The following is a 72089-nucleotide window of genomic DNA, read 5'->3' on the forward strand; positions in this document are numbered from 1 at the left end:
ACCGAAAGCTGAAAATTGGTCTGGGCAGGAGGGGTGTTTAAGTGCCCAATAGGCAAGTGTTTAAAGAGTAGCTACACTTTTAATGTTCTTAAATCACAATTCTCAGAATTAATCATAAACATTACCAGATTTCCAGCAATGAGTCAAACTTCATTGTAATGGTAAAGCTCTTCCTTTTTCGGAAGAAATAAGAGTTTACATTTGCATAGTCAGAGATTAAAGCAAGGTCAGGGGCAGGTCTGACACATCAGGACATGGGCTGAGACCTAGTGACATAACACTATTATTAGCCACAGGTAGATAGTATGCTTGAGGGCATAAAGAGAACACTGGTGCACTCAGACTCTCACTTAACTGGAGAGAAACATAGAGTTTAGGATGAACCAGTAGTGGAAGTCGAACCTCACTCTCTTTTCCTGGCGTCACTGGAGACTTTGAGAGCAGCGGCGGCCATAGGCTCCTACTTGTTTTCATTAAATTCCTGTGAGGATGGAGTGGGGAGCATTGTGAAGTCACACTGTGCGTGTCTATGGATGCACACAGCCAAGCTTGGGAGTGCACCTGCATGGGTTGCTGAGAGGGCACCCACAAAGGAGGAATAGACTGTACCAGCAGGGGACTCCAGAGGAAGAGGTAAGGGACCACTCTGCACAATGCCATTGCACAGAGCAGGTACTGTAAGTATAGCATATTTTTTATTTTAATTTAAAAAAGAATTGCCTTTACAATACACTTCCAGTCTGTTCAAATAATCTGTAAACATATTTTATCCCCCTCTGTTGGTGTATCTGCTGTTATTTTAATTTCTATGAAAATCAATAAAAAATAACTGGACAGAAATTATGCCAGTCCCTGCTGAACTGGCTACGTTTTGATCAGTGTATGGCCAGGTTAAGGATCAGCCTGGAAAAAAACCTCTCTAATTTGTGTCTGTTATCACTCAGTGCTCCAAACTTTGTTCTTTTTTACATTGTTCTTTATTTGGTTGGCAATGTAGGGTACCTTTGCTTATTTTGGCTTAAGATATTTCAAGCAAATTTTTCTAACACATACAAACCTTTGTACTTTAAAGTTTACTGAATTATTGAATCAGTGCATGTTACCCACTTCCAAAGCCAGGAACTCTAAAAGTACCACTACACAATATTACCACATTTAGAAGGTCTGACAGCTCATATACACTATATATAAACTATATACAGTTGCTGTATATAGGCAGTAAACACTCAGAGTCCAGTTGCAGAGAACAGAACTTGTATTAATGATAAGGTTTGGCAATTCACAACAAGCTCACTGGGAAGGCACTCGACCGTGAACCCTTACAGAATGCAACAGTGATGTGTAGCAGATCAGGTCTTGCGGAAAATGGGGAGATCTCCAGGAAGGATGGCAGATCCATATCCTTTCCCTGCTCATCTGGAACCTCTTATGCTACTAATCACTGCCTCTGTCAGACCAGTGATCTGTTTCTACACTACCCACATGCTAAATGCTCACCAAACCTGGGAGCCAGGGCCTTAACTAGTCTCTGCCTGACCAAAGATGGGTGCCAGAGTCACATTGGGCAGCAGCATCCAATCAAATAGCTGCCTCAAAGACCCAGGAAACCATAGGGGAACCAGGTTCCTCTTGACTTCCCCTCCAACTGCAATGTCGCAGCAAATGAGCGCCTCCTGAAGTAAAGAAAATAGACTGCACCTTCCTGCACTCTCCTCCCTCCCTCCTTGACAGATGCTGTCCTTGGTATTGTAACACAGTAAAGAACAACATGAGAAATGCAATGAATATGGTTAAAACACAATAGGAAAAAGTCCAAAAATATTAGAGTACTTTGCGGGGAGATTCTTGCGGTTAGACTGCAAAGGACAGTAGTGTCCTCAGTGGAGTCATGTTGTCAAGTAATCATCTTCAGATTGCGATTTAGGGGCTGTAGGTGGAGGGGGTCAACAGGATCCTCCTTACTCCCTTCACCTGGGCCCCAGACCGACTCCTTGGACAGTCTGTGGGACTCGCAGGAGTGGTTGGACTGTCCTTAGTCGCTATACTGGGACTTCCTGCTTCAAAATCAGGAGAGGCAGGGAGCTCAAGCAAGATAGGAGGCAGGTTTCATTTAATGGGGACTTCATGCACAAGTGGGACATCCACAGGATCAAACATTTCACTATCTCCTGCTGGTTTGGTGGAATAGTCGCCACTTAGCACACATGGTCTTGGCAGATTGCTGTGGTAACGATTCTTGATGGGATTGGTTTCCTCTGAGATTACCTCACATACTGCATTTGGAGAAAAGGGTTGCTATTCAACGTGATAGAGAGTACACTCCCACTTGGGCTCTATTTTACTGCCTTGCTCATTCTTGGTATTTTTCACCCACACCTGGTTGCAACGGTTGTTCCTCTAAGGCAGAGTCCTCGGCCAAGTCTTTGTGCTTGTCCAACACCACCTGCTTGGCTTTCTACAACCGATCACAAAAAAACTCACAGAACAATAAAATTAAAGAGCTACACTGCATCGAAAAAGTATTCACACACCTTGACATTTTCCACATTTTGTCATGTAACAAACAAAAACGTAAATGTATTTTGTTGGAATTTTATGTGATAGACCAACACAAAGTGCCACGTAATTGTAAAGTAAAATCAAAATTATAAATGGTTTTCAATTTCTTTTTACAAATAAATATATGAAAAGTGTGGCATACATTTGTATTCAGCCACCCGATTCAATACTTTGTAGAACCACCTTTTTCTGCAATTACAGCTGCAAGTCTTTTTGGGTATGTCCAGGGCCATCTTTAACGCAGGGCAAAAGGGGCACCTGCCCTGGGCCCAATCTTTGTTGGGGACCCAAAGTATTGAGCCCACGCTTCCTGCGAATTAGGGCCCGATGGCGCTTTGCAGAGCGCACAGAGGACACGGGAAGCTGTATTCCCGAGCTAGCCAGCAGAGAGGGGGTGGGGCCGGGAGCTCCACTCTCAAGTCTTTTGCAGACTCTAAAAGGTTTTCTTCTAAGATTGCCCTGTATTTGGCTCCAACCATCTTCCCATCAACTCTGACCAGCTTCCCTGTCCCTGCTGAAGAAAAGCATCCGCACAATATGATGTTGCCACCACCCTGTTTCACGGTGGGGATGATGTGTTCAGGGTGATGTGCAGTGTTAGTTTCCTACCACACACAGTGTTTTGCTTTTAGGCCAAAAAGTTCAATTTTTGTCTCATCTGACCAGAGTACCTTCTTCCACATGATTGCTGTGTCCCCCACATGGCTTTCTTGCAAACTACAAATGGGACTTCTTATGGCTATGGATTGAAAACGTGCTCCGTGAGATGTTCAAAGCTTGGGATTTTTTTTATAATCTAACCCTGCTTTAAAGTTCTCTATAACTTTATCCCTTAGCTGTCTGGTGTGTTCCTTGGCCTTCCTGATGCTGTGTGTTCAGTAAAATTCTCTAACAAACCTAGCTTCACAGAACAGCTCTATTTATACTGAGAATAAATTACACACAGGTGGACTCTATTTACTAATTAGGTGACTTCTGAAGACAAATGCTTATACTAGATTTTAATTAGGGGTATCAGAGTAAAGTGGGGTGTATGTCACACTTTTCAGATATTTATTTGTAAAAAAAATTTGAAAACCATTAATCATTTTCCTTCCACTTCACAATTGCGTTTGGCCAATTTGTCCTGTAGGCCTCTCCTGACTGGGCCAGCTTTTATTCCTATCATGATCTGAAGCAGTAATATTGGCACAGCCGCACACATCTGTCTTCTCCAGGTGTTTCCAAAGATTCTGGAGTGCTACCACAAAGGGAGCCTGTCCTTACCCTATCCACATGTGAAAGGAGCGCCAAGCCTGGGAGCCAGGGCCTTATATAGGCTCTGCCTGACCCAAAATGGCTGCCAGAGTCACATGGGGTGGCAGCTTCCCCAGTGACCCAGGAAAACATAAAGCAGGGGTCAGAAACTTTTTTTCACTTGAGGGCGGCCACATTCACCTTCTAATAAAGGAAGATAAAATTGCACAGCCCCGCCACCTCTGGCCCCCTTTACATTACACAGCCACTGCACCTCTGGCCCCCTTTACATTACACAGCCCCTGCACCTCTGGCCCATTTTACATTACACAGCCCCTGCACCTCTGGCCCCCTTTACATTACAAAGCCTCCAGCACCTCTGGTCCCCTTTACCTTACACAGCCCTGTACCTCTGGACCCCTTTACATTACACAGCCCCCCTGCATATTAACCAGCCCCCCTGCATTTTACACACCCCCCCCCCCCATCTGTGTAAGCACAGTGGAATGGGCACGCTTTAAAAAAAATCATATTTATTTTATTTTATTCTTTTATTTTTACACTGTCCCTTTGACAGTAATAGGCAGTGAAGGTACTCTTTATAGAGGGATCTGGGGTCACTAAGACCCCAGATCCCTCTTTTGCACTTAAAAGCATTCAAAACGCTAAGTTTGGCTGTTTTGAATGCTGTAATTTTTTTTATATTTGGCGCCTTTAAGTCTTCTGTAAACTGTAAGTGATGTTATGACATCGCTTCCGGATTACTAGACCTGAGACCAGATCAAATCTGATTCTGGCTTAGATTGTGCCTCCAGCCAGTCGGCAGACGTGCCAGCTGGTCGCTTGGGCCTCCCGGTGGGACGGGAGAGCCTGGGCGAGCCACATAAGGCGGCAGGAATGGGGGATGTCTCCTCCCGCTGCTCGGGATAACAGCCGAGTGGTTTCTTAGACGCATCGGTTGCTATCCCAAACAAGCCAACCGCTGGCTCTAACAAACCAGTACTGGGCTGATGCCTGCAGCTGCAGGCATCACCCTGCTACAGGTTGGCGTGAAGGGGTTAAAAAGCCTGTGGGTCGGGTGCATGTGAATTCAACACGTGCACTGACAGGCCGGACATTTAGCGGTGCGGGCCAGGTGCAGCCAGGCACTGTAGGTTTCAACCCCTGCCAAGCTTCTCTTGACTTCAGCTCCTACTGCAATACTGCTGTGGCCGTGCCCCATCTACAGTGGAGAAAATAGACTGCACCTGCCTACACACAGATTCATAATGATGAAGGATTCTCCTCACACAGGAGAGGAGTTTCATTCACAAGCAGCACATAGAGCCCTGGTCCCCAGTCAGTGGTTTGGTGGCCACATGCAGCCCTTTGGCACTTACTATGTGGTCTTCATGGCACCTGAAGACATTAGTATGTTTCCCTTAACTGGGCTCTTGTTTAAAGAGGAAGTAAACCCTGATGGGTTTACGTCCTCTTTCATTTCCTGCAAAGGCAAAGCATAATGGACTACTATGCATCTCATAGTAGTCCATTATGTGTCACTTACCTGACACAGGAGCCAGCGATGTCACCGCTGTCCCCTGTAGTCCGGCGCATCCATCTTCTCGGTGGGGTCTCGCAGCTCCACCGCTGTTATTTGGTGAAGCCGCGATGACGTCACTCCCGCGCATGCGCACGGGAGCCATCACGCGCAGCATCTTTGTCGTTGACGATGCTGCGCTCAGTGCGCCTGCGCGCCGCTGTCTACGGCGCATGCGCCGTAGACAGCGGTGCCTGTCTTCGGGCAAATATCTCCTAAACCGTATAGGTTTAGGAGATATTTCTTGTACCTACAGGTAAGCCTTTATCTAGGCTTACCTGTAGGTCAAAGTGTGTTGTAAGGGTTTACAACCACTTTAACATTCTGTTGACTGGCATTTGGTAGTTAAATAAGATAAATGTAATTCTGGGCTTAGGTATAAGTGTGGCTGCTGCCTCCCCTGAAAACTTTACTCAGTGAAGTAATGGTTAGTTTTAAGGTGTGAAGAGGTGAGTGGCGCAGCCAGAAAACTTAACAATGTAATGACTGTATGCAGTCAAATGGATCCTGATGAATAATAAAGTGCATCAACCTTCAAATAAGTAATACTGTCAAAATATTTTTTAACCAATCCTATTTACCAAAAAACATACATCAATACATAAAAACGCAATTGTAAATGCTAGAGAGAAAATTGTGATTTTTAAAATGTACATAATGGCAGCACACAATTCATATCTAATGTCCTTTAGTAATTATCCAAAGTGATTTGTGTAAATAATGTCTCTAAATGTGACTTTCCAAAGTGACTTGTGCAGGTTTCCAAGGTGACTTATGCTGCAAATATATCATAGCTTCTGTGCAGAGAAGTGAATGAGACTCATGCTCCCCTCTTGGTTCCACACTCACCAGATAGCTGCACCCCTGCAGGGGTAAAATGCATGTAGTCAGATCTGCCTTTGATCCTGATGTTCAATGGAAGAGCCTCCTCCGCAACGTATTAAATCATGGGACATCCGCATGTGAATGAATGGGAAAGAGGTACACTCATAGTGTAACTCCAAAAAAATAATTTTATTGTATCAAAAAAAATAGGCACTCAGCTAGTGCCAGGAGAAAATAGCAAAGAAAATCCGTAGATCTGGGAAGACGTGTGTTCCACAGACCGAGATACAGAAAATCAAAAGTACTGGAAATGACGTGATCGTGTTCCAAGCTATGTCTTACACGTTTCGTCGTCAAACTTCATCAGAAGCAGCAATTCACCTTGGAAACCTGCACAAGTCAATTTGTAAAGTCACGTTTAGAGACATTTGGGGGTTATTTATTAAAACTGGAGGGTGCAAAATCTGGTGCACTTCTGCATAGAAACAGCTTCCAGGTTTTATTGCCAAAACTTAATTGAACAAGCTTAAGTTAGAAGAAAATTGGCTACCATGCACAGGCACACCAGATTCTGAGTGCTCCAGTTTTAGTAAATAACCCCCATTATTTGCACAAATCACATTGGATAATTACTAAAGGACATTATATATGAATTGTGTGCTGCAATTCTGCACATTTTAAATATCAAAATTTCTCGCTAGCATTTACAATTGCGTTTTTATGTATTGATTTATGTTTTTTGGTATAAAGGATTGGTTAAAAAATATTTTGATAGTAAGTTGCACTTACTGTATGTGAAGGTTCATGTACTTTATTATTCAGCAGGATCGATTTCGACTGCATACAGTCATTACACTGTCAAGTTTTTTTGGCAGTGCCACTTACCTCTTCACACCTTAAAATCTGGTAATTAAAAAATGGCTTGCTTTCTCTAATTTTGGTGCAGTCCATCCCCTTTTTCTTTTTAAATTTTTCTATTCCTCTGTTTGTTTGTCTTTTTAATGTATCTTGATGTGAGAAATATCAAATATGGCACAAGTAGATTTTAAGGGAGCTGTAAGGAAAACAAATGTTGGAACAGTTTTGTAAAGGGGCTGTAATAGCAGTAATCTCTTGCAGTGTCATATAATATGTCTCCCAAACGAAGGACTCTTTCACACGGGGTGGATCCGTGCTGATCCACCCCGTGGACACCCGCTTGCTCAGCGGGGATCGCTCCGTCGATCCCCGCTGAGCAGAAAGATGACAGGACCGTCTCTGCACACTGTGCGGGAATGGACCTGTCAGAGTGCTGCTCTCCCCTATGGGAGATGGGTTTGACAACAGACCTCAGAGTCCGACGTCACCCAATCCGATCCGATGACTGATGGAAAAGTAGGTTTTTCCTCCGTCACACTTTTTCGGATCGGAGGGGGTCGGATGTCAGCGGCCATGTCACCGCTGACATCCGACGCTCATAGACCTCTATGGAGCATCTGTTCAGGTCCGCCTAAAAAACTGACATGCGGACCTGAACGGATCGGTCAAGTGAGGCCCGGAACGAAAGACAGAAAATAAATGTAGTGTAGGGCTGGGCATGACAAGGTGGGAAGTTAGGCAACTAAAGGATTAAGTAAATGAGAGAAAAAGTGTTGATGGGGAGGAGAAGTTTAAAGGAGGAGGTGGGGCCAAGAGGGTTCAGTCTGGAAGGAGAAGCTGAAGGAGGCAGTTTTTCCCACCCACCCTCCCTGTGGTATTGTTGTCGTTCTTGTCGTTGTGTCGCATCGTTGTGTTTTGTATTTCAGGTGCATTGGATTTGCAGGACGTCATAGCAGCTCGTAGCAGCGATTCCTTGGTCTTTGATGGTGGCGGATAACAGATGTGATTAAAGTGGTGGGGGGGGGGCTCATCGGTGGAATGGGCCTCTCTGGGGTATTCCAGTGGAACGGGAGACTGGAATATGGTTATGTTTTGCACTGCGGGAAAGGGGTTGTCTCAGAGCTGGAAAAACGGCTGGAGGCCTGGTATGGAAAAAGGTCCCGCAGTGTATTGGTGGTTAATGGGTAAGTGGGAGTACCGTCAAAGACCAACAAGCTGTCTGTTTAATAAAGTTGCCCTCCAAATGTTATTTAAAAATATTTACATTTTTGGTTAAATAAAATAGGGCTGCTATGGCCTTTAAAACTTGAAATCCATGTGTGTTCTGGTTCTTTTTAGAGTGATAAGATGGGTATGGGTAAGTGGGGTAAGGAGTATGGGAAGGAAGTTGGCAATATCTGAGCTACACTGGTCATGTGAAAGAGGCCTAAAGCATGCCACAGTCTCCAACAATTTCTAAAGCATGTCTTCTGTTTCTAACAATCTCTTGTAGTATGTCAGTCTTTAGTCTCTGACTCTCTCCTATATTATGCCTGTAGTCCCTGACCATCTCATGTTGCATGTTCGCAGTCTCCAACAACTTCTATATACCTGCAGCCTCTGACTATCTCTTGCAGCATGTTTATAGTCCGGCACCATTTGCTGTAGTATGCCTGTAGTCTCTGACCATCTCCTGCAGCATGTTTGCTGTCTTTAACTGTCTCTTATAGTATGTTTTTAGTCTCGGACCATCTCCTGTACCATGTCTGCTGACTCTAACCATCTCTTGCACTATGCCTCTAGTCCCTGACCATCTCCTGTTGCATATCTGCAGTCTTTAACAGTTTTGTGTACATTATGTGTGGCCCTTTTGTGATATTAGGGGCCACACTTAAGAACTGTGAGTTGACCACCAGTGATACAGAGCAATCAGAATCCACCTTTCATGAGGCAGGACAGTTAAGGTGCTTTGGCTGCTGTTACAGCTGTAGCGCACCCCCTAAGGAGCCACAGGTAGAATGGGATCCCCAACTTTGCACAACTAGGCACACCAAATTTCCATAGGCATTTAGAGTCAAAGAGCAGTCCAATATGATTTAGAGGGTCCCTCCAGCACCTGAAGAGGGATAGGCACAGACCAAGGCTGTGGCGTACATTTTCAAAGTACGGATCTTAGTAAAGGACACCAAGGTACATTTAAAACTAAAACACTTTGTCTACTCCCTGGTCTAGTTCTACAAGTACAAATACATTTAAAATAGATCCCCCTTTAGAGTAGGACAGGCCAGGCCAGGGTGACCCATATAGATCCCCTTTAGAGAAGGCCAGGGCAGGTCCCCCATAGATCTCCCTTTAGAGCAGGCAGGGGCCAGGATCCCCCATAGATCCCCCTTTAGAGCAGGGTCGCCATAGATCCCCTTTAGAGCAGAGTCCCCATAGATCCCCCTTTAAAGCAGGCCAAACCAGGGTCCCCCATATATCCCCCTTTAGAGCATGCCAGGCCAGGGCCCCCCATAGACCCCCCTTTTTAGCAGGTCCACATAGATTCTCCTTTAGAACAGGCCAGGTCAAGTCCCCCATAGTTTCCCCTTTAGAGCAGGAATGGCCAGGATCCCCCATAGATCCACCTTTAGAGCAGACCGGGCCAGGGTCCCCCATAGATCCACCTTTAGAGCAGGCCAGGGTCCCCTATATAGACCCCTCTTTAGAGCATGCCAGGGCAGGTTCCACATAGATCCCCCTTTAGAGCAGGTCAGGCCAGGGTCCCCCATAGATCCCCTTTAGGCCAGTCCAAGGTCCCCCACCCCCATATAGATCCTCCTTTAGAGCAGGCAAGGGCATGTCCCCCATAGATCCTCCTTTAGAACAGGCCAGGCCATGTCCACCATAGAATAGAACCCCCTTTAGTTTTCTTACTCTTAACTTTTTTCACCTGTATATAGGTGAAGGTTTTCCTGCACTACACTCTAGGCTCTCCAGCCTCTCCCCTACCAAAGAATATATAATATATATTTTCCACTCCACTCCTTGGCTTGCTTACTCCTCCTTGTAGGCTCAGGCACAGCACAGTCCCTCCCAGACAGTCCTTCCAACAGATCACGCCGCACACAGGACTCCACCACCACTCCATTTGAGTGGGTGCTGTCGGCCGGTTCTCCATCTCTACAGCGGAGCTATCGCATCGGGGGTGAGGGAGGGAAGTCTCAGTGAGACAGACAGAGAGCAGCAGACTCAGTACAAAAAAAAGTCTGCGGCGGCAGAGGACTCTGCAAGGACGGCTCACGGACACCAGTGTCCATGTGCAGACACCTTGCCGATCCCTGCACCCGAGCCCCAAGTCACCCCCCAGACTAGGGGGTGCCCTTAAGGCTACCCACAGCCTCCTTAGCACTCCATCTCCATCTTCCACCCAAGTGCCCCTGCTGGCAAGACTTATGGCTATTTATGAAGTGGCCTGCCCCCTTCCAGCCCCTTTCTGCTGGGGTTTGGGTAGGGCCCTCAAAATATCCCAAACAGCCCCTCCTAGCGTCCACCCACTGCATCTGGATCTCAAAGGTTCCAGAAAGCAGGGGGAGGCAACAGAAGAGCTGTCTGCTGAGTCATCTAGCCTTCCTGAGTCACTCTACCCTGACCTAGAATCAACCCAGGCCTGGCTCTCAGCCAAACCAATTTTCCTACACTAACAAACCTATTTACATCTAGAAGGTGCTACACAGCTATCAGCACATCACTCATTATTGTATCAAATAATTCCGTCTGATTTACCACAGACAGAATAATTCCATGTAGACACCAATTTAATAAGGTAATTATTAAATAATTGGTTTCAGTAATGGTGCAGAGAATTCTTTCTGCTTAGTTGGGGTATCTAATTGCATTTCTTCATCTAAGAACAAACAATGAACTCTACATTTCATTCTCTGAAAATCACAGCTCTCCTAAAATATGGTGCAGCTCTGCATAGAAACCAATCAGTTTCCAGGTTTTTGAACTCTACATTTCATTCTCTGAAAATCACAGCTCTCCTAAAATATGGTGCAGCTCTGCATAGAAACCAATCAGTTTCCAGGTTTTTTTGTCAAACTTAAAGTGGAGTTCCGCTGTTTTTTTTTTTTAAAGTCAGCAGCTACAAATACTGCAGCTGCTGACTTTTAAAATATGGACACTTACCTGTCCAGGACGCCCGCGATGTCGGCACCTGAAGCTGATCTGTCTCTCGGCTGTCGGGTGTTGCTGCCTCTATCCTCGGTAAGAGAATCACTTCATGGTTCCCTACTGTGCTTGCGCGGCTTGCGCTGCGCTATTCCACTGGTCCCTGCTGTTTTCTGGGACCCGTGTGTCTCCCAGAATACAGCGCGCGGGCGGGGGGTGGGCGGAAAGTGGCATAGATACTTGTGGGTGGCTTGTGTATCTATGCCCGGAAGTGGGAGCAAAATGCCTGTATTAGACAGGTCTTTGCTCCCCCCTCCCCCCTGAAAGGTGCCAAATGTGAGTGGGGGAGGAACCGGAAAAGTTCAATTTTTGGGTGGAACGCCGCTTTAATTGAATAAGCTTAAATTAGAAGCTGATTGGATACCATGCAGAGCTGCATCAGATTTTGCACTCTCCAGTTTTAGTAAATCAACCCCACTGAGTGATAAAAGTATAGTGTGCTACTGCTATGAATCTGTGTGACAATCTTCAGCTCCTGTACACTGAACTGTACCATTCTGTAGAGCATCACAAAAGGCAGGAAAAGGGCAAACAGACATTTGTTTAAAGCTACAGCCAGCACCACCATTAGGCTGGGTTCACACTGCTGCGGGGGGAGATCCGGATGTGATTCGCACCGCAAATCACATCCGATCTCCGTAGCGATGCGAGTTCAGCCATACAGATAGTATGGCTGAATTTGCAGCGCTCCCGCAGCAAACTCGCATGGGACCCTTTTTTTGGTCCGCAACAGAATCGGATCGCATGGGGGTTCACACCATGCGATCCGATTCCTGTGCGAGTCGGCAGATCGCACTGCGATATGCGGACGGATCTGGGGGTGTCATTAACATAACATTGACACTCCCAGCCATCCGCATAGGGCAGTGTGAACTGCCGGCGGGAGTAATGCGATGCGGGAAAACGCCGCGGATTCGCTGCATTCCCGCATCGCAGCGGTGTGAACCCGGCCTTAAAGAAAACCTGTCATGAAACCTGTCACACTGAAATCCTAAATTCTTGGCTGTTATGTTGATGACTGAATTCAATAAATGTGAGTCACTGACCCAGAGCAAGTATAAAGGTAAAGAATTGTGACTTTTACTCAACTTGCTGCATGGGTGTTTTAGGGTTTTAAACTCAGAAGTATTAGCTCACGTTCACATTGGGCCGATCTGGCATGAGATTTGACATGTCAAATCGCATGTCAAATCAAATCCTATTGCCGGCAATGGCACCGTCCGTGCATGCCAAATCGGATCCTATTGCCGGCAATGACACCGTCCGAATTGGTGCAATGCCGACTTTGTGATGCCGCACCGATTCACAAAAGTAGTTCCCACAGTACTTTTGGTGACTTCAGGGCAATTTGATATCTGTGCATGAACCCACACAGATGTCTGTCAAATCGCCCCCGAAGTCAGGCTGAAATGCTGGGGATGAAATCGTGCAAGTTCAGCTGAATTCGCACAACGATGTCAAGACGGCATTTCAGTCCGACTTCATGGTCGATTTGACAGACCTCTGTGCAATTTTAAACCAGCCCTTAGTGTGAACGTGGACTTAAGGAGAAACCCAGCCATGGAAGCAGCATTTTCAAATGTAAATTTGCAGAGTTCAGCACTCTCAGACAAGAGCTGGGGGGAAACTGTACTGCAAAAATCCTGCACACTGCCTTTTATAACCTTAATCTGTCTGGCTTCATTACTTTCTAAGTTACTGACTGCAAGGGTAGTTGTTTGTAATTCCTGGAGCTGGGCTTTAACCTACCCCAAAAGTCTGACCAGTGTCTGTAATTGCAGATTTTAGCATGAATAAGTAAATCTATCAGAGAGAGTGACCCAAGAATAGAGGGACCATCCTCTGACAACAATATCCGCCATCTTCCTAGAGTCAGGAGACATTGGACAGTCACAGCCCAACACAGCAAATCGATGTGTAATATCTCTCTGGACTCTGTCCGTATGGAGCATGTCACTGATAAGAGGAATAATTTCATCCCTGGCAGCATTTTGCCGGCCTACTTCTCAGGATTTATCATTTTCAGAGCAGAGAGAAGGTGGCGAGGCCTGGTTATATATGGCGGAACAAATCTTCCTAATGTTATTGATCTTGTAGCTTGTCTGAACATTAGCTTCTTCCACTAAAACAAAGGTTAAAGAGTCTGAGAACTGTAGGTCTGCTCAGGTCCTCTTCATGTCCCCCTAATTCCTCTGTTACACGTGGAAAGAAATAAAAACGCTTTATTGTCCCCAGGAGATTTGGCCATTTCATGCTCCAGTAAAAATGACAACCAGCTTAAATTGATGGCGGCTCTTTAATGAAAGAGGGAAAAAAATAGACAGTAAAAAAAAAAAAAAAATGTGTTACAAGCTACAGCTGTACTCCATACACACATGTGATCAGTTTGTACCCTCTATAGACAAAGCTGTGCTCCATACACACGTGTGATCAGTTTGTTCCCTCTATAGACAAAGCTGTGCTCCATACACACATGTGATCAGTTTGTTCCCTCTATAGACAAAGCTGTGCTCCATACACACGTGTGATCAGTTTGTTCCCTCTATAGACAAAGCTGTGCTCCATACACACGTGTGATCAGTTTTTACACTCCACACACACAGCTGTGCTCCATACACACGTGTGATCAGTTTGTACCCTCCATATACACAGCTGTACTCCATACACACATGTGATCAGTTTGTACCCTCCATAGAAACAGCTGTACGCCATACACACGTGTGATCAGTTTGTACCCTCCATACACACAGCTGTACTCCATACACGTGTGATCAGTTTGTACCCTCCATACACACAGCTGTACTCCATACACACATGTGATCAGTTTGTACCCTCCATACACACAGCTGTTCTCCATACACGTGTGATCAGTTTGTACCCTCCATAGACACAGCTGTGCTCCATACAAGTGTGATAAGTTTGTACCCTCCATATACACAGCTGTGCTCCATACATGTGTGATCAGTTTGTACCCTCCATAGACACAGCTGTGCTCCATACACACATGTGATCAGTTTGTACCCTCCATACACACAGCTGTTCTTCATACATGTGTGATCAGTTTGTACCCTCCATAGACACAGCTGTGCTCCATACAAGTGTGATAAGTTTGTACCCTCCATATACACAGCTGTGCTCCATACATGTGTGATCAGTTTGTACCCTCCATAGACACAGCTGTGCTCCATACAAGTGTGATAAGTTTGTACCCTCCATATACACAGCTGTGCTCCATACACGTGTGATCAGTTTGTACCCTCCATATACACAGCTGTACTCCATATGCACGTGTGATCAGTTTGTACCCACCATAGACACAGCTGTGCTCTATACACATGTGTGATCAGTTTGTACCCTCCATACACACAGCTGTGCTCCATACACGTGTTATCAGTTTGTACCCTCTATACACACAGCTGTACTCCATTCACATGTGTAATTAGTTTGTACCCTCCATTGACACAGCTGTGCGCCATACACATGTGTGATCAGTTTGTGCCCTCCGTAAACACATTACTACTGCATGTCTGATCAATGATTAATCTGTACCCACAATAAAGTTATACTTACATGTATGTTCAGTCTGAACTCTCCATAAGCACATCTGTTCTCCATACACATACTGAATGTTATCAGTGTGTAGTACCCTACATAAACACAGCTGTAATCAATACACATGTGATCAGCTTGTGCACTCTTTAAACACAACTGTACTCCATACACATGTGTAAGCAGTTTGTACCCACCATACACACAGCTGTGCTCCATACACATGTGAATAGTTTTGTACCCTCCATATACACAGCTGTACTCCATACCCACGTGTGATTAGTTTGTACCCTCCATAGACATAGCTGTGCTCTATACACGTGTGTGATCAGCTTGGGCACTCTTTAAACACAACTGTACTCTATACACATGTGTGAGCAGTTTGTACCCTTCATATACACAACTGTACTCCATACACGTGTGATTAGTTTGTACCCTCCATAGACACAGCTGTGCTCCATACACATGTGTGATCAGTCTGTGCCCTCCGTAAACACATTACTACTGCATGTCTGATCACTGATTAATCTGTACCCACAATAAAGTTATACTTACATGTACCCTCCATACACACAGCTGTGCTCCATACACATGTGATCAGTTTGTACCCTCTATATACACAGCTGTACTCCATACGCACGTGTGATCAGTTTGTACCCTCCATACCCACAGCTGTACTCCATATACACGTGTGGTTAGTTTGTACCCTCCATAGACACAGCTGTGCTCCATACATGTGTCATCAGGTTGTACCCTCCATACACACAGCTGTACTTCATACACACGTGTGATCAGTTTGTACCCTCCATAGACACAGCTGTGCTCCACACAGGTGTAATTAGTTTGTGCCCTCCATACAAACAGCTGTACTTCATACACACGTGTGATCAGTTTGTACCCTCCATAGACACAGCTGTGCTCCCTACACGTGTGATCAGTTTGTACCCTCCATACACACAGGAGTGCACAGGGGGACGACAGAGCATGGGGGGTGGTGGAGAGCACAGGGGGGCAGCGGAGAGCATGGGGGGATGGCGGAGAGCATAGGGGATGTGGAGAGCACGGGGGGGCAGCGGAGTGCATGGGGGGAGGTGGAGAGCACATGGAGTGGCGGAGTGCATGGGGGGGTGGAGAGCACAGTGGGCGGAATAGAGCATGGGGGCGGAGTGCACAGGGGGGGTGGAGAGCACGGGGGGGCGGCGGAGAGCATGGGAGATGTGGAGAGCACAGGGGAGTGGTGGAGAGCATGGGGGATGTGGAGAGCACAGGGGAGCGGTGGAGAGCATGGGGGACGTGGAGAGCACGGGGGGTGGTGGAGAGCATGGGGGTGGTGGAGCGCATGGGGGAGGTGGAGAGTACAGGGGGGTAGGGAGTGTACAGGGGGTGGCGAAGAGCACGGGGGATGTGGAGAGCACAGGGGGCGGCAGAGAACATGGGGGAAGGTGGAGAGCACAAGGGGGTAAAGAGTATGGGTAGGGTGAAGATCACAGGGGGGCAGCAGAAAGAAGCAGGATAGGAAGAGCGGTGGGGGTGGCTGCATATAGACGAATAATTCTCTCCATGGCATCTTCCTCCTGCAGTCATGGAATGCCTGCCTCTCCTCTCCCTTTTGCAGGCATTCAGAGACTGCAGGAGGAAGATGGAGAGAATAAATCTACATGCAGCCCCTCCTTCTATTCAGGTTACAGGAGGCCACACTTGCATTTTCTCATCCTGCTCCATGGTGTCTGCAGCAGGTGTCTGCTCTAGCTCCTCTCCCCTTCATAGTCATGCTCCCCGGCACCGACGGCTTACCTATCACGGAGAAATTGAGGGTGTCTCCTCTAGCTCTTCCCCTTCATGTTTCCGTCCCCCTGGCGTGGATGGCTGAGCTTAACTGGCAGCTGGACGGCCACAGAGAGGCCAGGTTAGTGGCGTTGGCTCAAAGAGCAGCCCAGCTGCCTTGGTCCCCTCAAGGACATGTGCCCGGTTTGTCCTATGGCCAATCCGGGCCTGGTGGTCTGTAGCTTCCGTAAACATAGCTGTACATCATACACATATGTGATCAGATTACATTATCACAGCTATAATTAATACATATGTGTGATCAGATTGTGTATTCCAGCTGTTCTGCATACACATGTGATCCGTCGGTACTTTCTATAAGCACAGCTCTACTCCATACACACACCTCCCAACTTTTGAACTTCAGAATGAGGGACACTTGAGGTAGGTAGTAACCTTACACAGTGTTCTGTGGCAAAGGTGGGCGTGGTCAAACTTCTGACAGTAGGAGGAGCTTAATGGGCATCATTAAACAAAACCCAGGCTTCTTTGTACCTAAAAAATATGCTTTTTAATTGTTTCACAAGCAAGAATCTCATGTATACATATAAACCCCAGCACATTCATTAAAAAAAGGATAATAATAAGAATGCAGGGTTTTGGAGTGCATTACCTACAGAGTGCAGGTTTCTGGGATTAGTTATGTACAGAGTGCAGGGGTCTGGGGTGAGCTATATACAGAGTGCAAGGTTCTGGGGTTTGCTAAGTACAGCCTGCAGGGTTCTGGAATGAGCTATGCACAGAGTGCAGGGTTCTGGGATGAGCTACATACAGAGTGCAGGGTTCTGGGATGAGCTGCATAAAAAGTGCAGGGTTCTGGGATGAGCTACGCACAGAGTGCAGGATTCTGGGAAGAGCTACATACAGATTGCAGGGTTTTGGTATAAGCTATGTACAGGGTGCAGGGTTTTGGGATGAGCTATGTACACAGTGCAGGGTTCTGGGATGAGCTATATACAGGGTGCAGGGTTCTGGGATGAGCTATATGACATATAGATGAGCTGCATACAGAGTGCAGGGTTCTGGGATGAGCTGCGTACAGAGTGCAGGGTTCTGGGATGAGCTGCGTACAGAGTGCAGGTTTCTGGGATTAGCTGCATACAGAGTGCAGGGTTCTGGGATGAGCTATGTACAGAGTGCAAGGTTCTGGGATGAGCTACGTACAGAGTGCAAGGTTCTGGGATGAGCTATGTACAGAATGCAGGGTTCTGGGATGAGCTACATACAGAATGCAGGGTTCTGGGATGAGCTACGTACAGAGTGCAGGGCTCTGGTATGAGCTACATACAGAGTGCAGGGTTTTGGGATGAGCTATGTACAGGGTGCAGGGTTCTGGGATGAGCTATATGCAGGGTGCAGGGTTCTGGGATGAGCTACGTACAGAATGCAGGGTTCTGGGATGAGCTACATACAGAGTGCAGGGTTCTGGAATGAGCTACATACAGAGTGCAGGGTTTTGGGATGAGCTATGTACAGGGTGCAGGGTTCTGGGATGAGCTATATACAGGGTGTAGGGTTCTGGAAAGAGCTGTATGCAGGGTGCAGGGTTCTGAGATGAGCTATATACAGGGTGCAGGGTTCTGGGATGAGCTATATAAAGGGGGCAGGGTTCTAGGATGAGCTGTATACAGGGTGCAGGGTTCCGAGATGAGCTATATACAGGGTGCAGGGTTCTGGGATGAGCTATATAAAGGGGGAAGGGTTCTAGGATGAGCTGTATACAGGGTGCAGGGTTCTGAGATGAGCTATATACAGGGTGCATGATTCTGGGAGGAGCTACATAGAGATTGCAGGGTTTTGGGATAAGCTATGTACAGGGTGCAGGGTTTTGGGATGAGCTATGTACACAGTGCAGGGTTCTGGGATGAGCTATATACAGGGTGCAGGGTTCTGGGATGAGCTATATGACATATAGATGAGCTGCATACAGAGTGCAGGGTTCTGGGATGAGCTGCGTACAGAGTGCAGGGTTCTGGGATGATCTGCGTACAGAGTGCAGGTTTCTGGGATTAGCTGCATACAGAGTGCAGGGTTCTGGGATGAGCTACGTACACAGTGCAAGGTTCTGGGATGAGCTATGTACAGAATGCAGGGTTCTGGGATGAGCTACGTACAGAGTGCAGGGTTCTGGTATGAGCTACATACAGTGGTGTGAAAAAGTGTTTGCCCCCTTCCTCATTTCCTGTTCCTTTGCATGTTTGTCACACTTAAGTGTTTCGGAACATCAAACCAATTTAAACAATAGTCAAGGACAACACAAGTAAACACAAAATGCAATTTGTAAATGAAGGTGTTTATTATTAAAGGTGAAAAAAAATCCAAATCATCATGGCCCTGTGTGAAAAAGTGATTGCCCCCTAAACCTAATAACTAGTTGGGCCACCCTTAGCAGCAACAACTGCAACCAAGCGTTTGCGATAACGTGCAATGAGGCTTTTACAGCGTCCTGGAGGAATTTTGGCCCACTCATCTTTGCAGAATTGTCCTAATTCAGTTACATTAGAGGGTTTTCGAGCATGAACGGCCTTTTTAAGGTCATACCACAACATCTCAATAGGATTCAGATCAGGACTTTGGCTAGGCCACTCCAAAGTCTTCATTTTGTTTTTCTTCAGCCATTCGGTGGTGGACTTGCTGGTGTGTTTAGGATCATTGTCCTGCTGCAGAACCCAAGTTCGTTTCAACTTGAGTACATGAACAGATGGTCGGACATTCTCCTTCAGGATCTCTTGGTAGACAGCAGAATTCATAGTTCCTTTTATCACGGCAAGTCTTCCAGGTCCTGAAGCAGCAAAACAGCCCCAGACCATCACACTATCACCACCATATTTTACTGTTGGTATAGTGTTCTTTTTATGAAATGCAGTGTTCCTTCTACGCCAGATATACTTGGACACACACCTTCCAAAGAGTTCCACTTTTGTCTCATCGGTCCACAGAATGTTGTCCCAAAAGTCTTGGGGATCATCAAGATGTGTTGTGGAGAAATTGAGACGAGCTTTGATGTTCTTTTTGCTCAGCAGTGGTTTTCTCCTTGGAACTCTGCCATGTAGGCCATTTTTGCCCAGTCTTTTCCTGATGGTGGAGGCATGAACGCTGACCTTAACTGAGGCAAGTGAGGCCTGCAGTTCCTTGGACGTTGTTGTGGGGTCTTTTGTGACCTCTTGGATGAGTCGTCGCTGCGCTCTTGGGGTAATTTTGGGCGGCCGGCCACTCCTGGGAAGGTTCACCACTGTTCCATGTCTTCGCCATTTGTGGATAATGGCTCTCACTGTGGTTCTCTGGATTCCCAAAGCTTTGGAAATGGCTTTATAACCCTTTCCAGACTGATAGATCTCAATTACTTTCTTTCTCAATTGTTCCTGAATTTCTTTGGGTCTCGGCATGATGTGTAGCTTTTAAGGATCTTCTGGTGGACCTTACTGTGTCAAGCAGCTCCTATTTAAGTGATGCCTTGATTGTGAACAGGTGTGGCAATAATCAGGCCTGGGTGTGGCTAGAGAAATTGAACTCAGGTGTGGACAACCACAGTTATAGTATGTTTTAACAAGGGGGGTAATCACTTTTTCACACAGGGCCATGATGGTTTGGATTTTTTTTCACCTTTAATAATAAACACCTTCATTTACAAATTGCATTTTGTGTTTACTTGTGTTGTCCTTGACTATTGTTTAAATTGGTTTGATGTTCCGAAACACTTAAGTGTGACAAACATGCAAAGGAACAGGAAATGAGGAAGGGGGCAAACACTTTTTCACACCACTGTACAGAGTGCAGGGTTTTGGGATGAGCTATATACAGGGTGCAGGGTTCTGGGATGAGCTATATGCAGGGTGCAGGGTTCTGGGATCAGCTACGTACAGAATGCAGGGTTCTGGGATGAGCTACATACAGAGTGCAGGGTTCTGGAAGGAGCTACATACAGAGTGCAGGGTTTTGGGATGAGCTATGTACAGGGTGCAGGGTTCTGGGATGAGCTATATACAGGATGTAGGGTTCTGGAAAGAGCTGTATGCAGGGTGCAGGTTTCTGAGATGAGCTATATAAAGGGGGCAGGGTTCTAGGATGAGCTGTATACAGGGTGCAGGGTTCTGAGATGAGCTATATACAGGGTGCAGGGTTCTGGGATGAGCTATATAAAGGGGGCAGGGTTCTAGGATGAGCTGTATACAGGGTGCAGGGTTCTGAGATGAGCTATATACAGGGTGCAGGGTTCTGAGATGAGCTATATACAGGGTGCAGGGTTCTGGGATGAGCTATATTCAGGGCTCTGAGATGAGTTATATACAGGGTGCAGGTTTCTGAGATTATCTATATACAAGGGTGCATGTTTCTGAGATGAGCTATATACAGGGTGCAGGGTTCTAAGATGATCTATATACAGGGTGCAGGGTTCTGGAATAAGCTATATACAGGGCGCAGAGTTCTGAGATTATCTATATACAGTGTGCAGGGTTCTGGGATAAGCTATATACAGGGTGCAGCAGAGGCGTAACTAGAACCTTCAGGGCCTTCAGGTTAGTATGATGGATGGGGGGGGCAATAGAGCGCAGTATGATAGGAGGGGGGTTGTGGAGGGCAGTATGATGGGAGTGGTGACAGTGCAGAGCAGTATGATGGGAGGGGTGGCAGTGGAGGGCAGTATGATGGGAAGAGTGGTAGTGGAGGGCAGTATGATGGGGCATAGTGGAGGGCAGCATGATGGGAGGGGGAGCCGTGGAGGGTAGTATGGGGGCCAGCATGACTAGAGGGGGCAGTATGGGAAGAAGCAAAGTGACCATGAGCGTCCTCGGGGCAGGGAGCATTTCTCCTACCTTTCCAGCGGCAGGAACAGCCTTCAGGTGAGTCCCGGAGTCAGGGGAGGAGCTGGCGGTCCTATGTACGGATGACTGTTTGTCTCTAGACTGTCTATGCAGCTAGTGCCAGGCTGGATAGGAGGGCCAACGGGGCGGCATATAGGAGAACTGATCCTTCTCCTGCAGCCTCTGAAATTCGTCCCTGTACCTAGGACCGCCAGCTCCGCCTCCCAACTTCGCCCTGGGTCTGACTCAACAAGTGCACTCCACTGTGAATGCTGGGCCTCTGCCTCTCTCCTCCTCGTGACGTTACTGGTTGCTAGATGCCACGACTAGCAACCTGTTTGGACAGGGAGCCAGGGGGTGGAAAATAAAGTAAAAAGTGTCTCCGCCAGCCAGGGACCCACCACAGTAAGTGAATGCAAGGGCTATTTTAGGGGGCATCAGATTGGCCCAGGGCCAGGAGGCAATTCCAGGACAATACAGAATGAAGGTGCCCGGGAGCCAGAACAGAACTGCCAATTATGGGACTGTCCCGGGCAACCGGGGACTGTTGGGAGGTATACATATATGTGCAATCACACTGCACCCTTTGGACACAGCTGTACTCCATACACAGGTGTGATTGTTCTTTATCCTCCATAAAGGCATCTGTATTCAACACTCTCCATAAACGCAGCTATACTCCATACACACTTGTGATTGACCTGTACCCACAATAACCACAGCTGTGCCCCATACACATGTGTGATCAGATTGTACCCTCCATAAAAACAGCAGTACTCCATACACATATAGGCAGGTAATGTTTTATGCTACCCAAGTCGGAGGGGTTAGTGTTAATTATGTTTCCCGGTTCTTTCTTGGTGGGCGTTCCTGGGTTGGACCCACTGGTTCTGTGCATTATACAGTAAAAGGGAAAGGGGTCTGGGCCTCATGGAGAACTGCTGTCTCCTATGACAACTGAACTTTGAACAGTCAATAGAGATCCATACACATTACAGTAACCCGTTATAGATTTTCTCTCACATCATCTAGTATCCTTCTGTAGATGTTTACTCATGAGCTCCCAGACTCTCACTAGACTTCAAGATCCCAGACTTCACTGGATCACTTGAGCTCTTCCACAGCAAAATCCATTCTCCTCAAATGTCACCCCTGCTAACCCACTGGGTCCCTGGCTTGGCACTCTGCTGCAGCTTTCCCACCTGTTCAGCATCCCAGGCTAGTGAGTAAGGCTGCTCTGGTACTTCTTCAAAATTCCATAACTGGCCTCTGATAACCGGAGTGGTTGCCCCTTAACCACTTGCTTACTGGGCACTTAAACCCCCCTCAGTCCCAGACCAATTTTCAGCTTTCAGTGCTGATGCACTTTGAATGACAATTGCGCGGGCATACAACACTGTACCCAAATGAAATTTTTATCATTTTTTTCCCACAAATAGAGCTTTCTTTTGGTGGTATTTAGTTACAGCTCGAAGTTTTATTTTTTGCTAAACAAACAAAAAAAGATGCAAAAAAAATAAAAAATCATGTTTTAATAGTTTGTTATAAAATTTTGCAAACGGGTAATTTTTCTCCTTCATTGAAGTGCGCTGATTAGGCGGCACTGATGGGCTGCATTGGTGGGCACTGATAGGCTGCATTGGTGGGCACTGATAGGCTGCATTGGTGGGCACTGATAGGCTGCACTGGTGGGCACTGATAGGCATAGTTAAGGCGGCACTAATAGGCACAGATAAGGCGGCACCGATGGGCACAGATAAGGCGGCACTGATGGGCAAAGATGGGCACAGATAAGATGGCACGGATGGGTGGCATGGATGGGCACTGATAGGTACCACAGATAGATGGGACTGATGGGCACTGATAGGTGGCTCTGATAGGTGGCACTGCTGGGCACTGATGGGCGGCACTGCTGGGCACTGATGGGCGGCACTGGGGTGCAGCACCTTTGAGGCAGATTGTGGGCACTGTGGGTGGCACTGTGGGTGGCACTGTGGGGTGGCACTGTGGGTGGCACTGACGGGGGGCACTTACTTTTGCTTTTACTTTTACTTCAGGATGGCACTGCGGGAGGCAGGTGGGCACTGGCAGGTGGCAGGTGGTCCCTTGTATTGATGGCCGTGATCGGGACCCCCCCCCCCCCCCGGTTCGAAATGAAAAGTGCTAATTTTAACGGCTAATATGCAAGATACTGTCCTAAAAAGGGTTTGGGGACCTGGCTCCTGCCCCAGGGGACATGGGTCAATGCCTAAAATGTTTTTAACCACTTGCTTACTGGGCACTTAAACCCCCCTCAGTCCCAGACCAATTTTCAGCTTTCAGCGCTGATGCACTTTGAATGACAATTGCGCGGGCATACAACACTGTACCCAAATGAGATTTTTATCATTTTTTTCCCACAAATAGAGCTTTCTTTTGGTGGTATTTAGTTACAGCTCGGAGTTTTATTTTTTGCTAAACAAACAAAAAAAGATGCAAAAAAAAAAAAAAAAAATCATGTTTTAATAGTTTGTTATAAAATTTTGCAAACGGGTCATTTTTCTCCTTCATTGAAGTGCGCTGATTAGGCGGCACTGATAGGCTGCACTGGTGGGCACTGATGGGCTGCATTGGTGGGCACTGATGGGCTGCACTGGTGGGCACTGATAGGCATAGTTAAGGCGGCACTAATAGGCACAGATAAGGCGGCACCGATGGGCACAGATAAGGCGGCACTGATGGGCAAAGATGGGCACAGATAAGATGGCACGGATGGGTGGCACGGATGGGTGGCACGGATGGGTACGGATGGGCACCACTGATAGATAGGACTGATGGGCACTGATAGGTGGCACTGCTGGGCACTGATGGGCGGCACTGCTGGGCACTGATGGGCGGCACTGGGGTGCAGCACCTTTGAGGCAGATTGTGGGCACTGCTGGGTGGCACTGCTGGGTGGCACTGAGGGTGGCACTGCTGGGTGGCACTGTGGGCTCTGCTGGGTGGCACTATGGGCACTGCTGGGTGGCACTGTGGGCACTGCTGGGTGGCACTGACGGGGGGCACTTACTTTTATTAAGTGGGGCACTGCAGGGGGCAGGTGGGCACTGTCAGGGGGCAGATGGTCGCTAGCAGGGCTGGCCGTGATCGGGACTGATGTCCCGATCACGGCCGCCGGTGATCGGCTTGTTTTTTTTTCTCCTCGCGCTGTCAGCGCGAGGAGGAATAATAGCCAATTACCGGCTCCGTTCTATCACATGATCAGCTGTCATTGGCTGACAGCTGATCACGTGATAAGGGGTCGGGATCGACCCCTTGCACGGATCGGTGATCAGGCGAGTCTCATGGACTCGCCGATCACAGAGCCCCTCAGGGGGCGCGCAGGCCGCTCGTACACGGGACGACGTCAATAGACGTAGTCCCGGAAATGTAGGTCCGCGCTAATGCCGTCATTTGGCAATAGCGCGGATCCCAAGTGGTTAATGGCGACTGTGTCTTTTTTTATCTCTGACCTTGATCCTCACTTGCCTCTGGTAACAGGAGTGGCCATCTCATGTGGCAAGTGCTTCTCCCTCACTGCTGGCAACCCCATCCAGTGGAACCTCTGCAACTTGGTTGGGCTTCCAGCCGAAAGCCCAAAACCCACGCTGCTTTTCTCAAGCCTGAATATGCCTCAGACAGCCTAGCAGCCAGGTTCTCCTGGGATAGGACTCAGGCTTATGGCCTAGCAACCCCTAACAAACAGGCTCTGCCAGCAGGCCAAGGGATTAAAGAAACCCCTGACAATTTGCTGAGACAACCCATCCACTCCTAGTCTGGATTCACTATGCCCTTATCATTCTAATGCCACCATGTGACAGAAGAAGGAGGCGCATCAAATCCAGCATTAGGGAAAAGTCAGGGAATCCTCCCCTAACAATTAGCCAGGCTAGTTACTACCTAGCAAACTAAATTTGTTAGCAACCCTGCTTACAACCAGGGTGCTACACCTACATAAACCCAGCCGTACTCTACACATCTATGAAAGATCTGTAGCCTACAAAAACTACTTTGATCCATACACATGTATGATCTGTCAGTACTTTCCATATACCGTATTTATCGGCCTTAAAATCAGGGAAAAATCGAGGGTACGTGTTATATGCCGATCCCCTGCCGTTTCTAAGCTTCTCTGCCATTCTCGGCGGCTTTTGGCTATTTTCGGCCGCACTCGGCTGTTCTCAGCTATTTTCTCACGCAGAGCCGCCGAGAACTACCGCAAATAGCCAAAAGCCGAGCACCGCCGAGATACGCAGGACATCCGCTCTTTATCTCGGCAGCGCCATTTTTAAATGGCAAATACACTGACGAGGCTGCAAATGACTAACAAGGCTGCAATGCAAGGCTGCAATGAAAGGCTGCAAATGAATGACAAGGCTGCAATGCAAGGCTGCAAATGACACTGACAAGGCTGCATTAATGGGCATTAAAATGTACGTTTTTTTCCTTAAACTTCCCTCCTAAAAGTTTTTTTCTTACGCCGATAAATACGGTATACAGATTTACCCCATACACATTTGTGACTGGTCTGTATCCTTTATAAACACAGCTGTGCTCTCTACTTGTGTGACTAATCTGTACCTTTTTATAAATACCCTTTTCCCATATAAGGACCCTTTTTAAATGATTGCTCTGTATTTTATGTGAATACAGCTGTACTCCATACACGAGGTGAAAGCACCAGACACTTCATAACACACAAGTATGAATACAAAGCCAGTTAGTGATGTCCAGTTATCTGTTCATCAGTCACCTGTGGTCACAAGTCAATTGGATTTTTTTTTTTTGCAATGGTTAGTATTAGACCTCCATTTTTCCAGTGTTCCCTCCCTGCCTCCACCTGACCCAATATCATTCTGCAAGTCATCAATCCCATTTTCCTGCTCATTTACTTCTCATCAACAGAGCATTCGGCTGTGTTTGGCTAAGTTGTCCATCACAGTCTCACAATAACCTTTCTGCCATACATATTACATACCCAATTCCTTCCCGAATTTGCATGTAAAAAATGAAAAGAGAATGAAACAGCCGCCGGCCACAGAGAAGTAATTATATAATTTGTATTGCAAAGTGGGGCTACTGCACAAAATACTTCAAGATTAATGCCAGAACCACTACTTCAACGTAGACAAATGACAGCCGAATTTTAGACAAAGCTGTAGAGAAGTATACCACCTTTAATCTACATTAATAAAAAAAATTAAAACAAGCATTATCAACTGGATTAAATGCACTTCAATATTGCCAATGCCAGTTAGGAACTATTAGAAGTTGGACAGAGGGTGGCAATGTATGAGCATATAGAACATATAAGGAATGAGACCAGGAACATTATCAGTGTAAAGAATAATATAAAGTGTATGGATGGTGAGCCCAGGGACGTTATCAGGGAAAAGGGATAATATAAAGGAGATAGGAGATCAGTCCAGGAGCATTATCTGGGGTAAGGGATTATATAAAAGGGGCCTGTGGGTGAGTCCAGAACATTATCAGGGGTGAGCGATAATATATAAGGGATAGAAGGAAAGCCAATAAAGGGGATGGGAGGTGAGTCAAGAAACATTACAGTGGGTAAGATATAATATATTGGGGATAGGAGGTGAGCCCAGGGAGATTATCAGGGGTAAGGGAAAAAATAAAGGGGATAGGAGGCATTTGCAATCTCAATTAAAGCGGATGTTAACCCATTCTGTAGGCTTGTACCTACAGGTAAGCCTATAATAAGGCTTACCTGTAGGTACTATGAATATCTCCTAAACTTTCAGGGGTTAGGAGATATTCACACATCATGCAGCCAGTGATGTCACTGGTGCATGCACTCTGAAGGAACGGTATACCCGTGCCATTCCTTCAGAGCTTCATGCCATGGTAAGTGACTCCCGTGTGCATGCACGGGAGTGACGTCATTGCGGTGCAGCCAAACCGATGCCTGGAGGACATGAATCTGGAAGGAAGACCGAGTGAAGATGGAAGCGTCTTTGTGGTTAGAGTGGTTGGAGGGAAACTTCAGAATGGCAAAAATGTTTTTATTACAAATTATGTGAGCAGACTGCAGTTCCTCTTTAAGCAGCAAAGCCCACATGGACTGTGTACTGTCTGTTCTGTAGAATTATATACACAATTTCTAACAGTGGGCATGTCCAGGAACCCAGTGGCATGTGGGAACTCAGAGGATTGTGGGAAAAAGAGTTAAAGGAGTCTGATGCAAACATACATATTGTATCTCTCATGTGGGCACTTGATGCCACAGGCCTTCAGCTGGTCAAATGTTGAACTGGCAGTGCCAATGTTACACATTCTGGAAAGGCGAGTGTAATTCTGGACAAAAGTAAACGTGCCCACCTTGACTGGTCAACTAACTTTGAGCCAGGCCATGGTTGTCCTATGCAGGTCGGTAAGTGGCGGGCAGTGGCAGAGCAATTAGCATTGGTCAGGAGGGCTAGGCAAAGTTGGAAAGTTTACTTTAAATGTGAATGATTTACATAATTATCCATAGATTGCTAACAAAATTAACTGTCTCTAGGGGGTAACCGTGTGAATGTTAAGAAACATGAAAAATAATTTCTGGAGTTTTCATTTGCTTCTGGTCTGGATACAAAGAGTGATACTGATAATATATAAAATTAAGAGTATTGATTATTGTAATGAATATGCTGTTATGAATAATATATTTCTATGTTATTTTTCCTAATTAAACCACTAATGTATGTGTGCACAATACTTTAGTATGTATCAAATTTCATAATATTAATATGTATGCCTTTTTTTTCCAACAGTCAAGAACGCGGTGAAGTATAACATGTACGACGGGACTAGAAAAAGGAAGTTCAATAGCCAGTAGGCAATTCCATCTCGTACTTGCATCAGAGCATGTGTTGTTTTTGGTACGTCGGAACAGCATCCAGACGAGCGGTTTTCCTAATAGGAATTTGTTGTGTCGGAAAAATATAGAACATGTTCTCTTTCTAGGTCTGTCAAAGTTTTCGACATAAAAAGTTCGATGGGGCATACACACGGGTCGGAATATACAGTGAAAAGCTCCCGTTTGACTTTTTCTGTCAGAAATTCCGACCGTCTCAATTTTGGTCCCATCTGACCAGAGCACCTTCTTCCACATGTTTGCTGTGTCCTCCACATAGCTTCTCGCAAACTGCAAACGAGACTTCTTATGGCTTTCTTTCAACATTGGCTTCTTTCCACTCTTCCATAAGGTCCATATTCGTGGAGTGCATGACTGATAGTTGTCCCGTGGATTCTCCCACCTGAGCTGTGGATCTCTGCAGCTCCTCCAGAGTTACCATGGGCCTCTTGGCTGCTTCTCTGAATAATGCTCTCCTTGCTCAGCCTGTCAGTTTAGGTGGACAGCCATGCCTTGGTAGGTTTGCAATTGTGCCATAATCTTTCCATTTTTGGATGATGGATTGAACAGTGCTCCGTGAGATGTTCAAAGCTTGGGATATTTTTTTATCACCCAACCCTGCTTTAAACTTCTCCACAACTTTATCCCTCACCTGTCTGGTGTGTTTCTTGGCCTTCATGATGCTGTTTGTTCACTATGGTTCTGTAAAAAACCTCAGAGGGCTTCACAGAACAGCTGTATTTATACTGAGATATAGGTGTAGGCCATTTACATACCTTTTGAAGCCTGACCTGAAAACTACCAGGATGTTGCTAGGACTTTGCTAAGTGAAGCCCAGCTATTACTGTTCACCTTCACCAAGACAGGAGTGAGCGCTTTCTCTGATTTCCCCTGATGTAGTATCTCTGAACTCAATTTGAGAGCTCACTCCTGTGATAGTGAAGGTGAACCGTAATAACTGAGCCTTTTTATGCAACATCCTAACAATGTCCTAGGAGTTTTCAGGTCAGGCTTCATGAGGTACGTAAATGGCCTACACCTATAGCAAGGGAATTATTCAACCTTAGTCAAAGCTGCACAGTTTGTTTTTCTCTACAAAGCCCCCCTATCTGCATAGGCATTTTTTTTGTGAAGATGGACTAACCCTTTATTTTTCTAGTTTGCTATTCTATAAAGGTAGTATAATGGAAAATAATGTAAGAAAGAAATAATTCTGGGTTTGGCCAATCATTTTTGGCATATAAATAATTCATGGTTTGCATAATGGCAGAGGTATATCCATTGTCGAAATACATTGTGCTAATAGGCGTCCTCTTTCTTATCTCAGAAAGTTGGGAGGTATGGCAATATAGGTCTAGTAACCTCCCATAAAAATTTTTATTGGACATGGATGTCACAAAAGTGACATCTGTTTGGTTCTGCTCTGATTCTATTAACAGATCCCCTAATGATCAGACTGGACAAGGACCCCGTGAAAGGGGCCTATAAGTTTCATTCCACACATAGTGGTGAATCACCCCATCCCCCTTACTCTGGATAGTAAGGACAGGGAGATTTGAGTTACAGCCAGACTGATCAGGTGACCTTTCTCCTTGTTAAATGATATTTGTTCTGGACTTTGCCACCCGGGACTCTCCTTCTGATTGGCAGAGACACAGCAGTGGCACCATTGGCTCCCGCTGCTATCAGTTAGCCAACCAGGAGAGAGGGGGCAGGCCGGACAGGGGGCTCCATGTCTAAATGGACACAGGGAGCTGTGACTCGGCTCGGGTGCCCCCATAGCAAGCTGCTTGCTGTGGGGGCACTCAACAGGAGGGAGGGGCCAGGTGAGCCGAAGAGGGCCACGAGAAGAGGAGAAGTTGGGCTGCTCTGTGCAAATACACTACACAGGGCAAGTAAGTATAATATGTTTGTTACTTTTAGAGGAAAAAAAAAAACAAGACTTTACAATCACTTAAGTACTTAACGTGTTTACAATGATTTGCTATGCCAATGAAATACATGATAGTGATACTACACAAGTATGTTAAAATGTTACTAAACCCAGGACTAGGGATGAGCCGAACCCCCCCCCCCGGTTCGGTTCGCACCAGAACTTTCGAACGGACCCCAAATTCGAACGAACTTTAGAACCCCATTGAAGTCTATGGGACTCGAACGTTCGAAATGAAAAGTGCTAATTTTAACGGCTAATATGCAAGATACTGTCCTAAAAAGGGTTTGGGGACCTGGCTCCTGCCCCAGGGGACATGGGTCAATGCCTAAAATGTTTTTAACCACTTGCTTACTGGGCACTTAAACCCCCCTCAGTCCCAGACCCATTTTCAGCTTTCAGCGCTGATGCACTTTGAATGATAATTGCGCGGGCATACAACACTGTACCCAAATGAGATTTTTATCATTTTTTTCCCACAAATAGAGCTTTCTTTTGGTGGTATTTAGTTACAGCTCGGAGTTTTATTTTTTGCTAAACAAACAAAAAAAGATGCAAAAAAAAAAAAAAAAAATCATGTTTTAATAGTTTGTTATAAAATTTTGCAAACGGGTCATTTTTCTCCTTCATTGAAGTGCGCTGATTAGGCGGCACTGATAGGCTGCACTGGTGGGCACTGATGGGCTGCATTGGTGGGCACTGATGGGCTGCACTGGTGGGCACTGATGGGCTGCACTGGTGGGCACTGATAGGCATAGTTAAGGCGGCACTAATAGGCACAGATAAGGCGGCACCGATGGGCACAGATAAGGCGGCACTGATGGGCAAAGATGGGCACAGATAAGATGGCACGGATGGGTGGCACGGATGGGTGGCACCGATGGGTACGGATGGGCACCACTGATAGATAGGACTGATGGGCACTGATAGGTGGCACTGATAGGTGGCTCTGATAGGTGGCACTGCTGGGCACTGATGGGCGGCACTGCTGGGCACTGATGGGCGGCACTGGGGTGCAGCACCTTTGAGGCAGATTGTGGGCACTGCTGGGTGGCACTGCTGGGTGGCACTGTGGGTGGCACTGCTGGGTGGCACTGTGGGCACTGCTGGGTGGCACTGTGGGCACTGCTGGGTGGCACTGACGGGGGGCACTTACTTTTATTAAGTGGGGCACTGCAGGGAGCAGGTGGGCACTGTCAGGGGGCAGATGGTCGCTAGCAGGGCTGGCCGTGATCGGGACTGATGTCCCGATCACGGCCGCCGGTGATCGGCTTTTTTTTTTCTCAGCGCGAGGAGGAATAATAGCCGATTACCGGCTTCGTTATATCACATGATCAGCTGTCATTGGCTGACAGCTGATCACGTGATAAGGGGTCGGGATCGACCCCTTGCACGGATCGGTGATCAGGCGAGTCTCATGGACTCGCCGATCACAGAGCGCGCCGCGCGCGCCCCTCAGGGGGCGCGCAGGGCGCTCGTACACGGGACGACGTCAATAGACGTAGTCCCGGAAAAGGAGATCCGCGCTGTAGCCGTCAATTGACTATAGCGCGGATCTCAAGTGGTTAAAAATGGCCGTTTTGGCGGGAGCACTGATTTTAATGACGATTAAAGTGAAAAAAAAGTGAAATATTCCTTTAAATATGGTGCCTGGGGGGGGGTGTCTGTAGTATGCCTGTGAAGTGCCACGTGTTTCCCGTGCTTAGAACAGTCCCTGCACAAAATGACATTAACCGGAAATAACACCATTTAAAACTGCTTGCGGTTTAATGTTATATCTGGTTCCTGCAATATGGTTGAAAATCATTGAGAAAAATGGCATGGGTAGCCCTCCCTGCCCATTACCAGCCTTTTTGGGTCTTGTACGCATATTAAGGGGAACCCTGTACCCATATTAAAAAAAGGAAATGCGTGTGGCCCCCAGGCCGTATATACTCAGAACAGCAGTATACAGGCGGTGCAAACAAGACAGGGACTGTGTAGGTTTGTTGTGTTACGTTGAATCTGTTTGTAATTTTCAACTGGTACATTTTTAAAGTGTAGCTCCAGTCAAAAAAACTATTTTTAAGCTTTTTGGAAAACATAGGGAAGGGTTATCACCCCTGTATAATTTGTTTTGTCGTCCATCTTTTTTCATCTCACTTGCTGTTGTCTCCTTCCGTTTGCAAGTAGGAGATGTTTGTAAATTGGATGTTTGAAAGTAGGGGCCTGCCCTATATGCTCTGCAGAAATGGCGGAACAAGGTGTTGGTTTTGCCACAACATTGTAAGCCCTCAAAGTGACTCTTGGTGGGCGCTGGAGCGCCCTGCTGTGAATGATTATATCAAGAATTGTAATTACATGCCATTGTTGAACAGTGGTAGAAAAATTGACCTTTGTTGGTTGTGGTGCTGGTGCCACAACACTATAAGTCCTCACCGTTACTCTGGGTGGGCACAGGAAGGGGCCTTCCTGTGAAATATTATATCAAGAATTGTAATTACATGTCCCTGTTAAACAGGGGCAGAAAAATTTGGCCTTAAGGACTGGTGCTGGTGCCACCACACTGCAACCTCTTCCATATACTCTAGTTTTATTGCAGGAATTAGCCCTGCTGCAAAGCATTGCATCAAAAATTGTACTTAAACGCCCCTGTTAAACAGGGGCAGAAAAATTTGGCCTTAGGCACTGCTGCTGGTGCCACCACACTGCAACCTCTTCCATATACTCTAGTTTTATTGCAGGAATTAGCCCTGCTACAAAGCATTGCATCAAAAATTGTACTTAAACGCCCCTGTTAAACAGGGGCAGAAAAATTGGGCCTTAGGCACTGGTGCTGGTGCCACCACACTGCAACCTCTGCCATATACTCTAGTTTTATTGCAGGAATTAGCCCTGCTGCAAAGCATTGCATCAAAAATTGTAATTAAACGCCCCTGTTAAACAGGGGCAGAAAAATTGCGCCTTAGGCACTGGTGCTGGTGCCACCACACTGCAACCTCTGCCATATACTCTAGTTTTATTGCAGGAATTAGCCCTGCTGCAAAGCATTGCATCAAAAATTGTAATTAAACGCCCCTGTTAAACAGGGGCAGAAAAATTGGGCCTTAGGCACTGGTGCTGGTGCCACCACACTGCAACCTCTGCCATATACACTAGTTTTATTGCAGGAATTAGCCCTGCTGCAAAGCATTGCATCAAAAATTGTACTTAAACGCCCCTGTTAAACAGGGGCAGAAAAATTTGGCCTTAGGCACTGCTGCTGGTGCCACCACACTGCAACCTCTCCCATATACTCTAGTTTTATTGCAGGAATTAGCCCTGCTGCAAAGCATTGCATCAAAAATTGTACTTAAACGCCCCTGTTAAACAGGGGCAGAAAAATTGGGCCTTAGGCACTGGTGCTGGTGCCACCACACTGCAACCTCTGCCATATACTCTAGTTTTATTGCAGGAATTAGCCCTGCTGCAAAGCATTGCATCAAAAATTGTAATTAAACGCCCCTGTTAAACAGGGGCAGAAAAATTGGGCCTTAGGCACTGGTGCTGGTGCCACCACACTGCAACCTCTCCCATATACTCTTGTTTGATTGCAGGAATTAGCCCTGCTGCAAAGCATTGCATCAAAAATTGTAATTAAACGCCCCTGTTAAACAGGGGCAGAAAAATTGGGCTGATGGCATCAACCAGAACCAGAAATGTTCTTCCAACATATCAGCGGAGGAGGAAGAGGATAGACAATCAACATAACAGGACAGTCACTCAGCATCAGCATAGGCAGTCTTGAAGGGATGTGATATTTAAAAAAAATTATTCTGTTACATCAGCTTCAGGTGCTTGGTAGCTGTGGGTGATCCAAGACTGATTCATCTTGATGAAGGTCAGTTGATCAACTGATTCGGTGGACAGGCGCACCCTGTGATCGGTAACAAAGCCACCAGCAGCACTGAAGGTGCGTTCCGAAAGAACGCTGGATGCAGGACAGGCCAGTAGCTCAATTGCATACTGTGCAAGCTCTGGCCAGTGATCCATCCTCAAGACTCAGTAAGCCAGAGGATTTTCGGTGGGAAAGGTGTCCAAGTCTGACCTTGCCCCTAGGTATTCCTGCACCATGTAAATTAGACGCTGGCGATGGGTGCTGGAACCGATCATACCTTGGGGCTGCGGACTAAAAAATTGTCTAAAAGCATCAGTCAGACGGCCACCTTCTCCACTGCTCCTTCTGACCGATGCCTCAGCAACACGTTGTCCAGGACCAGGAGTTTGTAACCTCCCAGTCTCTGGGAACGCGTTGCACAGACCTTTCTGCAAGGCCTCCCGGAGATGTCTCATCCTCTGCTCCCTGGCAAGATAAGGTCGGCAACCTTACCCTAGTACCGTGGATCAAGGAGAGTGGCCAGCCAGTAATGGTCCCTCTACTTGATCCGAAGAATACGAGGATCCTTCCGCAGGCTTTGCAGGATCAGGGAGGCCATGCAGCGTAGGTTAGCTGAGGCATTCAGTCCGGAGTCCTCTGGGTCACTAAGGACAACATGATTCGCAGCTACCTCCTCCCAGCCACGTACAAGTCCACGTGTTTCTTGGGACTGTAAATCATCCCTACAAGACTTCTGCTGCTGCTGATGCTGAGTGCCAGCCTCCACCTCCATGCTGACACAATCATCCTCCTCCTCCTCTTCCTCATCCTCTTCCTGTGTGATGGGTGGCACAGCAGGAACACTGTCTGGATAAAGGGGGCCTTGAGAGGCAAGGAAGTCCTCCTCTTCCTGCCTCTGTTCTGCCTCAAGTGCCCTGTCCATTATTCCACGCAGCGTATGCTCCAAGAGGTGGACAAGAGGTACAGTGTCACTGATGCATGCACTGTCACTGCTCACCATTCTTGTGGCCCCCTCAAACGGTGACAGGACAGTGCATGCATCCCTGATCATGCCCCACTGGCGTGGTGAGAAAAAACCGAGCTCCCCTGACCCTGTCCTGGTGCCGTAGTCGCACTGGTACTCATTGATGGCCCTCTGCTGCGTGTGCAGCCGCTGCAGCATGCCCAATGTTGAGTTCCATCTGGTGGGCATGTCACATATAAGGCGGTTCTTGGGCAGGTTCAACTCCTTTTGGAGCTCAGCCAGCCGAGCACAGGCATTAAATGATCGGCGGAAATGCACACAGACTTTCCTGGCCTGCTTCAGGACATCCTGTAAGCCGGGGTACCTGCCCAAGAACAGCTGCACCACCAGGTTAAGGACGTGAGCTACACAGGGCACATGGGTCAGTTGTCCCTGTCGGAGGGCGGAGAGGAGGTTGGTGCCATTGTCGCAAACCACCATTCCTGGCTTAAGCTGGCGTGGCATCAACCACCTCTCGGCCTGCCCCTGCAGAGCTGACAAAACATCCGCCCCAGTGTGGCTCCTGTCCCCCAAACAAACCAGCGCAAGCACGGCATGGCATCGTTTTGCCTGCGTACTTGCGTAGCCCCTGGAACGCCTACGGAGCACCGCTGGTTCTGAGGACAGAGCACTGGAAGAGACCATGGAGGAAGAAGAAGAGGAGGGGGTGGAGGAGAGAGGTGTGTCACAACCAATAGTAGCATTTTGGAGGGTGGTGGCGGAACAACCTCCAACACTACTGCACCTTGTCCTGCATCCTTCCCAGCTGCCAGAAGAGTGACCCAATGGGCCGTGAAAGACAGGTAACGTCCCTGTCAATGCCTGCTGGACCATGAGTCAGCGGTAATATGCACCTTACCGCTGACCGCCCTGTCCAGCGAGGCAAGGACATTGCCTTCCACATGCCGGTAGAGAGCCGGAATCGCCTTCCGTGAGAAAAAGCGGCGTTTGGGGACCTTCCACTGAGGAACCGCACATTGTACAAACTCACGGAAGGGGGCCGAGTCTACCAACTGAAAAGGCAGCAGTTGAAGTGCTAGCAATTTAGCCAAGCTAGCATTCAACCGCTGGGCATGTGGATGGCTGGGAGTGAACTTCTTTCGCCGGTCCAGCAGCTGGGGCAGGGACATTTGCCTGCTATAATCGGATGTGGGTGTACCGCTAGCAGAGTTCCCGGAAGCACTTGGCTGTGACACACCTAATTCTACACCTTCATTCCTCTCAGAGCAGGTTTCAGAGAGGACTGAAGGTCTAGTGGGGTTGGAGATGCCAGCTGATGAGGAGCAAGGAGAGGTCCGCTTTGTTCTTTGGTGTGGGTCTTTGAGGTACGCTTGCCAACGAGCTGCATGGCAGGTCAACATATGTCTGGTCAAGCATGTGGTGCCCAAGCGGCTGATGTTTTGGCCACGTGAGATACGCTTGAGACATATGTTGCAAATAGCAGCGGTGCGATCTGATGCACTCGTCTCAAAAAAGGCCCACACCAAAGAACTTTTAGAATAACGCGAAGAGGCAGCGCTCTGCACAGGCGGAGCTCTGCGGTGTGATTCAGTCGGTGTGCTGCCCCTAAGCTGGCCCCCGGACATGTGGACATGTGCCTCCTCCTCCTCCTCCTCCTCTCTCCTTCCAGGCACCCACGTGGAGTCAGTGCCCTCATCATCCCCTCCCTCTTCATCGCTGTAGCAAACCTGGCAGTATGCTGCAGCTTGTGGAACATGACTGCCAGATTGCTGTCCTTCTTGAGCATCCCCTCTCTCTGCGCTCACGCTACTGCCTTCCTCTAGCTGAGTGTCATCATCAGAGCCCACAAAACACTGGGCATCCTCCTGGAGCATGTACCCAACACTGTGTTCAAAGAGTTCAGGAGACTCCTCAGGAGGACGTGGTGGGTCTAGGGAAGGAGTCACTGATGATGACATTGAGAGGAGGGAAGACGATGCGTTGGCAGCTGCTTTGCTAGTACCCTGAGACTGGGTGAGAGAGGATGAGGAGGATGAAGAGGGCTTGGTCATCCACTCTACCAAGTCATTGGCATGTTGCGGTTCAACATGTCCAGCTGCCGAAAAGAAGGACAAGCGTGTCCCATGGCCACGTGCTGATGACAATGCACCGCGTCCACGACCAGCACTGTTGTCTCTAGACACAGAGCCTGCTTGCCCTCTTTTATCGGCTCGCGCCTGTCCGCCTCTCCTTGCTGGCCTTCCAGACATGGTAATGGCCTGAAGGGAGTTGGGTAAAAAAGCAGTTGGGTAGTGTATATTGTGCTAGAGGCACACAACACCCACTAACTCCTGCAGATGCCTTTATTATAGAACACCAGAGATAAAGGGGTATATACAGATGTATACTGTGCTGTGCTGGAGGCACACACAACTTCCAATAACTCCTGCAGATGGCAAGTGGTTTCAAATAGAGAAGAGCTATGTAGGTGGATATAGCGGTATGTACTGGGTACAGAGCACGCAGACAGCATGCACTATCTCCTAACACTACTGACTGCAAGCTCTATTATAAAAGATAGATCACTAGCTATATAGGTGAGGTGAATATAGTGGTGTATACTGCGGTCAGGACACGCAGACAACAACCACTACACAACAGCAAGATCAAAAATCGTCCGAAAACGATCGGTGTGTACTGTGTTGAAGGTACACAGAACACCCACTAACTCCTGCAGATGCCTTTATTATAGAACACCAGAGATAAAGGGGTATATACAGATGTATACTGTGCTGTGCTGGAAGCACACACAACTTCCAATAACTCCTGCAGATGGCAAGTGGGCTCAAATAGAGAACAGCTATGTAGGTGGATATAGCGGTATGTACTGGGTACGGAGCACGCAGACAGCACGCACTATCTCCTAACACTACTGACTGCAAGCTCTATTATAAAAGATAGATCACTAGCTATATAGGTGAGGTGAATATAGCGGTGTATACTGCGGTCAGGGCACGCAGACAATAACCACTACACAACAGCAAGATCAAAAATCGTTCGAAAACGATCTGTGTGTACTGTGTTGAAGGTACACAGAACACCCACTAACTCCTGCAGATGCCTTTATTATAGAACACCAGAGATAAAGGGGTATATACAGATGTATACTGTGCTGTGCTGGAAGCACACACAACTTCCAATAACTCCTGCAGATGGCAAGTGGGCTCAAATAGAGAACAGCTATGTAGGTGGATATAGCGGTATGTACTGGGTACGGAGCACGCAGACAGCACGCACTATCTCCTAACACTACTGACTGCAAGCTCTATTATAAAAGATAGATCACTAGCTATATAGGTGAGGTGAATATAGCGGTGTATACTACGGTCAGGGCACGCAGACAATAACCACTACACAACAGCAAGATCAAAAATCGTTCGAAAACGATCGGTGTGTACTGTGTTGAAGGTACACAGAACACCCACTAACTCCTGCAGATGCCTTTATTATAGAACACCAGAGATAAAGGGGTATATACAGATGTATACTGTGCTGTGCTGGAAGCACACACAACTTCCAATAACTCCTGCAGATGGCAAGTGGGCTCAAACAGAGAACAGCTATGTAGGTGGATATAGCGGTATGTACTGGGTACAGAGCACGCAGACAGCACGCACTATCTCCTAACACTACTGACTGCAAGCTCTATTATAAAAGATAGATCACTAGCTATATAGGTGAGTTGAATATAGCGGTGTATACTGCGGTCAGGGCACGCAGACAATAACCACTACACAACAGCAAGACCGAAAATCGGCCGAAAACGATCGGTGTGTACTGTGTTGAAGGTACACAGAACACCCACTGCTTCAGACGCCAACACACTACACAAGGCCGCCGCGCTGGCGGCCTTATATAGTGTGGGGCGTGCACTACACAGCCTGAGCTATGATTGGCCACAGGCATCCTGCCTGTGGCCAATCATGGCTCTCCTCGCTGCTGGCGCTGCGATTGGCCAAGCATGCGGGGTCACAGTGCATGCTTGGCCAATCATGAGCCAGCAATGCACTGCGCCATCGCAGTGCATTGTGGGCCGTGAGCGCCACACGAATTTGGCGCGAACGGACCAAAATGTTCGGACTTCGCCGAACGGACGAACAGCCAATGTTCGAGTCGAACGTATGTTCGACTCGAACACGAAGCTCATCCCTACCCAGGACCCTGCATTCACTATATTTGGTCTCCCACAGTATACTGAACATGGAAATGCAATTATTTTAGTAAATATAAACTGCTAAATACCTTTTCTCCTCAACAGTATATAGCAGTCTTGTGACATCAATCAGTGTTTTGCTGAGCACTGGTTAAAGATTGTAGGAGGAGTTTTCATTCTCTTCTGACTGTCCCATGAGGCTACATGACTCCTGACCCTTTGTCTGGAGAGTGTTGATTGGCCCTGAACATGGACTGAGCAAGTGCAGAGTGCCCCCAAGGCTCTGTACTATTAGGAGATGGATTGGGACAGTGGAAGAAGAGGAGGGTTAGAGAAGACAGGATCAAACAGCCTTTTTACACAATGTGCAAGATTAACCTCTAGGTTCCACAGTGAGTATAAACATGCTTTACTGCATATACAGACTGATTTTACGGTTGTGGGTTTAGTAACACTTTAAGGGAAAATAAATGAAGGCAATTTTCACTAATAGCTCAGGATCAGATTACACACACAGCTGAAAAAGTAACCACTCCCCTTCATGCCTGCTGTGTTTAGATATCAGATGGGGAGGTAGTCCAGAAATTGAACATCGTGCTTGTGCTCTCTTTTTAGAAAATTTGGCAGGATCACCAGGTTATTTTTTGCACTTACCTACAAAATTTACAGTTTTTATTCTCTTCCATTACCCAATAACATTCTGTAAGGGACATAAACGAATTAGGAGGCATTTATCACTTGTGGGTTGCCGACACATGTTATTTTTCTTTGCTGATAACAATACAGCTTACGCCCCATACACACTATTCGATTTTCTGCTGATTTTTGTCTTCAGATTTACCAAAACCATGTAGTGCCTGATTACATATGTAGCACTGAACCCCAAAGGAGCTGTTGGTTTGATTTGTGCCTGTACTCTGCTAATAAACCCCACTAACTTGTCTCAGTCCCCTTGACACAGCTGTGGTGCACAATATACCTGTATTGACACTTCAGGATCTCCTGGCTCGACCTGCTGGGAGAAAACAATACTCCACACAACGGGGTACTTAACCAAAGTATATTTTAACATAAGTATTGGCAAACAGGTGGTTACAATAATTGTGCTGTCATCCCAACATAGAATGACAGAACAATGACTTTTGATATAACAACTATAAACAATATAATTGCATGGGGGCTCCCCCTACTTTTATAGCTATGTATGGGATCTCACTTAAAGTACTCAGTCTCTTTTGGTCTTCTTGTCTTCGCTAGCAATGATAATTCCTTATAATTTGTAATCCAAGGGTTAAAGTAATTAAAGTTCAGTTAAGGATGATCTAAGTGTTGCTTCCGTAATTATAATACAATACTTGAGATGCGATAATAAGTAGGCCTTATGCCTGTCTAATGTCAGTTGCTATAATTCCTCCTCCATGGGACTATGGATCCCAGCGAGGCCTGTATATAAGTCTGACTAGGAGCAAAGTTTAGTAAACTGTGGGCCTCAACCCGCTCACCAACTGGATCAAAAGCTCAGTATGGTAACTTTGGTCCGGTGTTTGCAGCTTGCTTCTATGTCAGCCGGCTCCGTCACTCCGTTCCATTCCGATAGGTGGACCTGGTCTTCAGATGCTCAAACAAGTGTCTCTGGTTCTTTCCAATCCGATCACTGTGTCTCTGGCACTTCAGGTCACTCACACAACCGAGCAGGGTTGCGCTCCGCAAGGGCAATAGGCCGCTTCCTCCGGGAGGCCTCCTCACAAGTCCTCACAGATAGGCCATGCATTCTCAAGAGACCTAAAATGGCTGCTCGGGCTCTTTTTATGTCCTACCCAGCATGCACTGTCAGAAAGGGTGTCCATTGGTAGGTCACCCGGCATCCTGGGTAAAAAGGTCAACTCTCCAGTGTAAATAATAGTCACTTCCTGTACAAAGTTCAATGCTTTGATAAAGCAAAAATCATTTAAGTCCACTATCAGTGTTTGGCCACTAGATGGCGCCAAACACTAAGCTATAGAAATGTACATAGACTTCCATTATAAATGCTAATATGCATTAGTAGACAAGGATACCAGCACTACACATACAAATTGAAACTCCTAAGGTTTGACCTCATATTATATGGGTTTGGAAAATCTGAAGGAAAAAATCAGCAGAAAATCTGTTAGTGTGTATGGGGCTTTAGGGTCCTGTTCTCCTGTATGGTTTGGCCTTTTTTCCAAGTGCATACACCTCCCAAAACATTTCAATGTCAATCTGTGGGTGAAATGTTTTAAACTAAGTAAAGTTGCAAATTCTTTGTGATCTGACAAATGGGCATCAATTATTGACCTTTGAATGGACTCCACGACTCCAGATTTGGGAATGTGGAGAACCCAGAAGGTTACTTTCTGCCCAGGACAGCCTCTTTTAAAAGGCAACTCACACCATTTTGGAGAACTTTGCCAAGGCACAGTTAGGAAGACCTTTTCTATATCCTACCAGTCCTTACTGGGAATATATTCCCAACAAGACCAATTTACCAAATGAGAAAAAGACTTGAATATTCTCTGATAACCAAAAAGACTGCATCCTATTATTTGCACACTGTATTATTTGCACACTCTGTAGCAGATATCAAGAAAGTACTTAAAAGATTTTAACACGCTGGTACAGGATCTCTACTGTTCTTGTTAAAATTTTCTGAAACAAAGTTACCTTACGATATCCCAGGAAATCACTGAAAGTAATATTTAGTAGCCAGCAAGTAGTGCTATGTCAAAAAAATGGGCACAAGGTAGAAAAGGCAAACTTAATAATTTCACCCACATATTGACGTTGAGATGTTTTGGGAGGTGTATGCGCCTGGAAAAAAGGCCAAACCATACACACTAACAGATTTTCTGCTGATTTTTTCCTTCAGATTTACCAAAACCATATAATATGAGGTCAAACCTAAGGAGTTTCAATTTGTATTTCAACTTCACCCAATATGGTTGGTATAGCTAGGCAAGCATAAAATGGATTAAAAATGGTAATAATCCACAAAGTGATTAACAGTAAGGTCTAGGCATAAGATGACATTTGACATTTAAATCAGCATAAACAGTAGCAAGGCTACCTTAAGTGCAGCAGTGAGTAGTAGTAAAGTTTAATCTACTGAGTGTTGGAACTATATTGCTTGAGCGCATTTATGGTGCTGATGCTAGTCCTAGACTGACTGGGTATGCACTGTCCAAAAGAAAAAGAGGATGGTAGAGAAGGGGGCAGGGAACAAAGGGGACTTGTAAAATAATAATTATGGGAGGTGCAGTCCTTTGAGATGTTCTTGTGCCGGCTAATGTTGGGGCTTTTTAAGAGCATTGTGCACTTAACAATAGTCACAGTTAACCTGCATGCAGTATAGGTATGGTATAGTCTCTGCAGAGGTGCACGGTGAATGTGGTTCAGATGCAGTTCAGTATAATGTGGTATAGTTGCAGTCTAGGGTTGGAAAAATTTTGGTATAGGGTGCAGTATGGGTGCCGAATGGATTGGTTATAATTGATGACCTGCTCTCAGTGGCTCAGTCCCTGTCTGCAGTATAAGCAATGGCTGAATAACAGCCCTCTCACCAGTCCCCAGGATCCTGCAGTGACCACTTTCTGTAGAAGGAGGAGAGGCTCTCAGTCACTGCACAGAATGCCTTCAGTGATTAGCGTTGGGAAATAGGTGAGAGGATGCTCGGTTCTCCCTGTGGCAACAGTGTAGACATGGAGGTATCTCTGCCACCAGGTTTCACTCTCTGGTCACTTGCCCTGTGCAAAGAGAATGAGGTTTCCAGTGCAGTTTGGTAAAAGCTGTTCCACCAACCTACTGCCTCCTCAATGTTCTATGGCAACTGTATTGTAAAGGTCCATAAGTCCCATTTTGTGACTGATGTTTCAGACTAAAATTCCTGTGATCCTCAGCGCTCTGCATAGAAGTCCATAAGCTTTCCTGGCTGTAGTACTCTCACTGCTGACTGGAGGGAATAGTGCAAAACAACATTCAGCATAACTGCAGAAATTGAAAGTAAACTGATTGTAATAAGGGAAATGTCACTTTCTCCATGTTTCTGTAGTCCAGCACCTGGCTTTACACAGAGCAAATAAAAACAATCCAATTTGATACATTAGCATTGGCAAGTTGCTGGACAGAGGCAGAGACATGGAACAGGGCAGGATCAGGTGACGTCTTTAAATCAAACATCTCATTAAAGAGACAGAAGGAACATTCTGTGTAATAATCTCCCTAATCTGCTTCTATTCCACCAATAAAGTCCCATCCGGATTCAACACAAACTGTTATTACATCTCCACACACAATGAGCTGCTTAATTATCGTCCTTTAAAAAGGCAATTCCCTGTAATTGGTTTTATTTTTTAGTTCTATAAATTAATTTGAACTACCGATATCAGACTTCTGGCGGCTCAAAGCTTCTGCTCATCCCAGCAACATTACGGTAGCTAATTCAATTAGGTGAAAATTGTTTAATAGAAAATATAATTGCTGATTCGCACAGAATTCCCATTAAGGCCGAGAGACGGTGACGGCGATGTCTGCGACTATTTGGGGTGGAATTGTGAGCGACGATCGTTCACACATAACAACAAAGTATTATGATGCCGCAAACGAGCACTCATTAGATGTTTCAATTTGGTGGCTGGATTCGGTCAGCAGATGCTGATGGGGGAAGATTGAGCCGCTGATTTCCATAAGCAATTTACATCTTATTGATCGCCTCTCCTGAAAGTGGTAATTGAGCGAAGGCTCGGCAGCAGGCCGCCCTCCGGCCTGAATTGTGTCCTGGCCGGATTACGTGGCTGATCAATACGCAGGCGGTCAAATTAAAGATGGAAGAGAATATTAACATTCAGCATGTGGGAGGAGTGTCAGTTCATCACAGTGCTAAATCATCAGCCTTACCTGCGTAATGAAAATATCAGTGCTAAAACATCAGCTGCCCCTGTGTACAGAGAAAAACAGTGCAACCCCCTCATCCCTTTAGCTGGGTACAGTAAAAATGACCATTGCTAAACAATCAGCCATACCTGTGTAGTACAGAGAGTGTGCACAGAGAATATCAGGGCTAAACCATCATTCTTACCTGTGTGCTATACTTTACATGGAATATCAGTGCTAAACCATCAGCCATACTTGTATACAGAGAATACAGTATCAGTGCTAAACCATCAGCCATACCTGTGCACAGAGAATATTCGTGCTAAACCATCAGCTGCACCTGCGTACAGAGAATATTCGTGCTAAACCATCAGCTGCACCTTTGTACAGAGAATATGTGTGCTTTTACCGCTGCCCTATCCCCGAAAAAAGTGTACAAAGATTATAATTTCCAAATCAACAGCTGTACTTGTGTACAGAGATTATCAGTGCTAAACCATCAGTCATACCTGTGTACAATGGGCAACAATGCTATGCTATACCCCACCCTCTCCGACTGCACAAAGCTTATCATTGCCAAATCATTAGCTGTATCTGTGTACAGAGATACGACGTAGCGCTACGTCGGCAGGGGGCGCTGATTTTAATGAGTTCTTCCCCAAACAGCACAGAGGTCACCAGTCACCCAAGCAACAGTCCATTCATACAGTCTCCAATAAACTTTCTAGGGGTTATCTTTTTTATAGTTTATTGCTGGTAGAATGTGGGACAGGATAGGGATTAGGGCAAGGGGTGCTCCAAAACATGCAACACACAGAAATTTGACGAAATTCTTGACCTTAGAAAGTACAGAAGTTCAACAGTCTAGGGCCCCCCCACAGCTGAAGACCATAGAGTGTCTGAGTAAGCTAACACTTCACAGTTGTAGACCATGAAGCAAAGTTCTTTGGCATATAATAGTGGACAGTTCAAGCCCTCACAGCTAAAGACCATGAGTTAAATTGTTAAAAGGTTAGGGCCTCACATCATACCATAAGGAAAATCTCCTTGGCATAAGTGCATCTTCTTGGTACTGGTAGAATACTGGGGAGTCTTGGCCTCACAGCTGAAGGCCATAAGGCAAGTCTTTTGGACATCTAGGTACCTTGCACCAAGCACAGTAATCAATTCCCAACACACACAGTCTCAAGGATTAATTTAGGGTCAATACTCACAAGTCCCCAGAACAGCTACCAGCTTCCAGATTCCATACATGTTTACAGACAATATCAGTGCTATACTTTCCCTTACTGCACTTGTGTACAGAGAATGTAATTTCTAAATCATTATTTGTACCTGTTTGTGGGCAGGGTCTATTCGCCCTGCATGTTGTGGTACCTTTCTCCTGTGTGCACATTCATCAATGCCCGGGATCAGTGAAAGTTCATATGAAAGTCAATTATTATGATGGTACCCCGACTTAGAGATGAGCCACACTGTGTGCAGTAGGAAAACATACAAAGTTCCTCTGTGAAGTGTCTTGTCTCATGTCACTGCACACATTGCTGTCAATTGTTTGCATTTTGGAGGGTCACTGCTGAGCCTATGCCCACTCCACCAGTCCAGTGTACTTCTTCCACCTCACTCCGAGTGACAGATTAGCAAGAACCTCACGAGTGCTCCAGTTAACTGCTTCTCACCTGTACTATGTAGCTAGATTCATGGGGTCTCCATACTGTGGGTTCAGTCCCAGATGCCTTGGGGGGAACCAACTGCTAGGGAGGGAGCCAAATCACCTCCCTCCTTGCTATCGGTGGACCTGTTACCTTCACCAAGTACCACACTTCTTGACCGGCTGCTATACACTTCCCACCAGTTCCTGGTTACCTATAGCATCTGCTCTCCAACTCCAACTCTCCTGCCGAATTAACCTACAGGATATAATATAAGTCTTTGGCTCAGTGAAGCAACCTGAGGAAAGCCACAGGTGCACAGCACTGTTCTTGCAGATCAGTGTGAAAGCAGCCTAATAACCCTTTTTTATAAGTGCTAACATGCCCATTGCAGAAGTGCAGTGTATGTGATGTTTAATGCACTAACTTTCTTCTCCTCTTCCAGCTTCTGCTGGCATCACTATCCAAGCTGCTAGAAAGGTCCCAGGTGAAATGCTTCACTCTGGTATCACTCTGCCTAGAACAGGATCTGGCTCTACAGAGGAAGCATCGGCTTATGCAGCTCTTGCTTCCTCCACAACCATCTGCTTCCTCTGCTTTGCCAGCTCCTTGCACTCTCTGATGCTCTACAATGGCGGGTCGGCAACCTGTTGTTGGCAATCTGGGCTTGCCAACCTGACATCCCAGAGCATGGGAATGGACTTCCCTGGTTTGAGGTTGTGGGCTACTTCAGAAGGCTCGTCTGATGAGCACCCCTGCCCTAGTCACTACTCTAACCTCTAGTTGCAGCCTAAGCACTTTCATTGCTTTCTCTTCACTACAGGTTTCCCATCCCTAACTATGATACCTAGTGATCATTTTGGGGAACTACACTGGGCACACCTGTGCCCCTACCCTACACTTGTGTACAGAGAATATCAGTGCTTAGCCCCACCAATCCTTTGTACAGAGAATCAGCTTTATATATGCCTCTGTGTTTAGAAAATACCAGTGCTAAAACCATATTTTATAATTATGTATACATAATGTCAGTGTTATATCAACCAGTAATATGGGTAATGTTTTTCTTCTCTTTTTTATAAGTCTGCCATCCAACATTTGTCCGATGGAGCGTACAAATGGTCAGAATGTAGGCCAACAGTCTGTCAACACACAATTCCCGTCTGAAAATATGATCATGTGTACGAGGCTTTAGACTGCATACACACTAGCATTTTTTTAAGCTCCTAAAAGATATTAACTTTTTTTTTCTGCTCCTAGAAGCTATTAGTGTTATCCTATGTGTTATGTATTTTTTGAGCTTATAAAAAATTGCTAGTGTGCATGGAGCTTTAAAACAAAGTATCTGTTGGCTACTTATAGGCAAGTCCCTGTCTTGTACCTATAGATAAGTCCCTGTCTGGTCTGTTGGCTTATATCCCTCTATTGCTAGCACCAGTGACTTGCCAGATTCAGCTTTCACCCTTGGACAATTTAATTATAAAAATAGAAGAGACATCCCCGAAGGGTACGATACACAGCAGCCAAACTCCCGCAGAGTTTAAGTGCAACATTGCAACAGAGTATGATATGGGAGACCCTGCACACCTCTCTTCAAGCAGACTGGAAACTTTTGTCAGCTCCCCAAAGTTTTGTATTGTGCAAAGCATCTGCTTTCTCTGTAAATCTGATGTCAGGGTATCTTCCATCTGCCCAGACTCTTAAGAACATTCTCCACACTGTTCAATGAAGTTACAAAGATGCTTCCACCATTTATCTCCTCTATCATTCACTGCTGGTGACAATAAAGACAAAGAGGCACATTGATGTTCAATCCCGATATAAATTATTGAATGACAATCTCACCATTCACAACCTTCTCTATTTTCTTAAAGCCAGATAAACACTTGACAAGATTTTTCTGAGGAAGTTTGTCTTTTGAAGCATATTCTGCTGTTGCTGACAATCAGTTCTCTGGCAAGTTCTTTTATTTTTCTGTCATAACCATGTTTAATCAATTTTATTCCATTTTTTTATTATAGTTGTGTGACATTCTGCCACCTTATTCTAAAAAAATATAAGTACACCTATTTGGCTACAGATTCTACAACTGATATTTGCTATAGTGTTTATTTTCTAACTGTATTGTTCCTTTATATTTTTCTTCCAAGCCTTTGGAAGATTCCTGATGACATTGTGGTCGAGAGTCTACAGAGTAAATATAAACCAACTATACACAATGGAACACAGAACAAGAAGAGGACATCAGACTTACTATTGTGAAACTTTAAAATATTCGAAAAATGTCTACATACTGCCAGTGATGTCATACTAAACTTCCAGAGATGTCACACAACACTTTTTTTTGTTGTTATTTAATGCCTCTAGTCATTATACTAAACTTCCAAAGATGTCACACTATGCATCCCTTGTTGTCATATCATGCCTCTTGTGATGCCATACTAAAATTTTAGAGATGTCACACTGTGCTTCCTGTGATGTCATACCATACCTCTAGTAACGTGCATACTAAACTTACAGAAAAGTCACACTATGCTTCCTTTGTTGGCATATCATGCCTCTAGTCATGTCATACTAAACTTTCAGAAAAGTCACACTATGCTTTCTTTGTGAATTAATGAATGATTTGTATAGCATTGCAAATGCAAACTGAATCGCCTCAAGGCGCTCAATCTGTCCTGTGTTGTCTAGCTTCTTAGAAGAGGTAGGTCTTGAGTTTTTTCCTGAAGGCCTGATGGTTTTCTTCCATGCGGCTGTAAGTTAGTAGAACGTTCCATAGCCGTGGTCCTTGGACTGTGAATCTTTATTCTCCCTTTGATTTGTAGTGAGATTTGGGAATGAGGAGGAGGTATGGGTTAGATGATCAGAGACTGCGATTGGGTGTGTAGAGTGTTATCTTCTCGCGTAGGTATTGAGGAGCATTTCCTTGTATGCATTTGTATGCATTTGTGGGTGAGGCAGAGGGTCTTGAATGTAATTCAATTCTTTATGGTTAGCCAATGTAGGCTCCTCAGGGCGGGGGAGATGGACTCCCAGGTTTTTTTTCCTGTTCTCAGTCTTACCGCCGTGTTTTGTTTGAGTTGTAAGCGCGCAAGTTGATATTGGGGTAGTCCTATGTAAAGGGAGTTTGCGTAGTCAAGTCGGGAATTAATGATTGTTCCAACTACTGCTGCTTTGTCCTCAGTTGGAATGAAGGGGATGAGATAGTGAGATCCGCTGACTACTGATCCAATTTGTGCATCCATTGACATTTCTGAGTCAAAGATGACTCTGAGACTCTTGGCTTTGGTGCTTGGAGAGATGGTCTGTCCAAAGATGGTGGGAGGTGTCCATGGGGTCTTAGTTTTGGAATTTTGGTTTGCGTGTAGGAGAAAAAGCTCTGTTTTTGATTTGTTGAGTTTGAGGGAGCTAGTGGTCATCCAGTCGTCTTTCAAAGTGAGGCATTTTTCTAGTTGCTTATGATGGTCTTTTTGTCCAGTGATGCGAAAGTAGAGTTGAGCGTCATCAGCGTATGAGTGGAAGCAGAGGTCTTATATTCTGATGATTTTGAGGAGTGGGTGGATGTAGATGTTGAAGAGCACTGGTGACAGTGGTGAACCTTTAGGGACTCCACAAGAGATTGCCCGGGTTTCAGAGGTGAAGGCTCCTAGTTTCACTGTTTGAGAATGATTTCCTAAGAAGGATGCGAACCATTGTAGATCTGAATCTGAGACTCCAGCTACTTCTGTGAGGCGGATGAGTAGAGTATTGTGGTCCACTGTATCAAACGCTGCACTGAGGTCCAACAGTACTAGGAGACATGATTCTCCGTCATCTGCTGCTTCGAGGGTGTCGTCCCATTTTTTGAGAAGTGACGTTTCTTTGCCATGGCCTGGGCGGTAGCCTAATTGCAGAGGGTCCAAGAGTTTGTGTGTGTCCAGGTGGTGGTGTAGCTGTTGTACTACATAATCTTTCTCCATAATCTTGGAGATGGTGTTAAGGCTTGTTATCGGTCTGCGGTAGTTATGGTCTTGAGGGTCGAGGTTGGGTTTCTTTAGCAGGGGTTTGATGATGCCTTGCTTGAGGGCAGTCGGAACAATCCCTTCTTTGAACGACTGATTTATGAGGTGTGTTATAGTAGGAGCCAAGATTTCAGAACATTCTTTCAGGAGTTTTGTGGGAATGATGTTGATTGGTGATGTGCTGTCTTGGAGGCTTTTGATGATGTTTTTAGTGGTGTCGGTGGAGATTGGGGGTCATAGAAAAAAAATGATTTTTTTGATGTTCGTGTCGGTATCTTCTTTTTGCTTTGGTTGAATGAGGTTGGTTGTTTTTTTCTGATGAATTGTCTTCCTGATGTTGTCGATTTTGTTGATGAAAAAGTCTGATAACTCATTGCAGAATTCTTTTCATTCAGTTTCGTTTGCTGGGGGCTCTAAGCAGGTAGGGTTCATTGATTGAGTGACTATTTTGAAAAGTTCCCGAGGGCAATTTAAGGCAGATGAGATGGTGTTTGAGAAATGTTATTTTTTCACTTTGAACAGAGCTTTGTGGTATTTCTCTATGAGTGCTTTGTAGATTGTGTGGATTTCCTTGGTAGGATTTCTTCTCCATACTCTTTCAGCTATTCTGCGTTCTTGCTTGAGTAGCGTGAGCGTGACAATAAACCATCCCGAGTTTTTTTTCCGGATGAGTGTTCTGCGTTTTGGAGTCAATGAGTCTGCTGTTTGTAGTACTGCCTTGTTTAGGGAGTTGAGTGTTTGTTCCGTTGACAGGTTTAAATTTAGCATTGCTATTTTGTTTGGTAGTGTGGTTTTAAAGAGTTCGGAGTGTAGTTTCTTCTGAGATCTGGTACAGTGTGTTGATGTTGTGTATTTCCGTTTTTTTGGAGAGTAGTGTTAGTGGTGATTTTGAATTTGATAGCGCGGTGGTCCGTCCATGGTAGCGGTATGTTGTCGAAAATGTTGATGTCCATAATTTGTTTAAAGATGAGGTTCAGAGTGTGTCTTGACCCATGAGTGGGAGCCTTTATCAGCTGCTGGAGACCCAATTCTTCCAGTTGGTTAATGTAGGCGTTAGTGATAGGGTATTGGGTAGAGTTTGCCCAGAGGTTAAAGTCTCCAAGTACTAGAAAGTTTTTGTTTTCAGAATGTGTATTGAAATTAATTCAGTGAGGGGTGTAAGGAGATTAGTCTTTGGTCCTGGTGGTCTATAGCATAGTAGTATGTGGGGGGTGTCTTGGGGTGTTGTTTGAAGATGTAGAGTGTCTCCATGAAAGGCACTGAGTTCTGTAAAGTTGGTTTGGTGAGCACAAGGTGAGATTTAAAGATCACTGCTAGGCCTCCTCCTTTTTCCTTTTCTATGCTCAGTTAGGATACTGTAGTTCTCAGGCACCAATTTGGTTAGGATAATGTTATCACATCATGCCTCTTGTGATACCATATTAAATTATAGATATGTCACACTATGCTTCCTGTGATACTATACCTCTAGTGATGTCATACTAAACATCTAGAGATGTCACACTACGCTTCCTCTCATGTCATACCATACCCCTTGTAATGCCACCAGGGTAAGTGCATCCTTACTTTGGTGGCAAACTGTGAATTGCCCTTTACATTTGTGGTTGGTAGTAACGTACAATCTTATGTTAGTGGGACGTGTCTCCTTATGTTGGTGGTCAGGGGGTAAATGCTCCCTACATGGTTACTGGCAGGAACCTTTTTTGTCGCACAAAAATTAGCATGGACAGTCTTAGGTTCCTGACACCCTGAAAGATGTTGGTTTCACTGTATAATACTTTTGTTAAATACAGCTTCTGAAGATTATACAATGGGGTTGATTTACTAATACTGGAGAGTACAAAGCACCCCAACCAGAATAAGAGGGGAGAAGAAGTGCTGTGCCTGCCAAGTGGTTCCTGTGCCAAGTTCGCTGGATACTGCTACATATAAGAGCCAAGAGGCTGGACTGGATAGGGTCTGCTGTACTTGCTGCGATCCATGCCATCATCGCCCAGAGTTGTTGAGGAGAACGCAATCCCGCCTGCTTCTACTTTCAGCCAGTTTAAAAAAAGTACCCCCCCCCCCACCATTCATCCAATCAACCACCATCAGGGTGTAGCAAAGGAAGTAACTGGCAAGATACTCACAGACCCACTGTTAAGCTGCATCTATTCTTGAACAACTGTCAGTCACAGACCCCACACTTGCTGCCATGGAAATTGCTTGTGCTGTTCTACACAGGGTCTAATGTAGCACAGTTATCTGTCCTGGTCCCCAGAGTGCTGGATTGGTGCATACCATTACATTTAGCAATTGTGTCCATCAGCAATTTACTGCAATTGTGTCCATCATTGTGCACATCCTTGAATTTGATGGCTGCCATTGGGCCTATCTTCTTCTAAGGATTCTTCCACATGAAAGAGTCCCCTCATTTATTATGTGTAGCCTTCTAGTAGAGCTGCACAATTCTGGCTAAAATCAAAAAATTTTTGCTTAAAATAAAAAACAGGATTCTCACGGCGTAATGTCATCTTTCATAGTATACAAAAAATTTGGGCTAACTTTATTGTTTATTTTTTAAATTCCTTAACCACTTGGGATCCGCGCTATTGCCAAATGACGGCATTAGCGTGGACCTACTTTTCCGGGACTACGTCTATTGACGTCGTCCCGTGCACGAGCAGCCTGCACGCCCCCTGAGGGGCGCGAGCGGCGCGCTCTGTGATCGGCGAGTCCATGAGACTCGCCTGATCACCGATCCGTGGAAGGGGTCGATCCCGACCCCTTATCACGTGATCAGCTGTCAGCCAATGACAGCTGATCATGTGATAGAACGGAGCCGGTAATCGGCTATTATTCCTCCTCGCGCTGACAGCGCGAGGAGAAAAAAAAGAGCCGATCACCGGCGGCCGTGATCGGGACATCAGTCCCGATCACGGCCAGCAATACAAGCCACCACCTGCCCCCTGCCAGTGCCCACCTGCCCGCTGAAGTGCCATCCTGAATAAAAGTAAGTGCCCCCCGTCAGTGCCACCTAGCAGTGCCCATAGTGCTCACAGTGCCACCCACAGTGCCCACAATCTGCCTCAAAGGTGCTGCACCCCAGTGCCGCCCATCAGTGCCCAGCAGTGCCGCCCATCAGTGCCCAGCAGTGCCACCTATCAGAGCCACCTATCAGTGCCACCTATCAGTGCCCATCAGTCCCATCTATCAGTGGTACCTATCAGTGCCCATCCGTGCCACCCATCCGTGCCACTTATCCGTGCCACCCATCCGTGCCATCTTATCTGTGCCCATCTTTGCCCATCAGTGCCGCCTTATCTGTGCCCATCGGTGCCGCCTTATCTGTGCCTATTAGTGCCGCCTTAACTATGCCTATCAGTGCCCACCAGTGCAGCCTATCAGTGCCCACCAATGCAGCCTATCAGTGCCCACCAATGCAGCCCATCAGTGCCCACCAATGCAGCCTATCAGTGCCGCCTCATCAGCACACTTCAATGAAGGAGAAAAATGACCCGTTTGCAAAATTTTATAACAAACTATTAAAACATGATTTTTTATTTTTTTTTGCATCTTTTTTTGTTTGTTTAGCAAAAAATAAAACTCCGAGCTGTAACTAAATACCACCAAAAGAAAGCTCTATTTGTGGGAAAAAAAATTATAAAAATTTCATTTGGGTACAGTGTTGTATGACCGCGCAATTGTCATTCAAAGTGCATCAGCGCTGAAAGCTGAAAATTGGTCTGGGACTGAGGGGGGTTTAAGTGCCCAGTAAGCAAGTGGTTAAAGTGTATTTTTTCCAAAAAAGTTGCATTTGAAAGACCGCTGCGCAAATAGTGTGACATAAAATATTGCAACAACCACCATTTTATTCTCCAGGTTCTCTGCTAAAAAAAATATGTATAATGTTTGGGGGTCCAAATAATTTTCTAGCAAAAACTACTGATTTTAACTTGTAAGCAACAAAAGACAGAAAAAGTTTTAGTCTTTAATTGGTTAAACAGACCTTATTTACAGTCTGAAACTCATCCCTTTGCTGTAATAACGAAATGTTTACAATGTTTCTCTTTACCTGATGTTGAGATAAACTTGGCAGGCTGCCTGGATTTTTCTTTTTTTGTCAGCTGTTAGAAGTGATCAGAGAACTTTCTGCACATGTTACAGATGTAGCACCCTGAAGTATAGGCAGGGTTGCTCCTACATTTACCTGCCAGGTATAGTTGCCTTGGCCAATTGTTAGGGATCAATTGATTTCACCCTAAGTCTGGAATTGCTGCAGTTCTTCTGTCGCTGGGTGGCCGTGTACCTGGTGACATTAGATAAGACGAGGGCAATCTGGGTGAATGTGTTGTTGGCTGCCCGGGCTGCTAGGCCGGAGTTTGGTCCTTTCCTGGGTACATTTGGCTGTTAGGCTTTCTTAGGGCCTATCAAGAAGCAAGAGAGCAGTGTAGAGTTGGGACTGCGGCTTGCAGTCCAACCAGAAGTGACAGTTCTGTTGGCCCAAGAACCTGTCCTGGTCAGAGGTAGAGGGGAAGCTGTCACCACTAAGGAACCAACCACCTTATTGCCAAGTACCAGAGCAGTATTCTCACCAACCGGGGATGGTGAAGAATCGGGAAACTTTAGCAGGTGCCAAGCCAGGGACACAGCCAGTGGGGTGATGCTTGATGAGTATCTGGGGTGCCAAGCCAGGAACTGAGCAGGGAAGTGGGGGTGACACTTGAGGAAGATAGATTGGAAGAGCTCACGGAATTCAGTGGCAGTGAATCAGCCAGTCTAGTGAGAGAGAATGGGAGGTCATTGGGCTAAGAATCTACAAGAGGTGATTGTAGGAGGAGTAAAGGTGCTTGTTACAACTCGTGTTAGGAACTGTTATAAGACTGTTGCCATAGGAGACAGCACTCCTACACATGCAGATTTGGTGTCTTGCTGGATGCCTTTCCCTGCATCAATGTCTACCTGTAGAAGTCTCGGAGTCTGCCAATTAACATTGCAACTTTGTGTCCTTGCCTTAACCCTCCCTCCCACAGTTCTGTTCAAGAGAAAACTAAATCTCTTTGCATTCAAGTAGTATCTGGCACCCATGAATCTATCTTGCACTACACCCACCATGCCTGGTAACTCACTCTTTATAGAAGGATGTCAGCTGTCCCTGGCTCTGGAGGTTCTCATTAGGCTAAAAGGGGCCTGGGACCTCGCTACACATAGATTTGGGAAATTCAGTTTTAAAATCAGGAGGGGGGTAGAATTACGATTTAGATTTTTTAACGATTAATTGTGCAGCTCTACCTCCTAGATATATTGCTTCAACTCTCAGTTTGTAGACATATTCTTAATATCCTGTGTGCCAATGTTTTTAAAGGGCCCCAACGTAGCTGGCAGAAGATCTATTAAAAAGGCTTACTTATTCCAACCACTTTATCCTGAAGGCAATTCTGTGTTTAACTTTGACGTTTCATCTTGCAGGCTTAAACCTAGCCCTTGTTTGAGAGCTCTCAAATGGCATAGTTGGTCTACACTGTTTACTCATTTGACCACTCAGGGCGTTTCATCTTATAGAGAGAGAGCTACTGTTAATGCCCTTTGGAGCCACAGTATAATCTGGAGTCTGAATCTCTTACTAGAGGACCTGCGAGGTCAGTTACACCAGCAACATTGTGTTCATACTGATTGACTTTCATGTGTCAATATATTTTGTTATACTTTATGATCTCAACTTGCCAACTCAGTCTGCTTATCGTTTTTATAATTTTATGACCTTAGTCTGTTAATACAGTCTAATTCCTGTGTGCCTGCTAAGGTTTACGGAAAGGTATACCAGTGAGGCCTCACATAAAGCTGGGCCAGAGCAGAGGACCTAAATTATCAGCGGCTCCTGCAGGGGCAGCACTACATAAAGGTGGGTTGCATTATTATGTGGGCCTCAATGACAAAAATGTATTAATTTATTGAACTAGTCATTTAAAATGTTAGTGAAGAAAACCCGTTCTTACCCAGAACATGTCATCATAGCCATGTCAGAAGAACTAAAACAGCAGGAACTTCTTTAGAAAATTGGAGAAAACACAGGTCTTCTTCACAGAGAAGGAAAACACTTAAGTTAGTGTATCACAGGACAGAGACAATGATGGTACATAAACACAACAAATTCTCATTAAGACATTGAGCTTAGCAATAAGGTCAGTCAATGGTAGAATCTGCTCTCTGCTTGGCTGCTTTGGGACATGAAACTTTTGGAATGGTACATATGGTGGCAGCTGGGAGGAAAGATAAGGCTTTTCTCTAGAACTAATCCCTTTGTAAGGAGCATAGAGGCTTTGTTATGTGAAGTGTGAAGATTTCAATGCCCCGCGCAAATAAAATATCGATGGCCAACACATCAACCAACTTCCTTATTGCATTACAGCAGTAGAGGAGCAGAACTGCGGGTAACAACAATTGATGAGACTGGATGAGAGGGCCCGAGAGTAAGAGAGAGAACATGACTGAGAGGAGACATCACACTCCTTTGAAGAGTCCTTCAGAGACATCACAAAGTGACCAGCAGATCATTTATGGTTAGAGATCATCCAAAATTACAAATAACAGCTAGCCATAACTGGGTTAAAGAGGGGAAGGCATCTGGGTGACAGCAGGGGGAAGCATGCCCGTATTGACAAGAATCATGTCAGGAAAAATATAATTATTTTCTGCTGATCGTCCTCTGAAAGTGCTAATTGTCTGGCTGTTATGCTGATTCTCTGGCTTCATTACTGGTTGATTGGTTGGTAAAAACCATTCAAAGGACTCGTAATGGTGACCATCCATTCCTATGGTACCCGCAGCTCTGCTTTGTCAAGGGATCATGCTCTAACTGGTGCCAGATCCTTGTTTAGTGAAGGAATGAGGTTGGGGCTTGCCTTGGGAAGCTGAAACAAGGCTGTGAAATATTTATCATATTCTGCATTACCACTGGCCACCACTAGAGGGAGACTCTTCTAAAATCTGACTGGATGGATACACTGGCAGAAGCAAATCTTTCATTCAGTCTGAAGATAGTGAAGCAGCCACATGAATTTCCACACATTGGCATTAATCTGCATGCAATCAGCAGCCAGGCACTAGTAATATAATACATATAGGCAGAAGTAATATAATGCAACAATCTTTCTATGAATGTAAATTCTTAGGTTAGTACACAGAAGGCTGATTTGTTAAATGTTATATTTAATATACTTATATAGATATAGATGGGCAGTGCATATAAATATTTACAAGTGAAAATTACAAAAAGACAAGAAAATTAAATATAGCAATTTGCTATAAAATAAACAAGTACCGTATATACTCGAGTATAGGCCGACCCGAATATAAGCCGAGGCCCCCAATTTACCCCCAAAAAAACTGGCAAACTTATTGACTCGTGTATAAGCCGAGGGTGAGACATGCCTGTCCATCCCTGTGTGTGTGTCCGTCCATCCCTGTGTGTCCGTCCATCCCTGTGTGTCCGTCCATCCCTGTGTGTCCGTCCATCCATCCCTGTGTGTGTGTGTGTGTCCATCCATCCATCCATCCCTGTGTGTGTGTGTCTCCATCCATCCATCCATCCATCCCTGTGTGTGTGTGTCTCCATCCATCCATCCATCCATCCCTGTGTGTGTGTGTCTCCATCCATCCATCCATCCCTGTGTGTGTGTGTATCCATCCATCCCTGTGTGTGTGTGTGTCTCCATCCATCCATCCATCCGTGTGTGTGTGTCTCCATCCGTGTGTGTGTGTGTGTGTGTGTGTGTGTGTGTGTGTGTGTGTGTGTGTGTGTGTGTGTGTCCAGCCTACCTGTGTCCCGAGCCTTTGTCCCGAGCCTCCGTCCCGTGTCGTGCCTTGCCTTCGTCCCGTCCCGTCCCGTCCTGTCCCGTGCCGTGCCTTGCCTTGCCTCCGTCCCGTGCCCTCTTCGTCGGCGGCCATTGTAAAATTCAAAAGCCGCGCCTCCTCCTTCGCCTGTGATAGGCGGAACACTGAATTTCCCAGCAGCCTGTGTTCCGCCTATCACGGACGTCGTATCATCCTCGTCCGTAGTACGAGGATGAGACGATGCCCGTGATAGGCGGAACACAGGCTGCTGGGAAATTCAGTGTTCCGCCTATCACAGGCGAAGGCGGAGCCGGAGGCGCGGCTTTTGAATCATAGAATGGCCGCTGTCTGTCTGCTCGACACGCTGATCGAGCGGGCAGACAGCGATGACTCGAGTATAAGCCGAGGGGGGCACTTTCAGCCTCAAAAAAGAGGCTGAAAATCTCGGCTTATACTCGAGTATATACGGTAATATGTTTTTTCCTGTTCAGATATAATTGTTTGTCCACTTGGATGAAATAGGAACATATTTGTAACATCATACCACTTTGTATTTCTTTTTTTTTTCACAATCAAAGGTTTTTACCACTTTGTATTTCTAACGTTACATGCTACTTCAAGGGTCTGCCAGCCCCTGCTTATTGGGCAGGAGGTGATGATGCTGGTTTTATTCTTCAATGAGGAGCTTGGAGGTGAATAGGGTGACACAGGAAGGTTAATTATTATTTTTGGAGATTGGCCTATAGAATTACATGCCCTTCATCAAACAAGACAGTAAACATACTGTTAATGTATTTCAACTGTGTATTTAGCAGTTTTTGAGAGTTTCATGTTAATATTGCAAAAAAAAAAGAACACCTTTCCCTGCTGACCGTAGGCATGCACACAGGGTGTGTCTGGGCACACCCCAATCGTCCCATGTGGTGCAGATTCCTCTTGTTTAGAGCCCTGATATTTCACCAAAGCTCCCTAATGGGGCGCCTAAAAACATTGTAAATACAAGTAATAAAAATAATAAAATTGTAAAAAATAAAAACGACTGACCAATCTTTGCCCTATTGAGACTGTCCACTGCTCTACTGACACCTTCAGTGTATATACACATGCACATATGTGTTTTTGAGCTTTGGGGTGCACACCCTAATGCAATAGGCTGTGCACACCTATGCTGCTGACGATCAGGGGCGGACAGACAACTCATGGGGCCCCCAGGCAATAGGAGATTATGGGGCCCCCAGGCAATCAGAGATTATGGGGCCGCACAGTATACACACACACACACACACACATAGTATACACATAAATGTACACACAGTATGCACAGTCATGTTTCTATTGGCTGAGAAGGTACTGGAAAAGTGGGACAGCTATAATCTCAGGATTTTTAGACCAAAAGGATGTCGGTAAATTACATTTCATTTTACATACTGTCCCTGGTTTTACTGAGGCTGCCAACCCTGATGGGGCCCCCTAGTGCCCCGGGGCCCTCGGCCCCCAAGTGGCCAAATGGTCAGTCTGCCCCTGCTGATGCTGCATATTCCCACACATACCCAGTGTATGGAAACCCAGTTGAGCGTTTGCTCAGTGGTTTTCCTCCGTTGCAGTGAAGGTTTCCAAAAGAATCTTCGCTGTTGCAGAAAAAGATACGAATAAACGGAGAACACCACCAAACCAAAAGCGATACATTAACTTCCCTTCCACTTCTCTGCCCCCAAGGGGTCTTTATGTACTCCCCATGTCTACTCCCAGCCCAAGACACACCAAACACATACGCCGATCAGCCATAATTTTCTTACCACCCACCTAATATTGAGTAGATCCCCCTTTAGACACTATAACATCCTCTTTTGCCACCAAAATAGCCCTGACCCATGGAGGCAGCGATGCCAATAGACCTATAAAGCTATGCTGTGAAATTTGGCACTAAGCCAACCGTAGCACATCCTTTACATCCTGTAATGCTACATACACACGAGTGGAATGTCCAACAGAAAAAGTCAGACAGAAGCTTTTCATCGTATATTCCGATTGTGTGTGTGCCTCATCTGACTTTTTTTTAACGAAAATTCTGATGGATCTAGAAATAGAACATGTTTTAAATATTTCCAATGGAATTAATTCCTATCGGGAAAACCGCTCGTCTGTATGCTGTTCCGACGGACCAAAAACGGAAGCTATTGAACTTCCTTTTTCTAGTGCCGTCGTACGTGCTGTATGTCACCGCGTTCATAACGATCGGACTTTGATGTGATCGTGTGTACGCACAACAGTTTCAGCGGAACTCCGTCGGAAAAACCTTCAGAGTTTATTCCGATGGGAAAACTGGTCGTGAGTACGCGGCATCAGTTGCAAGGTAGGGCTTTATGGATGGTACTTCTTTTCCAGCACATCCCACAGATGCACAATTGGTGGATTGAGATCTAGGGAATTTAGAGGCTAAGTCAACACCTCAAACTGGTTGTTTCCTCAGACCATTCTGAACTATTTCAATCATTTATTTATTTATCCTGTTGAATGAGGCCTCTGCCAATACCATTTCCATGAAGGTGTGTACTTAATCAGCAACATTGTTTAGGTAGGTGGGTGGTACGTGTCAAAGTAACATCCTCATGAATTTTCAGGACCCAAGCTTTCCTAGTAGAACATTGCCCTGCAAACTGCCTTTAGCCGGCTTGGCTTCTTTCCATACTCCTTCCTGGTGCCATCTCTTCCCCTGGTAAATGACGCACACACACCCAGCCACCCACATCATAAAAGAAGACATGATTCATCAGACCAGGTCACCATTTTCCATTGCTCCGTTATCCATTTCTGATGATCACATGTCCATACCTCCCAACTTTTTGAGATGGGAATGAGGGTCACCTATCAGCAAAAGTATGCAGGCATAGGACTCACCCCTTGCCATGCCCACTTAAAGGAGAATTATACAAAAAAAACAAGATTGGTTAAACCCACAAGTGCTTTTTTTTTACCACTACTGTTCCTTTATATTGGCTTTTGAAATTTACAAATGCAGCAATTTAGAAATCAGATGAAAGGTTTAGCGATGAGAAACACTTTTTGAAAGATAAAAAGTGCATTTTATATACATCTATATAGATCAGACCAAAATGAGGGACAAATGAGGAGGAAAGAGGGAAAGAGGGACATTGATCCAAATCAGGGACAGTCCCTTGAAATCAGGGACAGTTGGGAGCTATGCATGTCCAATGTAGACACTTCTGGCTGTGAATATGGGTTAGCATGGGCAGCCTGGCCATTCTCCAGCTACGTAGACCAATACACAACAAACTGCAATGCCCATTTTTTTTCTGCTTCAATACATCATTTAGGTACAACATGTCTACTTTCTGACTAATTATGCCACCACTTTCAGATGCCTTTGTAATGCGACAATCAATGTTATTCACTTAACCTGTTAGTGGTCATAAGGTTATGGCTGATCAATGCATCTGCGCAGCCCTGCAACATTTTTCTGTGCCGTTGCTCAAAGAGGACCTGTAATATAGAATAGAATACTGCTGTGTAGTGCTTACCTGCCAAACAAGCCACTGTTTCACCGCTCCCCCTTCCTGTGCTTGCAACTCTGCAAATATCAGCATCATGCACTCTGACACACCTTGCTGGGTGGGGAATATTTTTTTACAGATGTTCATGCAGTACCCCAGTAATAAAAGAAATATAAACAGCAGTAATGACACAGCAAACAATTAAACAATAGCAGGAAATATACTGTAAACTGGATTCTGGGTAAGGCTCTGTATGTAGAAAGGAGTTCTGTGTATGGCTCTGTGTGTAGGTGAGGTTTCTGGTTACAGCTCTGTATATTGGGGAGGGTTCTGGGTAAAGCTGTATATGTTGATAAGAGATTTGGGTACAGCTTTGTACGTTGGTAAGACTTGAGGTTCTTGGTATGTCACTGTATATTGGTGAGGGCTCTGGGTATGATTCTGTATAGTGATAAGGATACATTGTACCCCTACTCATTCACCCAAAAAAGTGTCAAAAATAAAGACAGAGGCAGTTTTTGACAATTGAAAAAATTTAACAAAATGTCCCCAATGTAGATCCATCGTCAATCACGATGCCCCGCAGTACCGCCGTTGGTAACGTCACAAGGAGGAGGTGGAACCAAGTGATATCACAAGGTGGCCCCACCCCTTAACTCTTAAAGAACTGTCAATCGGTGAGCAGGCATTCGGCGGTTAGCCTTTGTTGCGGGCAGAGCTTTTTTTCTTTTTTCGGGTCGGGTGATGGGGCAGGCTCCGTGATTGACGATGGCTCTACATTGGGGATATTGTTTTTTGTTAACGGAATTGTCAAAAACTGCCTCCTGTCTTTATTAATTTTTGACACATTTTTTGTTGAATGAGTAGGGGTACAATGCATCCCTACTCATTCACATAGGCGGGGCCGGGATCTAGGGGCACCCTTGCTAAAGGGGGGCTTCCAGTTTCCAAAAAATTCCAATAAGCCCTCTTCGTGTAGACCCCCACAACCATAGCCCTGGGTTGTCAGGAAGAGGCCCTTGTCCCCATGTTGAGGGCATGTGGCCTATAATAGTTGAGGAGGTGGGGGGCACTCGCTTGCCCCCCCCTTTCCCAACCTGCTGGGCTGCATGCTCATATAAGTGTATGGTATGGATTTTGGGGGGACCCCACACCGTTTTATATTTTTACATTTTGGCGTGGAAGCCTGTTGACAGCTGATGGGTTCGCGTACAACTTTGTACATTGCTGAGGGTTCTGGGTAGAGCTTTGTAGGTTGGTAAGTGCTCTGTGAACAGCTTTCTATGTTGGTGAGGATTTAGGTTATTGCTTTGTATGTTGATGAGGGTTCTGGATATGGCTCTGTATGTTGGTGAGGGTTCTGAATACAGCTCTGTATTTTGCTGTAGGTGACATTATTAATGTCTAGTAAAAAATGAAAATCAGAGCTTCTGAAGTTCGAGAAACTTACAGTCAGAAACCTGCTGAAGTCTCCCCATATTGTGCTCCTGCATTTCCTCTTTCATTATTTTATTTTCTTTTATTAGTTGTTGGAAAAAAGTCGCAAAGAAGATTTCCAATCATCCATGCACAGGGAGCTTCTCTGTGAAGCGTGGATATCTGTGCAAGATAGAGGGCTTTCTCCCCTTGGATGGACATCAGTCTATCATGAAGAGATTAGAAAACAACTCAGGTGTCACATCTGCCGCCCAACCATCTTTAAAGTTCTCTTATGTTCTCAGAAATCAGCTTAAAATCCTCAAATAAAATATTTCTGAGGTGGGGACTGTGCAGATCTGTCTGAAAGTTTTGGAGAAGTTACTTTCTTACTTGATGTCTTGCGCAGTAAAGCATACCTACCAACTTTAGAACTTGGGAATGAGGGACACTTAAAGTGATATTAAAATTTGTGTTTTTTTTTTTTAAATAACAAACATTTCATACTTGCCTGCTCTGTGCAATAGTTTTGCACAGAGCAGCCCCGATCTTCCTCTTCTTGGATCCCTCGCCGGCGCTCCGGGCTTCTCCCCCTTGACCTGTGCCCCCAGTAGTGCGTCCATTAGACACACAGAGCCATGGCTCAGCCCTACCGCCACGCTCTTTCCTCATTGGCTCACTGGCATTGAGCCAATGGCTCCCGCTGCCGAGGTTCACATGCACATCACTGGATCAAAAGGTGGCTCAGGTATTAGGGGGGCTGTGGGGGGAGCAGAGCACAGAAGTTTTTTTTTTACCTTCATGCATAGACTGCATGAAGGTAAAAACCTTTAGCCTTTAAAACCACTTTAAGTTAAACTGCAAGAAATGGGCGTGGGTAAATTTTGCCGAATATCGGGAATGGATTAATAGAGTCTGATTAGAAACAACAAATTAACACCACCCAAGAATAAGCTCCAATTAAATTCTATTGTACACATTTCCCTCTATATATGTTGCTCCCTGTGCACAATGACCCCTCTTTGAACACCCCCCCCCCCCCCAAACACTGCTCCCTGTAGACACCCTGTACACATTGCTCATCCTCCTGTATACACTGCCTCCCTGTACACATGACCCCTCTCTGTACACACTCCCCCCCCCCCCCCATGCACACGGCGGAGGTCAAAAAGAGCCTTGTTTCTCTACAATCTCCTCAGTCACAGTGAGACAGCAACTGATTGGGTGCTGGCATCCCATATGAATTTTGGTGGCCATCTTGGGTCAGACAGAGTCTATTTAAGACCCTGGCTCCTGGGTTTGGCATGCATTTTGTGTGTAGATAGAGTAGGGACAGGTCACCCGTTTGTTAGGGACAGTGCTTAGCATCAGGGAAAGGTTTCCGGACAAGTAGAGAAAGTGCAGGGATTCTTTCCTAGAAGCCTCCCCACTTGTGTATGGACCGGCCAGGCAACATTCCGCCCCTCGAAACAGACGTGGTTGGCACACCTGGGACCTACTGCTGATCCTCATCGCTGAATATCCTGTGAGTGCGTCTGGACAGATTTTATTCCTACCAAGCTTAGTATGCATTACTGAACTTTATTTTCAATACAGATCTGTTTCTGCAACTGGGCTCTAAGTGTTTACTAATATGTGATGTGTTGTTCTTGCGATAAGGAAAAAATATGGATATTTAAAAATTGACTGCTGCTGTGGTGAATTGAACTAATTGTTCTAAACATTAACAGGTGTATCTAAGCTCAGAGCTGTCTGTACCCCAACCTAAAATAAATAAAATACGCTAAAGTGATATGTGCTTACTTGACCCCTGTAATTCACATGTGCAAAAATTGATATGCATAAACCACATTATAAAAAAAGACTATTAAAAAAATTGTGCAAAAAAAGTACATATCTAAAAATGTTCAAAATCTTCATAAAGTGCAGTCCGTGCTGTTGTGATCTTGATAAAGAAGAATAAAAAGTGCAAATCTGTGCTCCCCTTTCCTTATGTGCCCTCACTCACCAATTCCTAGTGAGATGTGCGCTTGTACTATTTATTTGAGGGTAATTACCCTAATGAAACTATGCGAGCATGAAAAGATTAAAATAGAATGAAAATAAAAATGACAATAGCAAAATGCATGTATGAATAAAATAAGGAATTACACCAAAAAGACAATGAACACACCAAAATGAAAATAAAAATGTGGAAATGGAAATAAAAATAAAATGAAAATAAAAATAAATTTAAATAAATATAAAAATAAATAAAAATAATAATATAAAAATAAATATAAATAAGGTTAAATAAATATACTAAATATGGTTTGATCACCTAGAAAACACTATGTTGTAAAATTCCCATGCTTTAGTCAAAGGTACTCTAATGTGGAGCTGATGAAGGAGGTGTGGCCGTGCCTGTGAAACACATTCTGATTGGCCCACCACATCAGTAGGCGGCTCCCCTGTTTGACAGTTCCGTATCTCGGTTTTGAATTACCCAGCCGGCAAGTTGGAGGATGCCGTTCCCGCTGCTAGATGGCGCCTGTGGATCATTGATCATCTATCCCAGGGATTCAAGCAGTGTGTCATCTTGCAGGACACGGAAAGCTTCCACCAACTAAGCACTTGGTGAATTTTACACTGGAATAACTGGAATTTTACATTAAGTTGCCCATTTATGAAACTGTGAACAGCGGTGATCCCGAGGATCACGACTGATCACAGTCCATTAACGGTTTATGAACATGTTCCATAAACAGTGTTTGAACATGTTCTCCCGCCGATGATCTTCACACACTGAGAATACTCATTGGCTGACACAGAAACTGCCAGTTTATGAAACTGCGTTCTCAGTGCTTCACTGCCGATCTGAGTCAGAATTCACCCTCCCCGATTCACTAACTCAGCGGTGCAGAATCTATTCTCCCCCTCTGTCAGCTACTCCCCCCTATTCAGCTACTCTCCCCCTCTGTCAGCTACTCCCCTCTCTGTCAGCTACCCCCCCCTCTGTCAGCTACTCCCCCCCTGTCAGCTACTCCTCCCCTGTCAGCTACTCCCCCCATTCAGCTATTCTCCCCCCCTGTCAGCTACTCTCCCCCTCTGTCAGCTACTCTCCCACCTCATTCAGCTATTCCCCACCTATTCAGCTACTCTCCCACTCTGTCAGCTACTCTCCCACTCTGTCAGCTACTCCCACCCCTCTGTCAGCTACTCCCACCCCTCTGTCAGCTACTCCCCCCCCCTCTGTCAGCTACTCCCCCTTCTGTCAGCTACTCCCCCCCATTCTGCTTTACTCCCCCCGTGTCAGCTACTCCGCCCCTCTGTCAGCTACTCCGCCCCTCCCCCTTCTGTCAGCTACCCCCCCTCTGTCAGCTACCCCCCCCCCCGCCAGCTACTCACCCCCTCTGGGGCTGGACTGTGGGTGAACGCGGCCGCCCGGCGTCCCGCCTTCTTGCCTAGTGTGTGCTCTCTACTGTGTCTCCATGAGTCCTCACTGAGGTATCTTTCTCATTTGCCCTCTCACTACCCTCTGTAAGCCACTCCCCATCTGTCAGCTCCCCTCCCCTGTCAGTTGCCCCCCACTGTCAGCTACCCCTCCCTTCTGTCAGCTACCCCTCCCCTCTGTCAGCTACCCCTCCCCCTCTGTCAGCTACTCTCTCCCTCTGTCAGCTACTCTCCCCCTCTGTCAGATACTCCCCCCTCATTCAGATACTCCCCCCCTGTCAGCTATTCCCCCTCTTTGTCAGCTATTCCCCCCCCTGTCAGCTACTCCGCCCTTCTGTCAGCTACTCCCCCCCCCCCTGTCAGCTGCTCCCCCCGTCAGCTATTCCCCCTCTCATTCAGCTACTCTCCCCCTCTGTCAGCTACTGTCTCCTCATTCAGCTACTCTCCCCCCCATCAGATACTCCCCCCTCTGCCAGCTCCTCCCCTAATTCAGCTTTTCTCCCCCCATCAGCTACTCCCTCCTGTCAGCTACCCCCCCCCCCCCGTCAGCTATTCCCCCTCTTTGTCAGCTACTCTCCCCCTCTGTCAGCTGCTCTCCCCCTCTGTCAGCTTCTCCCTCTTTTTAACACCTTTCTCTCCTACCCCTCTTCTCTCTCTCTCACCCCACACACCCAATACATTCTCCCTCTCTCTTTCTCACCCCCTCTCTGTTCTGCCTCCTCACCCCCTTACCTCCTCCTCTCACCTTTTCTCACCTCCCTCTCCCACCTCTTCTCCCCCCTCAGGGGTGAGGTCCCCATGATTCCTAACAGCGGCCCTGTGAGTGAGTGCACAAGTTTGGATGTGTTTTGATTTCTGTGTCCTGCCGACACACTGGGCACATTGATCCAGCACCTGCCTCTACTTTTCATTCTCTCCAAGCCCCCCCCCACACAATTGAACGAAACTAGGAAAATAGCACTACAGTAGAGCAGCTTCGTTCTGCCCCCAAACTCCGGCTCCCACACTTTGAAACTGCTCTCGGTAAGGCAGTCTAATGTGGGTGATTAGGGGCAGGGGACACTGATGGGGAGGGGGGGTTCCCTGATCTAATAGCTACTGGGAGGTCCTCTATGGGGGGAACCCTAAATTTTGGAGGGGGTAACACTGACCCGTATTTTCTGAAGGGGGGTGACAATGACCCCTGTGTTATAGGAGGTAACACTGTCCAATAAAGCGTGCCGCATTATTGCTCTCCCAGGTCTTTACAATGTATACTACAAAAAAATTTGCTATGCACCGCTAAAGTGTTCGGGTTTGGCTTGATGAAAAGGTAGCAACCCTAGTCCCAACCCTGTGCTGCCCTCTTACTTCTAGATAGGCCCTCACACAGCCTGGCGGTGGGTTCTTCCATATTCTGGTGAGGGCATGTGATCTGTGTTCTGTGCCACCTGGGCGGCTGTCTGGGTGGATGTGTGTCATATGCAATGATGGAGATTGGGCCTATGGGTCACTGTGGGTGCCTCTGAAGGAGTAATGGCAGCAGGAACTAACACTTCAGCTGCAGTGTCTGCGGGCTCGCCCGACACGTCCAGTTCCTCTGAAAATGAGTCAGCCTGGGCCGAAGTAGGACTGCCCGACTCGGCAGCTTCGGTACTGGAGGTGGGTTCTTCCACAGAGCCATACCCAGTGGCGACCCGTGCCACCTTCCCATCCATGCGCCCAGCCCTTTTCAGGACACATGGATTCCCATGGTGGGGTGGGAGGCGGGTGGTACTTTTTGAAGCACCTGATTACAGCCAGAGGCTCTAACAGGCTTCAAAATAGGGTGGGCTCGGGGTGCAGAGATTGCGCCCTGATCCCACCCAATTGTTTGATCATGGCGAAGAAATTTTCGCTATTTTCACACGAACCTTCCTCCCCGCAAATCAGGAGGCAGGGCGGCAGACCTGTTTCCTGATTGGCCAAAGCGCCAGGCCACCCTATTGGATGCCTGGCGCTTAAGAAGAGGAGTGGAGAAGACACGCTGGAGGAGCTGCTGCGGTAAGTACCCTCTGCCAGAGCCGCGCAGGGGGGTTCGGTGCTGCCAGTGGCTGTGTTTGATAGGCACAATGGCTGCATATGATGGGCACAAGTGGCTGCATATGATGAGCACACTGGCTGCATATGATGGGCACAGTGACTGCAATTGATGGGCACAGTGGCTGCAATTGATGGGCACAATGGCTGTATTTGATGGGCACAGTGAGGCTGCAATTGATTTTTCAGTTTGTTTGCGCCCCCCAAAAATTTTGAGCACCAGCTGCCTCTGGGTATACCCACGTGCCCAATCCACCCTCATTACCTGCGATGTCAGTGGCGGCCTGGCAGCTATCAGCAATAATTCTCCACATAGACAGCACAGGCTCCAAGGGCGCATAAAGAGAGAAAATCCGGAACACCACCGGTAAACCCCCATTGCTGCGGAGCTTTGGGAAATGTACAGAGCAATCTCACCCTTCACTGCCATCCAAATACCCGTGTCAGTAATCATGGTTCCAGAGGCGAAGAAACTGGCTATCTCTCATGGGTCATATTCAGGCGACTTGTGTTGAGGAACCTCCAGCCTAGAAGCCAACGGATTGGTGCAAAAGTTCTTTGGGAACTCTGGCACCCGCCTTTTTCATGCTGCGGCATGCCATAACTGTAATGGAGTCCCTTTTGGAGACTGTATTAACCCTCACAGTGCTGGCTGGAAGCGTCAAAAGATCAGGCTGATCCTCTCCCCCGAGCAATGAGACTTGGTGGTTCTTCCCCACATTGATAGTACACACAACAACACAGTTGACTGCTTCTGCTTGACTGCTTCTGCTTGCAAGTGTTGTTTTTGGGGGTGTTTTATTTTCTCCCCTCCTTTATTTGATACATTTGCTAGCAGTTTTTAAAAGACCTTTTTTGCTGACACTTTTTAAACAGCATTTTTTTTTCCCCTCTTTCTTCCTCCCAAATTAGGGGAGGGGTTAATTGTTCACAGGTGTATAAAGGTAGTTATACAAACTCCCCCTTGAGCTTGCTCCCTGATTGTGGCTTGCATGTGGATTTTCTGAACATAAGTGGATTTTTTTGAACTAAAGTGGAGAGTTAATAACCAGGAGTTGAAAACAGGAGTTAAGACAGGAGTCTCTAACCTCTATCCTACATCCATCCTCCCCTCCATTTTAAAGATCCCACTGCAAGGGGCAACCAGACAGCTTTCCAGAAATGTCAGGCTGACAGCAAGCCAGATTCACCGGATCAGAGTGTTTTAAGGGGACAACCGCAGCCAGGTAAGCTCGCACCTTCACTCCCCCCCCCCCCCCCCCAGTGATTGTTCCAGGGACTCTGTCCGACCGCCTACGGGGATCAGGAAGGAATTTTTGCCCCACTGGTGCATTTGGCTGCTACTGTCAGGGGGTTTTTTGCCTTCCTCTGGAACAACCATAGGTTAGCATACCCCTACCTCCGGCCTCCTTTCCATTTTTTACGCTATCCTAGGACGACTATTCCAGATCACAGCCAGACTTCTTTTCTAAGCGGAGACCTCCACCTTAAGTAAAGGCAGCTGGAACAGCCAGCAACCGAATACAACAACTCCTTCCGCATCCATATAGGCATCCCCTGATCAACTTGCGCGCTAATAGCCTCAAGCACGGCGGCAAGTCTGATACCTAGCCCCACCTCAGGATCAATACCCTGATCAGGATCATCATCTTAGGCCCATAGTACCATCAACAGCATCCACAAACCATGTGCTACTTCAAATACTCAGCTGAAGTTCTGCACAGACTAAGGAACATCAACACCACATTGCCATCTTCCATACAAAAAATACTTCAAAGAGAACAACTATTAAAAACCGGACCACAAGCAGCTCCCAACCACAGGAAGACATCTACTCGACCACTACAATTAGATTGCGCCTTGATTAACGCCAGGTCTGCAGTCAAACATAGACTGGAAGTACACGACTTCATCATCGAGAACAATGTAGATTGTCTCTTCATCACCGAAAGCTGGTTAACCTCTGACTGCAACACCATCCTCACCGAATTGGTGCCGGAAAACTACAGGATCCTAACCGAACACCGGATAGGGAAAAAAGGAGGAGGCCTAGCAGTGATCTTTAAAGGTCACCTGGATCTCACTAAACCATCATCTCAGAACCCAGTGTCTTTTATGGAAACCCTGACGCTACATTTTCAACCAACACCCCATGACACCACTCATATTCTACTGTGCTACAGACCACCGGGACCAAAGTCCAATCTTCTTTCACCCCTCACGGAATCCTTTGCAATGCACACCCTAAAATTCAAAAATTTCCTGGCACTCGGAGATTTCAACCTTTGGGCAAACGAGCCTAAAGACCCCATCGCGACTGCCTGCATCAATCAACTAGAAGAACTGGGTCTACAGCAACTGATAAAGACTCCCACGCATGGGTCAGGACACACCCTGGACCTCATTTTCAAACAGAACATCGACGTCAACATATGCGACAACATAACTCTGCCATGGACGGATCACCACGCCATCAAATTCAAAATCACTACCAACATCACCAACGCAAAACGGAAACCTGTAACAACGCACTGGACCAGATCGCATAAAAAACTGTATTCCGAAGCCTTCAAAACCACTCTGTCCAAAAAAATATCTACAATAACCTTAAACCACTCTACGGAGGAAACACTCAACTCCCTGAACAAGGCATTACTGCAATCAGCAGACTCGGTAGCACCAAAACGCAGGGCTCTCATCAGGAAGAAAAATGCTGGATGGTTTAATAGCTCCCTCTCCGTACTAAAGCAAGAACGCAGAAGAGCGGAAAGAACATGGAGAAGAAATCCCACCGAGGAAAACCTATTTAACTACAAAGGTCTGACAGAGAATTATCGGAAAGCAATCTTCAAAGCCAAAAAGGACCACTTCTCATATACAATCTCAACGGCCGCAAACCAACCACGGGAACTGTTTAAACTGGTTAATCAATCAATGAATCCGGTGTGCCTAGAACCCCCAGAAAGCGAATCCCAGGATTACTGTGACAAACTGTCAGATTTTTTCATCGATAAAGTCAAAACCATCAGGGAAACAATTTGTCAGAAGAAAACATCCGACCTCAGCCAGCAAATACATAAAGAGGATGTCCGCACCAACATACCGCAACCGCCAAAATTTTCACTATCCCCAATTACCGTAGACACCGCAAAAAACATCATTAATAAACTGCGTGACAGTACCTCACCTATTGACATCATCCCCACAAAACTACTGAAAGAATGCTCCGACATCGTGGCTCCAACCATAACCCACCTCATAAACCGATCATTCCACAAAGGGATTGTTCCCAGCATCCTCAAACAAGGCATCGTCAAACCTCTACTCAAGAAACCAAACCTGGACCCTCAGGATCCAAACAACCGTAGGCCAATTACAAGCCTCAACACCATTTCTAAGATCATGGAGAAAGCTGTAGTACATCAGCTACAACTTCACCTGGATACTCACAAACTCCTGGACCCGCTGCAATCAGGCTTCCGCCCAGGTCATGGAACAGAAACAGCTCTCCTCAAGATTTGGGATGACGCCCTCGAAGCGGCAGATGACGGAGAGCCGTGTCTCCTCGTACTGCTAGACCTAAGTGCAGCGTTTGATACAGTAGATCACAATACTCTACTCGTCCGCCTCACAGAAGTAGCCGGAGTCCAAGACATAGATCTCCATTGGTTCGCGTCCTTCCTAGGAAATCGGTCACAGACAGTGAAACTAGGAAAATTCCTCTCCGAAACTCGGGCAGTCACCTGTGGAGTCCCTCAAGGCTCTCCGTTGTCACCCGTTCTCTTCAACATTTACATTCGCCCACTCCTTCAAATCATCAGATGCTCAGATCTCTGCTTCCACTCTTACGCTGACGACACGCAACTTTATTTCCGGATCAATGGAAAAAAAGATCACCAACAACAACTTGAAAACTGCCTCAAATCAATAGAGGACTGGATGACCACCAACTCCCTCCAGCTGAACCAATCAAAGACAGAGCTTCTTATCTTACACCCAAATCATAAGCCCGCAACCAAAACCTCCTGGTCTCCACCAACCGTCTTTGAGCAGACTATCTCCCCAAAGACCAAA

At 46.2% G+C, this 72089-nt stretch overlaps 1 long non-coding RNA gene across 1 annotated transcript; it reads left to right on the forward strand.

Annotated features, from left to right (window-relative positions):
* The first annotated feature begins 284 nt into the window (after window positions 1-284).
* LOC143963268 (uncharacterized) lies at window positions 285-48552 on the forward strand. The gene is made up of 3 exons (XR_013270924.1): window positions 285-633; window positions 28218-28325; window positions 47935-48552. It is a non-coding gene; the product is annotated as an uncharacterized LOC143963268 (long non-coding RNA).
* Window positions 48553-72089: the final 23537 nt, after the last annotated feature.

The sequence above is a fragment of the Lithobates pipiens genome, unplaced genomic scaffold (assembly GCF_037356315.1).
Source record: "Lithobates pipiens isolate NorthernLeopardFrog02 unplaced genomic scaffold, aLitPip1_a1.2 Scaffold_8, whole genome shotgun sequence".
Lineage (NCBI taxonomy): Eukaryota > Metazoa > Chordata > Amphibia > Anura > Ranidae > Lithobates > Lithobates pipiens.